This window comes from Lygodium microphyllum, chromosome 5 (genome assembly GCF_053477565.2).
Source record: "Lygodium microphyllum isolate KBCC chromosome 5, Lygodium_microphyllum_v1.1.10, whole genome shotgun sequence".
Classification (NCBI taxonomy): domain Eukaryota; kingdom Viridiplantae; phylum Streptophyta; class Polypodiopsida; order Schizaeales; family Lygodiaceae; genus Lygodium; species Lygodium microphyllum.
In genome coordinates this window covers 41318770-41390858 of record NC_141139.1, presented here as the reverse complement: position 1 = coordinate 41390858, position 72089 = coordinate 41318770, and the positions used below count along the sequence as shown (strand labels likewise).

The window sequence follows — 72089 nt, the reverse complement described above, 5'->3', positions numbered from 1 at the left end:
ATGCTTTATGATTTATCACATTAGGCCAATAGGGCCATGTGTCTGTTCAGTGTGGGAGTATTTAATGATTCTTTGTTTTAGTGCTACGCTAGATAGGTTTGGAGGAGCACTTGGAGGAAGCCAATTACTACGTGGAAACTTTTTACAGCTAGTCCAAGTGATATCTTTCCTTTCCAAGTTCCTTTCCCTTAAGCAGAATGTGCTATGTGTATTTTGGGGATTTTTCTTTCTTGTGTCAAGGACCCACAATCAAGGCATGAAGTCGTGGGATTAGGTTTGGTATGTCTAGGGAGGTTTTGAGCAGTTGCATGCCTCCTATGAAGACATTATCAATCATGTAAAGAGATGTCTTAGAGGTTAGTCCTAGTGACCATGTCCTTCTAGCCTACTAGGAAGCTAGTACTAGGAATGCCTATTAGTTGTACAAGAGCTAGGAAAGCCTACCAAATAAAAAGAAAAATATCATGTATATCTAAAATATATATAATATGGAGTTGTGTAAAAAGTAGTTCTGACACTTGGAGTAAGAAAAAATAAAGAAAGAAATTTTTCAAAGAGTCAATATTTATCACCTTGCAAAAGCCTAGTAGGTTCCTAGGGACGAGTTGGCGATGCCTATCTTCCTAGGAGTGGCATTTTACTGAAAAGAAAAATAAGAATGGTTGGAGCGAAGATAAAAGTGAGCATGAATAAAAAGGAAAATCGTGCCACCTCAAGAGAGCTTAGTAGATTCTTGGGCATCGAAACTAGACCTAAGGCCGATACCATGTTCTCCTTAGGTCACAATAAGCTCAGCTCCCTCCTTTTTACACATAAGAGTATAAAATAATAAGGAATGATGAAGATTGACTCAAAAGGAAACATTATATAAATGAGACATGCTATAGGAGTACTTGCCTAGTAGAAGTTATTGGTCCAATTGTCCTAGGTTAGGTAGGCGGGTCAAACCACCACTTAGGGCGACTCATTTGATGGCTCTTTTAGTTGGTCTATGTTGGAGCAATTGGTTCACTACTAGCTTTTTACTTCTTTATCAGGTCATGCTTGGCCTATCCCTCGTGAAATTCATGCCTTCATTTTGTCAAGGGGTAGGGCGAGAGTTTATTATGCTATGTTGTGCATTTTATTTGAAGTAGCTTAATGCTCTTTATGTTTTCTGTGTGTGTAGATCATCTCGTGGGTTCAACAGGATGAGTCATCCTATTCCATAGTTGCTAATGAGAGCTTATTTTAAGAGCAAATTTAAAGCAAAAAAGTAGCTCGGGATCTATAAAAGTGACAATTTTGGCAGAAAATGTGTTGATCACATATCAAAGAGCTAGAGTTTTCCTAGGTGGATTTCAATGCCGAAAATCCAATGTAAGAGTCCATTTGTCGATTGGAGTATGTTTGACCCCCCTTTTAATGACCAAAAGGCTTAGCATTATAAAGTAGCTAATTGATTCAGAAGCCAAAAATAGGATTCAAGAGGCCAAACTAGTAGTTTTCAGTTCCATGAACGTGTCTATGTTTTTAGATTTTAATTATGGGTCCATTTGACCTCTGATTCTAAGCAAATCACTTGCAAATAGTGCAAATGCAAAAAAATGAACTGGTTATTTACTAATTAGTGATTAAGAAGGGACATAACTCAAAATCTTCATGAGAGAGGTGGAGAGATGGGGGGACATTTTCTGACACACCCCTTCAATCCCCATGAAATGGAGTTTAGCAACCATTGGAATTAGGAGGAGCAGCCTAGGCTATGGCTTCCTACAATTTTTTGCTATATTTCACCATAAGTAAGAGAAATGATGCACTGAATGAACAGATCAAAATCTAGTTTTTCTCTCCCACCATAATTATTGTTCATTTGAGCTAAGATGATCAGGGAGAATGGGTGCTGATGCGTGATAAGATGCAAGAAATGGAGCAAGGAAATGTGAAGGTAAATGTCAATGGCTATGTGATGGCATTAGCGGCTTCATTTTTTTAAATACCGTGCATTATTACATGTGTGGGATTTAGTATAAGTATTGATTTATCACATATTATGTCATACCTCTTGTGTCTATCATGAAAAATGGTTGAAATTGCTTGAGTAATGTTTGCCAATGTCTAAAATCATTAAAAACTCAGTCACTTGAAGATGTTCACATTAAAATTTTTAAAATTGCAAATGGGATTTAATGCAAAAAATTGATATTTTTTTTAGTTTTAAGCATTCAATGTTGTTTGCACGAAATAACCATTGATATCCTATGGAGCACAGTCCATACTTGTCACATAAATCAAAAACTTAGGAAAATTTAGTAATTTAAATTCAAATAAATTAAAAAATCATGAAAAAAAATTTTTAAGAAAAAAATAATGTTAATGCACTAAAAATTATCAAAAATTAAGAGAGTATATGGATGTATAATGAGGCTAAGGCATGAGGATTTGCCTCAGTCTAGCTCTATTTATGCATGAAAAGTACGTATTTATTGCTTATTCATACAAAAAATGACGACAAAATCCTTTTACGCCTATGTATGAAAGCAAAACCTAAGTGGTCTGAAAAGTGATAAGATTTGAATAAGTTTTGATTTCATTGCATATTATGGCATATAGGCTTCAATTTATTCATGTTTGAAGAGGAATAGTAGCATGAATTAGCTCGGTACTGTCTCTTTGCAACTCAGTATAACATTGGAGGAAAGAAAACATGGAAAGATTGTTTTTGCATAACACTTGGCTAATTTATAGATGAAATTGTTCAAACGCAATGAGTCATACACATTACACTTGCATTTAAGCATGGTATCAAAAGGAAAACTCATGGATGTGTAGCACATGTATGCTTTGTTGTGACCAACACTGAGTGTGTGAGATTCATTTGTTTTAGGGTAGCATGGTGATCTTTGGAAAAGTTATGCGAGGCTGAAATATTTCTCGATTGTTATATACATCATGAGAGGATTTTGTCACGTTTGTTCTTTATGTTTGAGATGGCACATCCTGGGGCCAAAATCCCTGGAGTGTAGGAGAGCCATTGAATCCATAGCAATTAGTTGGAGATGCTCTTTTTGTGTGTATAACAAGGTGTTAGTCGCATATATATATGCAATACTCCCTTTGCTTGGAGTCAGGATGGGCAATACGTTGGACTACAGTTTGAAACTCATATCTACAAATACATTCATTTGATAAATTATTTTGTAGCATCTAGACTCTCCTGGCCATGAGGCCATATGGGTTTTTTGGTGTGTAGGAGCCCGATTAGAGCCTTAGATCCAGTGTCGGGCCTATTTTTGGTCCCAATAGAGCTATTGATACTTGTTGTCCTCATGATCCCAAACTTATTAACCTTCTATAAGAACCTGAGTATTTTGTATAGACATAAGATGATCTTTGACTACATGGTGCATGAATTCATTTTAGAATTCACGCACGTTTGAGTTGCATGGTGAGTGAGGTTAGTCTAGAATTCAATGACTTTCAGTTGGTGACTACCTATCACCTACCTTCTTCAAGGCTCAAAAAAGGAAGTGCCTAAAAGAGATCATCATGGAGGTCATAGATTATGCCAAGGGGTAATCTTAGATAATAATCTATCCAACATACCAAATTTGCTACAGTAATGCAATTACTATTTTTGTTATATGAAATACAAGTATCAATTCATTTTCTTTGAAGTAGAGTTACACCAAAAATGTATGTTGGTTAGCTTGAAATAGTTTCATGTAGTATGCTAGCTATTTAACACTAAACATATATAAAATAGTAGTTATATGATGTCAATATGTATACTAGTTAAGAATTACATGTATGTTACCATACTAGTCAATAAACATGTATGTTAGATAATATCCAGGTGTATACTAGCATGTTATTGAATAAGCACCCATCTACTAGTCACAACATTTGCCTATATACTAGTTAATGGTTTCCTATATTCTGAAGGGTAATGGTTTGTAGAGTTACACCAAAAAATCTATGCTAGTTATCTTTAGTTTACTCTAGTGAGTAGCCATGTATGCTAGCTAATAGTTTCCCATATGCTAGCTAACAATCATATGTATGCTAGCTAACAATCATATGTATGCAAGCTAATTAGCAACAAATGCAAATGTAAACAATGAAAGAGAATTCTAGTTATGTTATCCTATTCTTAATCTTCTTTGAATGAGGAGGAGCATTTTAAAATACGATCTTGTCAATGATTGTCTCCTTTTATGCATGATAAACGTTCACGAACCATTGAGTGTTCAAATGCATCTATCTAGATTAATTTGAGTGCATGGATCAAATGACCTAAATATATACTAGATGTAAAAACCTTGGCTCAAACAAAGCAAACAAAAAACAAAGCAATGTGGACTATCTCCTAATCTTGCCAAAAATAGGTTCTAGGGGTTCACTCACAAATTTGTAAGTATATTTCATGGGTTCAAAAAATGGATTTTTGAATCCTTTTGTGATGAATTTTACATTCAAAAGTGTATCATTTAATAGGAATATTCACATGTTGAATAGAAAAGGACTATACTTTACCCATGATGAAATCATAGATAAGGGGATTTTGTATTAGTCCTTAAATACACATGATAATAACGGTTTACATACATTAAACCCACAACACTAGGGATAAATCTTGATTCAACTAAGTTCAGAAGCCTTGGAAAATAAATTTTATAAATTGATAATAGCAATGTTTATCAATTGATGAGATGGAGAAGAGATTGATGAAAACAACCATTAAGAAGGTAACATACACACATACACATGCACTCTGTGTGTGTGTGTGTGTGTGTGTGTGTGTGTGTGTGTGTGTGTGTGTGTGTGTGTGTGTGTGTGTGTGTGTGTGTGTGTGTGTGTGTGTGTGTGTGTGTGTGTGTGTGTGTGTGTGTGTGTGTGTGTGTGTGTGTGTGTGTGTGTGTGTGTGTGTGTGTGTGTGTGTGTGTGTGTGTGTGTGTGTGTGTGTGTGTGTGTGTGTGTGTGTGTGTGTGTGTGTGTGTGTGTGTGTGTGTGTGTGTGTGTGTGTGTGTGTGTGTGTGTGTGTGTGTGTGTGTGTGTGTGTGTGTGTGTGTGTGTGTGTGTGTGTGTGTGTGTGTGTGTCCATTGTCCAAATCAAGGTATCCTCTCATTAGCTTTAGATCGAGGGATTGGGAGGGTCCTACCCACATTTCTAGAGCTAAGCAGATTTCTAGATAGACTATGCCCACGAGGAGGTGGAGAGCAAGCAACACCACATCTACAAATATAAATCTTATAGCACAAGCTAAGCTAGATTCCCCATGGTATTTGGAGGAGGCATCTGCCTCAAACTAGTCATGGAGTTCCTAAACTAGTGCTGCTTAAGCTAGTACAAGCAGGTACTATTCGAAGAGGGGGATATCAGTCAATAGCTTATCAATTTCTTCCAAGTAGTAACCACATGAAGAGCACCTACACGAAGAGGGGTGATAGTCCACGGAGCTTAGGAGATCAAAATAGCATGTCTATCATGGATACATGGGTCTTAGATGTAGATGCTATTATAAAGAGAGATGAGGGAGATCCATTGATGACACAAGCAGCACCTAATAAAGGTGAGGGAATAGTCGAAATGCTACCCCGTACTATTTCATCAAGAGTGTATGACATACTCTACCCATTGATCCTAACTAGGTGGAAATATTTAACATAGCTAGGCATGCATTGCTTCATCCTCTTGTTGTATACCTACATGGGTATTATTTTGTACTATAAATCATTGTAGCTTCTTTCCACAATATATCATTGATCATCTTCTGCACATCGCACTTTTGATGCGTAGTGAAGATCAACATTGTACACAGTTTTGTCTCATAGGCCAATTTTTTCCTCCAAAGACTCCCTCCCTCCCACTCTCTCTCTCTCTCTCTCTCTCTCTCTCTCTCTCTCTCTCTCTCTCTCTCTCTCTCTCTCTCTGTAAGAAGCTGGGAATACTTAGAATGTTAATAATATGCCATGTCACACTGACACTGGTATATAAGGAGAGAAGTTGTAATTTTTCACATCTTTTTAACATATCAATACAATTACAATCTTTCTCTCCCTTCTTGCTCCAAGCTTCCATGGCTTCTTCATCTTTCCTGTCTTTCTCTCTCCAATTCTAGTCTTTCTCTCTCCTCGTTACTCTATTTCTCTCTCTTCCTGCAGTCTTTCTCTCTCCTCTGCAGTCTTTCTCTCTCCTCTTTCTCTCTCCCTAGTTCTCTCTCTGACAAGTGGTATCAGAGCTTCAGTCTTTGATCCATTATTTTCTTCCATTTTCACTCTCATTTTCCTATTTCAAAACCAATTTCAGACAAAAATGGTACAAGACAGTGACTAGTGGAGTGCTGCAGGACAACTACAGTTAGCAATGACTACATCTGGAGTTATCCAAGGTCAGATATGGCGGGTAAAGGCTTAAATGGCTGGACGTCATCAAATTTTATGCAAAAATGGAGGTAACTAGGGTAAAGAATGGTTAACCGGGCTTAGTTTGAGAACAAACTGTGGTTACTTTGAAAAGAGGGGTTTCTCTTTCCCCTTTCCTGGAAATTCCTGCAGGTTCCATGGAGGTTCAGCCCCAAGATCTACTCATATCTCTCTCACCTCAGATCTTCTTGACCAAAATCTACCTGGAATAGATCCCTGACTTCAAGAGCTTCAGATTGAGCATAAGGTTGCTCAAGATTGAGCAGCATACAGGCCAGAAACAGCCCCGAAAATTGCGGCGCAATTTTCGGGCTGATTCCAGCCCTGCCCTGCTCCAACCTTGCTCTCCCTCAGCCTTGGCACTCTTCCTGATCCCTTGGCAAGTTTAATCATCAGTAAAAGGGAAAGGATTCAGCTCCATTCATGATTCTTCAGCATCTCTTGAACTTTACATGAACAGTCCATGGGCAGCCATGAAAGCTTCAGCCCAAGCTTCTATTTCTTGACAATTTCTTGAAGATTCTTCATCCTTTTGGCCCGTGGAATCATTTCAGCAAGGATTCTTCAACAAATTGCAAGGATTAAGCACGGGATGGCTTAAGATTGAAGATCAAGAGCTTCAATGGAGCAAAAATTTGGGGGAAACGGGTTTAATGCTTCAATTTCAAGCATTTGAAGCCTCAAGATTGGTCTCTACCATCAGATAAGCAAGCTTCTTGGATTATTTTGCTAACATTGGACAACCGGGAGCCCTATCAAGCATTTGGCAAGTTATTTTCAGCCATGTCAAGGTATTTCTCTTCAATTTTTAATCTCTCTCATTAATCCAACTGCTGAGCTTAAGCCATTTGACTGAGAGATTAAAGAATTGAACATTTTCATCAAATTCTCAGCCAACCTTTGCTTGAATTCATCTATTCATGAATGCAATGCTTGTCTAATGCATATTAGCTTCAATCAGTGAATGAAGGGCCTCAATCTGAGATTTCAGCATAACATTTGAATCCTATGGACTGAATACATTCATTGATTCTTTTGCTTACTCTAATCCAATTGATTGGTTGATTCTCTTTTGCCTAAATTGGAAAATTGTAAAGGGTAAGTACTAGCAATCAGTGAGTCACTGAATTGCATAGGTAAAACCCTTCTTCCATCTCAAGTTCTTTTATCTCAATCAATTGCATCTCATGAAAGGCTGAATGAATATTTTCCAAATGCATATCATGCTGATTGCTTAGTACACTAGCCTCTGCCATGTTGATATTCCCACCGAGGAAAAAGGTGGATGCCGGGGGAGATAGTGGGACAAAAGAGAGGTGACCCTCCCTCACTATCGAAGATCCCGAAGGGGTGCAACCAACCGACCCGGGGGGAACTTTGCCCACCTCCCGGTGATTCGGAGCCCGTGTAGGGAGCCCGTCCTGCCGTTTTATCCCTCACACAGGTACAGCGAGTGGAGAATTGAAGATTGAAGACTTTCCAACGACTCAAGTACCTATTGGAGTAAAACAGGGAAAAACAGGGCATTTTCAGGTTACCCACAGGGTATTTACAGGTGGATACAGGTACACCCTTTGATACTGAAGTACAGGTGCAGGTACTACAGGGTACCCACAGGTCCTATATACCCCTTTGCAGGGTTTGGTAGCCTTTGGAGGTTACTTTCTTGCATTACAGGGTCAAAACAGGGCACTTACAGGTCTAAACAGGGTGCAGGACTGGACAGTTCAGACTCTGAAAGTCAGTTACAGAATTTTCTGTCCTAAACCTGTTATAGCGTGCTATAGCTCATCTCGAAGAGGGCATTGTAAGCTTCGATTCGCACAAAAAAGTTTTGCAATCGGAGTTTTCTAGCCAAAGTTATAGCCGTTTTACTGACAGGGGGTACTGCAGGACTGCATTAGTATGGCAGGGCATAAAGGCAAAAATAAGGTCCAGGAGGACTATGCACAGCAAATCAGGGATTCTATGATGGAAAGCACACTTCAAGAGAACCCTGAAGAGCCTCAACAAGGAGAGATTAGTATTCTCAATGACGCTTTGTGTGCCCATGAACTAAGACATAAGGAACGTCATGAAGCTATTTTGTCAGTAATGGAGCATATGGTTTTATCTCATGGACAAACGAAGTCTACGCTTGATAAGTTGATGGAATCAACTACCCAAACCAAGGCTTCCATTGATAAGTTGGTAGAATCTAATGCCCAACTTATGGCACAATTTTCTCAACTCATGCAGTCACAAAAGGGATCAAAAGAAGCAAATGAGAAGGCTTGTTCAAATAGTGACCCCTCAGTTCCACTTCAGCCATCCAACCAAAATGGTTATGGGGATGGGATAATAGGAAGAAGAGGCATACCCAATAGTCAATATGAAGTGGGAGAAGCTTCACAAAGGCATGATGACTATTTGGGCAGTTTGAACGGCGCCAATACTCAAGCTTTTGGACTGCATACTCAGCATTCTAGGGGTGCTTTACCAACAGGAAGATTACAGGGTAATTCTCAGCCACCTGTTGGAAGATTTCAATCTCATTTTGGGGGTTCTGTACTTAGAAATTCCGATCAGCCAGTTTTGGGACAGCAACCTTTCCATGATAGAGAATTCAAGGATAAAATTGTTTTATCCAAATTCAATGGCCAGTCATCTTCACCATCAGAATTAGAGGAATGGACTTCTAAGATGGAGTCTTATTTTGACATATTTCCTAAAACTGATGACATGAAGATACATTTTGCCTCCCTCCACTTAGAAGGATTTGCTCACACTTGGTGGAGGTATATCAAGAAAGAGAATGTACTTATTGAGAATTGGGAAGCTTTCAAGGTACTTATGGCTGAAGTCTTTGTTTCACCTCTTGAGAAAGAGAAGTTAGAACGAAGATGGTACAACTTGGAACAAAGGAGCCTAAGTGTAAGAGATTATACAAACCAATTCCTTAACTTGACCATGTATGTGGAAAACATCAGTGATGAGGCCAAGTTACACAAGTTCATGTATGGTTTGGAACCATCCTTGTCAGCTGATGTTATGGCGCAAAATCCTACTTCACTTTTCAAGGCTATTGAGCTTGCAGAGCGCTTTGGAAGGAAGTATAGGAAAGAATCTTCATTTCAGCCAAGTTATGGACAGCCAAGGACTGTTTTAAAGCAAGGGCAAGTTGGTAACAATTATGGCAGCAACCATATGCCTAGTGGGAGCTTACGGATACCAACTTATCCCCCATTTAATGCTTCTAGGCTTCAAGGCAATTTCAGGACAGCAAACAGTCCAAAGGTTGAATTTAAGCAAGGTGACAATAAGCCTAAGTCTACTTCAGCCAATACAAATTCTAGAAATATTCCCATGGATCTTTACAAGGAAAGAAAGGACAAAGGCTTATGCTTCAAGTGTGGAGAAAAGTATACTCCTGACCATGCTTCAAAGTGTGTATACAAAAATGCCAAGCCAAAAATTCAGAGTATGCTAGTTCTTGAGGACCTTGAAAATGACATAGATGAAGTTAATGCAGTCCCAATCAATGCTGAAAATGAAGATTTCGAGGATGATGGTGGACATGAGTACTTCTATGATCCATCTGACTCTTTTCCTTTTGATCCGGGCGGTGATATCCCATTTGATCCTGGTGGATTTTGTAATGAGTTGCCTGCTGCCACTAATTGTTCTATCTCTATGGATGCTTGGACGGGATCTAAGAACCCTAATACACTTCGTATGAAGGGAAGCATATGTGGAAAGCCAGTGTTCATCCTGATAGATAGTGGCAGTACCCACAGTTTTGTCAATAAATCCATTTTGTAGCAATCCAAACGACTTCACCAACTCACAGACTCATTAGAATAACAAAGGTATGGTGAAGAAAACAACATGCAGCGATGAAGCAGCACATAAACATTTGCAGATGGCTGAAAATTTTGAAGTCAAAGTAAACCTGATCACTTTGGAAATGGGGCCCATAGATATTGTACTTGGTTGTGACTGGTTGATGACCTTAGGCAGGATTACTATGGATTTCTCACAGTTATATATGGAGTTTTTCTCCAATGGACAGCTCATCCGTTTACAGGGGATCCCTAGTAAATCTGATTTTCAGCTTATCACCATTCAACAACTCAAGAAAGAGTACAAGAAGCGCTCACAGATATTTGTATTGCATTTGAACAAAGAAACACAGGATCAGCCCAAAAATTCAGCAAACCATCCAGCCTTGACAGCTCTTCTTGAGGAGTACAGAGATCTATTTGAAGTACCTACTTCATTGCCTCCTAAGAGAGCGGTGGATCACCCCATTGATTTGGAACCCAACTCAAAGACGATCAATAAGCCACCTTACAGACTATCAAAATGCGAACGAGAGGAAGTAGCCAAGCAAATCAAAGAGCTTCTTGAAATGGGATTTATTGAACCAAGTTCTTCACCGTATGCATCCCCAGTCCTGTTAGTCAAAAAGAAAGATGGATCTTTCAGAATGTGCATTGACTACAGGGATCTTAACAAGATAACAGTGAAGAACAGGTATCCTATACCCAGGATAGATGATTTGCTTGATGAGCTTAAGGGGGCTCGATTCTTCACGAAGATTGATTTGAGATCAGGGTATCATCAGATTCGCATGAGAGAGGGTGATGAGGTCAAGACTGCTTTTAGGACTGATCGTGGGCTTTACCATTTCTTGGTGATGCCATTCGGCCTTACAAACGCTCCAGCTACCTTTCAAAGCTTGATGAATAAGATTCTACAACCTTTCCTCTTTCAGTTTGTCTTGGTATTCTTCGACGACATTTTGATCTACAGCAAGACTTTTCAGGATCATTTGTCGCATATGAGGAGGGTTTTTGATGTGTTGAGACATCATAGGCTTTTTGCTAAGGAGAAGAAGTGTTCTTTCATGCAGACTGAAGTGGAATACTTGGGACATATAGTCAGTGAAAAAGGAATACAGGCTGATCCCAAGAAGGTGCAATGCATAAAAGATTGGCCAACGCCTACTACTACTACCTCTCTTAGAGGTTTTCTTGGTCTATCTTCATTCTATCGCAGATTTATAAAGCATTATGCGGCAATTGCAGCCCCTTTAACTGACAGGTTGAAGAAAGAGGCTTTCTTTTGGGATTCTCTTGCAGATAGCAGCTTCAACCAGTTAAAGGAATTACTTACCTCCGCTCCTATTCTTGTATGCCCGGATTTCTCTAAAGAGTTTACTATACAATGTGATGCTAGTGGCCGTGGCATTGGGGCTGTTTTGCTTCAGGAGCATGGAGTAATTGCATTTGAAAGCCGTAAGCTTACTGATAAGGAGATGGCCATGAATGTTTATGATCAGGAAATGTTGGCTATTCTGCATGCAATCAAGAAATGGCACCATTACTTATATGGCAGCCGATTCAGAGTGCATAGTGATCATCGCGTACTCAAGTATTTCCTTACTCAGTCAAATCTTACTCCAAAGCAACGACGATGGGTAGCAACATTACAAAATTATGACTTTGACATCACTCATACAAGGGGCAAAGATAACATAGTGGCTGATTCTCTCTCTCGTATGTGGGCCTGCAAAGTATCAGCCATGACGGAATTACATAGTGATTGGATTGAAGAGCTACAAGAGGCATATCTCTTAGATGAGGAATTCAGCCAAATCTTTCAGAAATTACAGCAAGGTCTCATGGAAGAAAACTCGCACTACCAGCTTAAAAATGGTCTTATTTGGTGGAAGGGCAAGATTGTTATTCCCTCTACTTCTTCCTTCAAGCGAAAAATTATGGAGGAGATGCATTCTTCGCCTTTAGCTGGACACTTGGGAGTTTTCAAGACTTATGACAGGATCAGCAAGAGCTTTTATTGGAAAGGACTGTGGAAAGATGTCAAGGACTTCGTTATGAAGTGTATGCCTTGTCAGCAAAATAAGGATAGCACCCATAAGCCAGGAGGTTTATTGCAGCCATTGCCTATTCCTACGGGTAAATGGACTCATATTACTATGGACTTTATCACTGGCTTACCTACTACCAAGAAGGGGTGGAATAGCATTTATGTGGTGGTTGACAGACTCACCAAAGCAGCTCATTTTATCCCAACAAAAATTCAGTTTACTGCTTCTCAGGTGGCCAACCAGTTTATGGAGCATATTTTCAGATTGCATGGATTACCGCAGGTGATTGTCCATGATAGGGACTCAAAGTTTATGAGTAACTTTTGGCAAGCGGTATTTACATCTATGGGTACCAAGTTGGCTCCATCTACGGCTTATCATCCCCAAACTGATGGACAGACAGAGAGAGTTAATAAATGGTTGGAGACTTATCTTCGCCATTTTTGCTATGATGTCCAAACCTCATGGGATTCTTGGTTACACCTGGCTGAGTTTGCCTATAATAATTCCACTCATGCGAGCATAGGAGTTTCACCCTTTGAGGCTTTGTATGGTTACAAGGTGCCCCTACCCACAGTCATTTTTAATGAAAAGATCAACCCTCATGGGAAGGAAGAGTTGGATAGAATGCAGACCCTTCTTCAGCAATGCAAGGTGAATCTAAGGAAGGCTCAAGATCAGATGAAGATGTATGCTGATGAGAAGAGGAGGCCTTTAGAGTTCCAGGAAGGTGAGTTGGTTTTGTTGAAGGTGCCCAAATCCAAGTATTCTACATTGAAAGATGGATCCAGTAATAAGCTTGCCCACAGATTCTATGGCCCTTACAGGATCCTTAAGCGGATTGGAGATTTGGCATACAGACTAGAGCTTCTCTCTTCTACAAAAATTCATAACGTCTTCCATGTTAGTCAGCTCAAGCCCTATTATGGTGATCCAGTGGATTTAGTTGATGAGCTGCCACCTATTGATGAAGATGGTATTGTTCAGTACATCCCAGAGGCTGTTATAGGTCAGCGTGAAAAGAAGCTTCGATCACGTTCTATTGTGGAATATTTGATTAAATGGAGAGGTTTACCCTCTGAAGAGGCTTCTTGGAGACCTGATTCAATATTGGATGAGTATCCATACTTGAAGGATACATTAGTGGCTGAAGCCTATTGCTTATGGAGCTAGTATTGGTGCAGACTGGTTCAGGACAGCACGCTGTTTTAGAACAGTTTTTGTCGTACTTCATTTTCAGAATTGAGCTATCTACATGAGCTTAAAGTACTCTTCAAGAGCTTCGTTTTGATATGTGGTACACTTCATTTGGACACTTCTATCAAAAGTTATGGCTGATTTGGTCCAGCAGGGACTGTTATTCCAGCAAGCTGTCTACTTTCTTCTGGAACTATTTGTTGAAGATTCTATGGCTCCAATGGCTTCTAAGGTTCTTCAAATCATGTATATAACAGGGTCCACTTTTCGTACTTCAAATTCAGCCCTTGTAATGATAAATTCTTCACTCATTCCCTATTTGTTAAGCTGTAAAACAGAGTAGTACTCTGTTCTATCCATCTTTTCTTTAGCTCTTTCTAGTTTTGTTTTTGGGGACAAAAACTTTTGGGAAGGGATGGATTGTAAGAAGCTGGGAATACTTAGAATGTTAATAATATGCCATGTCACACTGACACTGGTATATAAGGAGAGAAGTTGTAATTTTTCACATCTTTTTAACATATCAATACAATTACAATCTTTCTCTCCCTTCTTGCTCCAAGCTTCCATGGCTTCTTCATCTTTCCTGTCTTTCTCTCTCCAATTCTAGTCTTTCTCTCTCCTCGTTACTCTATTTCTCTCTCTTCCTGCAGTCTTTCTCTCTCCTCTGCAGTCTTTCTCTCTCCTCTTTCTCTCTCCCTAGTTCTCTCTCTGACACTCTCTCTCTCTCTCTCTCTCTCTCTCTCTCTCTCTCTCTCTCTCTCTCTCTCTCTCTCTCTCTCTCTCTCTCTCTCTCTCTCTCTCTCTCTCTCTCTCTCTCTCTCTTTTTGAGGTAAGATGGTCACATCATGATTCATGAGGAGACGAGATGCAATTTTGACTTTGTGGAGCAAGGAGGTTTCTTATAGGAAGGGGGGGGATGGTATGTCTATATCTCCTCCTCTCTTTCCAACTTCCCACATTCTTGTTCCATCCATATCCTCTTCCCCCTTCCTCCCCATACTTATTGGAAGTTTGGGGGGACAAGGATAGAGATTTAAAAAGATTGAATTAAATTTGGCTATGTAATTATGTATCCACTTTAATTTTATTACACATGTAGTTTTTACTTTTAGCTTCATACAAGCATGATATTTAAACCTCTTATATAAATTCTTTTTAAAGATAAAAGAAACTAAGCTTCATACACATATGAGAAAAAAAATTAAACCTTTTATATAAGCATTTAAGCTTCATACATGTATGAAAAAAAAAAGCTTCTTATTAAAGTCTAAAAAATCTATGTGGAATTGGGGCTAAGCTAATTGAGGTTGCACTTCTTTGAAAATATGGGTTATTAATCTAGTAGAGGCCAATGCAATTTATGCATGATCATATTCCATTTCTCTAAGTAAACAAGAGAGAGATAAAAGGGTTAAGGGTACCTACCCAAAAGGAAACTCCATGTAAATAAATAATGAGTAAAAACTAATAGAAACCTCATTCTTCTATTCAAACTTTGGAGAGCTCTTGTTTCTTATCCTCTTCTCCTTCTTGATTCTTGCTTCCACCATAGCTAGAGTGAGTGAGGTGGACCCAAAGTGTAGATTCATGCATTACTTCAATATTCTTTTACAAAAAATATACATGGGTCCATTGGTAAATTCTCACAACTAACCAAGAAATGTATCAATTGTCAAAATGAAGCTAGGTTCTACTATCTTACTTAGTGTGAAGTAATCACTCAAAAATAATGTATTACAAGATGAAAGAAATTCCTTATTCAACAAAGGAATGCTAGCACAAATGGCATGTTGGTTTTAGACTTTTTAGTTACTTTCTTTAAGATATATGAGGATGCTATACAACATAATAGTGAAAGTCATGGCAAGCAAAGAAGATCCTGAAATAATAGAAGCAATCATCCATGGCTTTGTAAGATATAATCGATAAAACTCTTCTTGCATCAAGTAATATCTGGTACCAAAGGAAACAACAATCAATGTAAATCGAAATGGAGGTCTAGTGTCATAATATTAAATCTTTTATCAAGAATTTTATTCTTGAATGACTTGGATCTATAATGGAACATATATACAAGATTAAATAATAAGAAATGATCCTTCTAATGAGTTTTTTATTTTATATCTTAAATTATTAGTTAGTTAACAAGTAAAAAATAAGAACAATAGCAACAATAACAAAAACAACAAGAATGATGATAACAATAACAAAACAACAATAGCTATAACAACAACAAATACATGTACACTATAATGAATTTCACTAATACTGATCAAGTCATTGAGGGTTTTTTTTACTTAGGACCAAACTAGACCTAGAGATAAAATTTAGGATGGACGAGACACCAATGGGAGGGGAGAGATTGTTTGTATCTAATGCTATTGTCATATTAGCTTTTTGCAAGATTTTTGGAGATCAAGAGGAGGAGAAGTCAAGTAGAAGGTGGTTACTAGAGTTTTGAATACCTTTCCTTAAACTTTGTGCCCACTAAGGGGATGACATTGTGCACTACACAACATATGTCTTATTGTATTGCACTAGGGCTTTATATACCCCATCTTTCCAAATACTTGAAAGGTAGAGCCCAACTGAAAGCAGATAAGTGAAAACAAGAGCAAAGAAAGAGCTATGGCAGATGGAGCAAGAGAGTATGTAGGAACTCCAATAGTCACAATGTGTGACTGGCCTTCCCTTATTCAAATGCCATTGAAAAAATAAAGAATGAAGTGATAGTAATGGGTGCCCGCCACCTATAGTGTATAGGTGTCTAGATATTGTTAGTGTAATGAATACACACGCAGTTAGCCACAAGTATATTTACCCCCAATAGCCTCCCATTTAAAGGTGAATATGCCCCTAGTGAGGAGGGAACAAGAAAAAAGTGACAAAGTACAAATGTATATAAGTTACAACAGGATGAGGAATAGATATCATCTCATCCTACACCCATCATCTTCCTAACAAAGGCAAAAAGTTTTGTTAAGAGATTTTTAGTGAGCAGATCTATAGGATTCTTATCGGTCGATATCTTGACAAGCTCAATAGACTTTTCCTCTACCACCTCCCTAATGAAGTGATAGCACACCTCAAAATGCTTTGACTTCACATGCAAGACCACAGATTCTTGGCCAACTGTATGGCACTCATAGAATTCAAATGCAATGTATGGACCACATCAATAATACCAAGGTTTACAACTAGACTGCCTAACCAGAGAGCCTCCTTGCAAGCCTTAGAAGTTGCAACATATGATGTCTCTATAGTAGATAGGGCTATGTATTTCTACACCTTGGACATCCAAAAAATAATGTCTCTAACAAAGGTGAAGACATAGCCAAAGATGAACTTCCTACTGTTTGCATATCCTACATAATCAGAGTCAATATACCCCACAACTCCTCTATCCTGGCCACCATAACATATGCACATATCTAAAGTTCCCTTAAGGTATCTCATGATACCATTCATGGCATCCCATTGCCACCTACTAGATGTAGCTATATATCATGCCACAACTCCCACTGCACATGCTATGTCAGGACCAATTGGGCTATCATGGCATACATCAAATTGCCCACTAAAGATGCATAAGGGATCTTGGCCATATTGGCTCTACTCATCAAACTATGGACAATCAACCTAACTAACCTTTATATGAGAAGGTAAAGGACTGTAGACAATCGACCTAACTAACCTTCATATGAGAAGGTAAAGGACAGCCAATAGGCTTAAGATCCCACATATGAAATTGCTCAAGAACTTTTGGATGTACTCCTTTATGACAAGTAAAGGAGACCTTGAGAGCGATCACGTGTGATGCACATTCCAAGAATATGTGAGGCATGTCCCATGTTCTTCATCTCAAAGTTCTTCTTGAGCTAATTTTTCAAGATATCTAGCTCATTATGAGTGCTCCCAGCAATCAACATATCATCAACATAGAGTGCCAAAATCATAAGGTTTCCATCATGAGCCTTCTTCTATATGAACACAGATCCATATCACTATGGGTATATCCCTAGGAATGCATGAAAGCATTAAACATGTGGTACCATTCACTAGGTGCCTCCTTAAGGCCATAAAGGTTCTTTCTCAACTTGCACACTAGGTGTTTCCTATCTTTTTTCTCAAAGCCCTTAGGCTGCTACATATAAATCTCATCATGCAAGTCCCTATGTAAGAAAGCTATCTTGATATCTATCTAATAGAGGTCTAGATCGAGTTGTGAAAACCAAGCGTAGGGTAGTAATCTTGACAACAATAGATAAGACTTTATCGAAGTCAAGACCATGCTCCTACTTAAAACCCTCAGCAACCAATCTGGCCTTATAGGCTATCTTGGGGCATCTAGGTATACTCTTCATCTTATACACCCACTTGCATGGCAAAGCATATTTTTCACTAGGCGAAAGAACCAAATCCTACCTATGATTTTTATGCAATGAGGTATACTCTAACTACATGGCTCTCTCCTAAGAGTCACTATCACCGCTGTGCATGGCCTCATCATAAGTAAGAGGTCACCAGCATCTATCACCATAAAATAATCCATACATGGCACAAATCAATCAATATGATGTCTATTTCTAATAGTAGATAGCCACAAAATAGGTTGTGGAGCCTATACCTTCTATCTAACATCATGGTCCTGAGCCATTAAAGCATCATCTACTGTGCAAGCTATGTAGTTAGCTATATAGTAATATGAGGCTCCTCCTAAAATATCACCCTACATACCTCAATAATCTACTCACACTACTTATGCATTTTCTTCTCATGGAAAACAATATCATGGTTGCGGATGACCTTCCAAGCCTATGAATCTTATGGACAATAGCCCATCTCACCTACATTGCCATAACTAAGAAATATGTATTTTACAAACTTAGGATCTAACTTATCATGCTTGTCCTTGGGAATATGGCAAAAAACTTCACAACTTGAGACACACAAATGAGCATATGATGGAGGTTTTCTAAACCATACCTCCTCTGCAACCTGATAGTCAAGACCAACACATGGGGATTGATTAATCAAGTATACGATAGTAGAACCTGCCTCAGTTCAAAAGTGTTGCACCAAGCCTCCCTAGCTAAGCATACTACAAACTTGCTCCTGAATCATCCTCTCCATGTGCTCAACCATATCATAATGGGGTAGGGTATATGGGGTGATCAATTGATGCTTAATACCCCTCTCATCACAAAACAAATCAAAGGCTTTAGACACATATTCAACCCCATTCTCAAATCATAGGCATCTCAGCCTATACCCGAATTGGTTCTCAACAAAATCAATCCAAAACTAAAGGGAATCTAAGACTTCCAATTTCTACTTTGTGGGATATGCAAAGACCTTATGCAAGTAATCATCCATGAAAGTAACAAAATACTTCACACCATCTAATTATTTGTAGGGCATATCTCCACAAACATCAAAATGAATAAAATCCAAGGGCTCATCAATGCCCGTAATGCCAAACTTCTTATGTGAATTATTGTTTTTTCATATCATAAGGCAATTATCACAATAATCGAAACACTTATTGTCAAGGGGTAGAAGATACTATAAACAAGTAAGAATTTCAATTCCCTTTAGTGGCATGTACCCAAGGTGATAATGTCATGATAATACATGTGATAATGCAACCACTACCAAAACAAGGATGATAGACCTAGACACAAGTAAGGGATAAAGAGTGCCAAACTTAGCACCTCATGTCAATACAAGATTCCCACATGTAAGCTTCCATAAGGAATCTCCAAAAGAGATAGCATAACTTCTTTCATCCAACTGTCCAACTAAAAGTAGGGTTTTAGTCAAAGCTAGAACATGGTGTACATCATGCAAAGTAAACATACTGCCTGAAGAAAAATACATCTGGACATCTCCAATACCAACAATATCCAATGCCAGATAATTACCTAATCTAAGAGATCATGTCATGTTGTAGTAGGAGTGAAACCACTCTCAATGAGGGGTGATATAAATTGAAGCCCATGAATCAATCAACCAGCACACTAAGCATAGGTGGATGAGACATTACTCAATTGCAAAACATCAAGAGAAAAATCCACAAGTATGTGGTCACCATCTAAATCAATTTGCATGACATTAATCTCTTCAATCTTGACATTGGACTTGCTAAGGACAATGTTGTGATCATCATTCTTTTCCTCCACTTGATCCTTTCCTTTTTATTTATGCTGGTCATCATGCATTTTATGGCAATGTGGCCGAATATGACCCTGCTTCCCATAATAGTGACAAGTCAATGCAAACATGCAGTCATGGGACTTACTATGAGACTCTCCATGTGACTATGAAAGACTTCTAAGAGTCTCTTCCATAGTGGTTATTACTGCTCCTATCATTATTGCCTCTGACTATCAAAGAATGAGACATAAAAAAGCATCTACATTCTTTGTATTAACCCATTCAAGAGAGCACCCTTTTACAGCCTATAATTTCAGCCCATCAATAGGCATATTTGCACACATAGAAATATGGAATGTGTCCCATGAATCTGGTGTAATATAACCAACAAGAACAAGGGAGGAAGATTGTTCTTAAATTCAATACCCTATGAAGATAAGTGGCTAAAAATAGAATGAAACTCATTTAAATAACTAGGTAGATATTGAAATCCCCTCCTTCATACAATGGTCTATGGGTTGCTTTAGCCAATACATTTGAGAGGCAAAGCTCTTCTTTGTTGGAGCTATATATGGCTCACCCTATCTAGACTAGGTCTCACCTATATATATGTAGATTGTGATCAATATGATTTAGTCTTTGGGAGTGTATATGGTGTGTCTCTTCTCTCCATGTCATGTCTCTACATATCTTCTCTCTCTACATCTCAACATGGTATCAGATCGTGGAAAGGATGCCTTCAAGCAAGTAAAGCTTGGTCAATTTGTTCTGATTGTGTATCCTCTTGTGAGATCATAACTGTTTCTTGATTTGTGTATCATCGTTCATGTCGTTGTGAATATTCAATCAAAGATAGACAAGCTTGATCAAAATTAATCCCATCTTTCTTAGATAATATGGTAACAATATTATCATAAGCAGGATCCTTTATAGTATCAAGAAGTTGTGTTACCAGTTGCTTTCATGGAGTAGCATCGTCAATAGCAACAGCAAGCTGATTGATCATGTTCTTGAATGATTTGATATGTGTTGTCATAGAAGTTTCAATGTTGTATTGTAACTCAGTGAGCTGACTATAAAGATAAAGTATTTTTGTAATAGATTTCTTCTCAAAATTTTCTATCAAATACTCCCATATAGCTTGTGAGGTTGGAAGATTATATACATCAAGCATAAGAGATTCTTGAAGAGCAAAAAGAATATACCGATGAGCTGCTTTGTCATGTCTAGCCCACTCATTATAAAGAGTTTTCCATTCTTCAAAGACAAGTCCTTCAGTTACAAGGGTATTATCATGAGCTTGATCAATTGATTGAGGTGGACATTCATAATTACCAAGAACAATATCATGCAAGTCATCGCCTTCAAGAATTAGTAGCATCTTTACTTTCCACCCAAGGAATTTGAGTCCTTGAAAGTGAGGAACGGAACATTGTCCAAAAGGAAATCCATTGGCGATTATCAAATTCAACATAGTTAGCTGAGATAATACATATAATATAAGATCACAGAATCTTCACACCATGTTGGAGCTATATATAGTTCACCCTATCTAGACTAGGTCTCACCTATATATAATGTAGATTGCGATCAATATGATGTAGTCTTTGGGAGTGTATATGGTGTGTCTCTTCTCTCCCTATCGCGTCTCTATATATCTTCTCTCTCTACATCTCAATATGCTTATCCCAAATATTATAAATCTTATCCATAATTGCCATGCCTTCTTCCCATCAAAGATAACATAATAGTAGACCTACTTAAAGAGTGACAAAATGATTATAGATTTACATAACTCATCTAGTTCATCCCAATCCTCTGCATCAATGCATTCAAGCTTGATACCCTCATGTGTTAACCTCAGTAAAAAAAGAAAGAGGAAAAGCACAAAAAGAAAGAGGAAAAAGTAGAAAAGCGCAAGTTGGGACCTAAAAGAGGTGGCGCAAAAGCAAATCGAACACAATGAAAAGGGCAGGAAGGACAACGACTAAAAGTGCAAGGGCGGCCTCAAAAATCAAGTCGAAGGAAAAAGCACACTTTTAAATGCAAGATGCCCCTAAAACTGTTGTAAAAGAGTGCCAAGCTCTCTCTTGTCCAAATTGTCAAGGTGGATGGGCAATAGGAAGGAAGCTAGGAAGATAGGAGGACAATGGACAAAATGGCCTAGTGGCTAGCCATGTAAAAAGGGGATGACCGCTCGAGGGAAAGAGGGTTTTGTATATAAAGTTCAAAAAGAGAATGAGAGCTCATTCTTTTGTGTGGCAAAAATCTTCTTCTCTTCTTCTTGCCTACTTGTGTGTGCTTGAGTGAGGGAGTGAGTGTGAGAGAGTGAGGGAGTGAGTGTGTGAGAGTGAGAGATCAAGGAGAAGAAGCTCCCCATCTCCTCTCTTCATCTTCTTCTCTTCTCTTGTCTCACACAACTATGGAGGATGGAGCTTAATGGAGAGGGATTGAGCTTGCCTCAAGGATTGTGGAGCTACCAATGTGTAGAAAAGACGAGGGTACTCGATCGAGCATCAAGGTTAGCTCACTACACCCCATAGGTAGGAGATCATGTCGGCTATGTAAGAGGTAGCCATGGCCACTCGAAACGCTTGACCAATAAGCAGTCCTTAGGTCTTGGGGGTTGAGCGAGAGAGCTCCCTTCATTTTGGTTCCGTTGCTAGGACCAACAAATTTGATAGGATATTTAGACATTTTAATGTGCAAAACAAGTAAGTATTTTGGGTTTTTGATATTTAGACGAGTAGGACAATTCAGCCCAAGCATTGTCTTGTGGTTTTTGTTTGCATTAAGGTAGGATAGGACTAAAAGATTGTGAGAAAACAATAGGGTTTTATTGCTATAAAAACAGGGGACAACTAGGAAAGAGCAGGAAAAAGATAGGCTTCGAGGCCTAATGACTAAGGAGGGTGAGTTAGGAGGTAAGGACTGAGTAAGGTAGGACCCTAAGACCCCAAGGATAGGGGGAAAGAGCTCATTTTTGCACACTGAGAGTGAAAGAGAGAGCTTGAGAGAGAGAGAGGGTTGCAAGTCAAAGAAGAGATCATGCCCATTGATTCGGAGTTTTTCAGCCATCCTAGCTAGATACAAACTTTTCTTGATGTATATTTTCTTGATTTGGAAAGTCTTGTAGGAAGCCGCAACCATTGTGTGGAAGAATCGGCCAAGATGCATCGCAGCGTGCTGTCAGGTTCGTTGTTGACAGACCACTATGTCCTGGACCAACTCCTAGAGTCAAGCAATTGGACCATCCGACTAGAAGCATCAGACCATCAGACTCTAGGAGTCAAACCACCAATCCGGGTCCAATTGGGCTACCCATCCAATCGGACGCTCTTTGAGAGTAGGACCAAGCCCTTTGGTTCAATCAGACCAACCATCTGATTGGACACCCAACCGTCCGATCGGACGGCCTTCCCCAATCAGACCATCCGACATGTTCAGTCGGACCACTAATCAATAAGACACCCAATTGCTTATTGGACCAAACTCTGAGTCAAACCAGCCCGATCTAATCGGACCATCCAATTGGATGCACTAGTCAGACCATCCGACTCCCAGAGTCCAACCGTCCAATTTTGGGAATTGGACCAATTGGGCAAAAGACAAAAGAACTAGGAATAGGACCACCTCGCCAGGTTAGGACCAATTGGGACACATTTTCAAACACCCCTAGAAACCCGACCCGACTCGCTGAAACCAAAAACCAAAGAAAACCACAATGGTACAGTTTAGAAGTGACCTCTATCAGCCTGGCCGAGAGATCAAACCTGACTTAGAGCCATACTAGGTCGTGGACAAGCCAAGGGGATAGCTATACCTGTATGATTGTTTTGTTCTACTTTTGCACCCCAAGTGATTTCTTTTACATAAGTGCACCAAAAGGATGGAAAGCATGAATTTGCATCATGCACAAAAGAGCACCCAGCACTGAGAGTGTACACAAACCTCTTGGTAGAATTGTCAATATCCTCTTCTTGATTTCCTTAGATTGAGATGAGGTTTGATGAGATTCAAGTTTTGTTTGCCTCCATTTGTACTATTACCATGCAAGCTATTTCGGCATTTTATGCAAAAAATTCGGCATCTGTCATTTCTACAAGTAAATATGTTAAGTTAGTTTTGTGCATCCTTTTCTCTATACATGCAACTTCTACATCAAGTACAATCAATGGCCATGGCTGGAAAGAATGATGTATTCCATAAGTTGGCTATTGAGGACAAGTTAGATAGAATAAAGTATCCATAGTAGGCTTATACAATACATCATGTATTGGTTGTAAAAGGGGCTTTAGAACATTACATATGGAATTGAAAGACATCCTAGCGGTGTTTTAAAAGCTATAAGTGTAGCAAAAGTAGGTGATGTTGAGGATACTTCAGGTTTAGGTTCTACTACAGCTAATGCTAGAGTGCCACCACCATCAACTCTTGAGAGTAGATTCATTAGATGGTGGAGATGCAAAGGAGTTGGAAAAATTATGTGACTGCTCTTAATGGTAGTACTTTCATACTTATGGACACTTTATATGTAGCAAAGATTAAAAATCATTTGCTCAATTTTTGCACTTGCCAAAATTGACTTGATTGTGAAGTTTGTTGATGGAAGATGTATAGTTCATGACCTCTCTTGTGGTGACATGATTACTTCCTCTAGTTCACTATATGATGAGTTGTATTAGCTTAATAACTATGGGAAATGTGTGGAAGATATGGCATGTGCTATTGTAGAAATGTACATAATTTCATATGCAAAATTTTGGTATATATATTTTCATTATCTGAATTTTGCCAATTTTCTGTGTTGTCTATGGAAATTTGGGATGGTGTCTTCATTACTACTCTTGATGCACATGGAAAACACATTTGTGATGGATGCATATTGGGTAGAATATAGTGTGCTTCATTTTCAAATGATGATTCAGTGAGAGTTATTCACCCACTATAACTTGTATACAATGGTGTTTGCAATCCAGTGAAAACATCATCTTTTGGCAAGCACATGTGCTTGTGACTTTCATTGATGAATACTCTAATATGCATGGAAATATGGTTTAAAATCTAAGTCATAAGTGTTTTTATGCTTTAATCAGTTTCTTAGCATGATTGAAAATTTGTCAAGATTTAAAGTGGGCACCTTCATTTTGAGCATATTTCTAAGGAATTTAATTCATATCCAACTAAACATGGGTTAAAACAGCAATATACAATACATGTGCTTTGTGACTTTCATTGATGACTACTCCAATATGCATGTATATATGGTTTAAAGTTAGGTCTGAAGTACGTTTGTGCTTCAATTAGTTTGTTAGCATGGCTGAAAATTTGTCAAGATGTAAAGTGGGCACCCTCTGTCTAATCCGGGGGAGTATATGTCTAAGGAATTTAATGCATATCCAACTAAACATGGGATAAAACACCAATACACAATACCATATACATCATAGCAAGATAGTGTAGTTAAGAGGAAAAGAAGATCACTAATGTGGATTGCACAATGCATGATCAAGAGTCAAGTGTTGCCACTTTGTTTCTGGCAAATTGAAGGTGTTTTATGTGTGATGTACGTACTTAACAAGTGTCCCACTAAGGCTTTGCACTCTATCAGACCATATGAGACTTGGCATGGTAAAAAACCATCTATGATTGCTTGCATATTTTTGGTTTCTTAGCTTATGTTTTTTTTCTACTGCAACAATGCAAAAGTTGGATGACAAGGTTGTAAAATGTATTTTTGTTGTAACATAATGAAAGCAAATATTATAAGTTATGCCATCTAGAAAGTGTATCTTGGTTAACCGTAATATTGTCTTTGGGAATATGTTATTGTCTTGGTTAACCATAATATTGTCTTTGGGAAGATGTTATTCAACCTTTACTTTCATGTGTAAAAGAGATAGACGTATGCTCACAAGATGTCTATGACACTTTGTTACCTCTTTTTAGTAGTATCAATCAAATTCAATGCCAAAGGAGGTTTTTTTAACTTATGTAAGTTTCTCATGATAACACAAATCAACCTATTTCTAATGGAGATATGAATGATGCGCTTGTTGATGAGAGAGTAGAGATTCAACAATCTAAGACTATACCAAAGTGACTAATGCAAGGATTACATGACAATAAGTTGGATACACTATTGGCTAGCCATACTCATTTGGGATCTTGTAGGGCCTTTTATGCATCATACCATTATGCGTTGGCTATTTCTAATTTAAATAATAAGTATGAACCTGTGACTTTTAATGCACAAAATTTAGAAAATTGGATGGCTACAATGCAATTTGAGCATTATGCTATTATTAAAAATGATACTTAATTCTTATATGATTTGCCTTGTGCAAGAAGGCCATTTGTACCCAATGGGTTTACAAGTAAAATCGCAGGCCAGATGGTAGTGTTGATCACTACAAAGCTAGACTTCTGGAAAAGGGTTATGCTCAACAAAAGGACATTGATTTTGATCAGACCCCCACTTGTCGTTAGATAAGTATTCCTAGTATTTGCACATTAACAATTCATAATAATTGGAATATAAATCTTCTAGACATCAAAATTGCAATAGTCTAATGCAAGCACCTCAAGCTCTTGGTATGAGAAAATACATGTATACTTGACTACACATGGTTTAATGTTAGACATGGGGGACTGATATACCTTTGATTATTGATGTTTACGTTGATCACATGCTACTCACTCATCATAATGAGGCATATATTCTTAAATTTAAGGCTAAGTTGAGCTCAACTTTTGACATGTCAGATTTGGGTATGTCACATCATTATTTAGGCATTCAATTTAAGCATTCTGATGGAGGTATTACTTTGTGTCAAAAAAACATATTAATACATTTTTGCAAAGATTTGGCCTTGAATTTTGCAAACCTATTGATATTCCTATGGAGAGAGGTTTGAAATTGAGCAGTTTTGATGTCTTCCTCTACCAACAGGCTATTAGATACATTACAAGACCTAACATTCAATGTGCAATCTAACAAATGTGTAGTTTATGCATAGCCTAGGCACTAAGCATTAGCAATTAGTGAAGGGAATCTTTCACTACTTTGAGTGATTCTCTATACCTTGTGCTATTTTACTCCAAGGATGGATCATTACTACCGAATTTATATGCTTTTTCACATTTTGACTAAGCTGGTTATTACTATGATACTCATGTATCCACAAGTGGTTTTGGCTTCATGCTTGGCAACTCATGCATATCGTGGTTGAGTAAAAATGAGCCCACCATGGCCACTTCTAGTTGTAACAATAAGTACATGGGAGCTTTTGTTGAGATATCGAGCTCCACTTGTGATATGCCAGGGTGACCGTTGTGTATTTATGTCACCAACTTGTCAGTTGCAGATGCGGTTGGTACACCGCCCATGAATAATAGCTAGATGACAGCTATCCTTATCTACTCTAGTTCGTGGCTCAGTTAGTATGCTACCTTAGTTAGTTGAGTTTGGTTTGAGACCCATATATAGGGTTCTTCTATTTCTATGTACTAGAGTTCTTTTTGGCTTACACAACTAAGAAGAGGAAAGCTATTTTCAGCCTCCACCCTTGTGTGTATTCCCCCATTGTGCAAGCAAGAAAGCTACAAGTGAGACTCCTTCCTTCTCTCCCACAATCTTGACATGGTATCAGAGCCTTGTTCATGGTAAGGAGCTCAAGAAAGCAAGCCAAGTTCGCGGTGTTCTGGTAAGAGGACCAGTGTTGCTTTCATTCTTCTGTTTTGGGAGCAAGTCTCTACAGGTAGCACAGCCGGAAAGTGCAAGAGTGCATTGTCTCAGGTTGAGACGCCCTTCGCGGTGAAGCAAGAGGGCAGTATATGCTGCGGGAAAGGGATTTAGCCTTTAGTGACCCTGTTTTTTTTATTTGAGGCCATTTCGGGGCTTGTTTTGGAGGCGAAATTTTTCTACACGCACTCAGGAAAAGGCCCTATTTTATGCTGTGCGACCACTGTTCTACAGGTCAGTGAAAAGTTACCACACAAATTGCATCGTATGCTTGTGTGCAAAGACATTGGGAGTTACAGAATCATCCTTGTTTCTTGTTTATGCAAAATCATCACTAGGAAGTGATTGTGTGGTCAAATACCACTTTCGCCAGTTTTGCAGATTTGCCCTTGTGAGGGTGAAGCTGTGTTTTTTGCAGTGACAGAATTTTTTGCAGTGTTCTGTAATGGTGTCTGATTCTCTTTCACAGATTGTAACTGAAAAGCTTGACAAGAACAACTTCCAAGCATGGAAGTTTAGAATGATGAATTTTCTTATGGGAAAAGGATATTGGGAATTTGTTGCAGGAAATGAAGAAGAATCAGTTCTTCCTGATGTTCCCAATCAACAGAAAATGCAGGCATTCAAAGCATGGCATGAGAGAGCTAGGAAAGTTATGTACTGGCTGTCTATCAGTATTTCAAACTCTATGATTGTGCATATTCAGGATGCAAATACGCCAAAGGAGGCATGGGATACTTTGTCAAAAATGTATAGCACAAATACGCAAGCCAGGAAAATGCAGCTCAAGCAAGAGTTGCATAATGTACAAAGAGAAAGTATGAGCATCAATGACTACCACATGAAGGTGAAGAAGATTGCAGATGCACTTGCTTCCATTGGGTCGCCAGTGGAAGATGATGATTTAGTTTCTGTGACCTTGAATGGTCTAGGAAAGGATTATGCACAGTTTTGGACATCCATTTCAGTTCATGAAAGATTTCCTGATTTTGAGGAGTTGATTGCTCTTCTAATTTTTGAGGAGCAGAGAAATGGTGGTGCATCTTCTTCAGGAGGAACTTCAAAAGAAGTTGTCTTCTACTCAAATCTTGGAAGAGGTAGAGGCAGAGGTAGAGGAGGTCGATCTGGACGCCGTGGTAGAAATCAGAATATGCAATAAACTCAAGAAAACCAGTCCTATGGAGGAGGACGTGGTAACTCTAGAGGCAGGGGGAGCCAAAGAGGTCGTGGTGGATGGCAAAGAGGCCAAAATGCAAATAGTAATGTTGAATGCTACTACTATGGTAAAATGGGTCATATGGCTAAAGACTGCTATAAAAAGCAGAATGACATTATGAATGGAAAATTGCAACAAGGGAATTATACATCTTCTAGTAGACAGGGTGATGACATAAATGAGCATTTGTTTATGGTGCAGCACATGAACAATTCTGTAACAAGTGCAAAAGAAAGCAACGATGTATGGTATGTTGACTCAGGTGCATCAAACCACATGACAGGTCATGCAGAATGGATGGAGGATGCAATGAAAATGGAAAAACCAGGATTTGTGGAGACTGGTGATGATACTGCACATTCTATTGTGCAGATTGGAAAAATTTCTTTGTCTATGCAGGATGGGAAAAAGAAATACCTGTCCGATGTATTTCATGTCCCGAATATCACCAAGAATCTGGTTTCTGTTGGTCAAATGGTTGAGCAGGGCTTGCAGGTCAGATTTAATCCTCATGGATGCTTTGTTGAGGATATGAAAAATAAAGGTCGCTTGATAGCAAAAGGAAAGAAGAAGGGCAGAATGTTTACGTTTGATGCAGACATGCCTGAATTGAGTGCAGCAATGTTTGCACATGGGACCGGTGTAGTTGCAGATATTGATATCTGGCATAAACGCATTGGTCATGTTAATGTACAGCGACTTAAATCAATGCAGGCCCAAAATATTGTTGCAGGATTGCCTAAATTCAAGGTTGCAGAAATGCATAAGGTATGTGAAGTCTGTCAATTTTGAAAATAGGCAAGGAAACCATTTCCTAGACATGTTCAAGAGAGTAAGAAGCCATTGGAATTAATCCTCTCTGATGTGCGGACTACTAAAGCTGCATCTCTTGGAGCCTGTCATTATTTTGTCACTTTTATTGATGACTATAGCAGAAAAATTTGGGTGTATTTTATGAAAAAGAAAAGTGAAGTTTTTGGGCATTTCAAAACTCTTAAAGCTATGGTTGAAAAAGAAACAGGCCTGCAAATAAAATTCCTAAGGCCAGATGGAGCGGGAGAGTACCTCTCAAATGAGTTTGCAAGGTTCCTACAGGAGCATGGCATAAAGCAGCAATATTCATGCAGTCATACCCCACAACAAAATGGAATTGCAGAAAGGAAAAACAGGCATATTGGAGAGGTATCTCGTGCCATGCTCAATGAAAAAGACCTACCAGATTTTTATTGGGCTGAGGCAGTTGCTACAGCAGTCTACATAATGAATAGGACTCCCACTGCAGCAATACATGGGATGACTCCAGAGGAGAGGTATACTGGTAGGAAACCAGATATTTCTCATTTGAAGATTTTTTGTTGCATTGCCTATGTTCATGTGCCAGATGAGTTGAGATCCAAGTTGGATCCAAAAGCTAAGAAGTGCATCCTTATTGGTTACTTTTTGCAGCAGAAAGGGTATAGATGCTATAACCCTTCTACTCGTAAGTTTACAGTGAGCAGAGATGTTGTTTTTGATGAGATGAGTAGCTGGTATAAACCAGTAAATGTGATTGATAATGTAGATGCACAAAATGGTAACGCTGCACAGAATTCACAACAGCAGTCACAAGATATTAGTGGACCTGGAGCGTCCTCTAGCAGTGGTTCACATTCTTCGCCATGGACAGGCAGATTGAGATCAGGAGAATCTTCTCAAAGCAATGCAGATAGTGGTATGCAGGTATCACAAAAAGGAAAAGAGAAGGTAGATCAGCCCATGTTTGATGTGAATGCAGGTCACTTTTATGTGGATGGTGAATCCAATGGCCCAGAACAGAGCATTGATGATGAGTTGGGTATTCCTTCTATTGTTACACCTGGAGTAAGAAAGACCAGGGATGTTTTGAGAGCACTTGGAAGTGATCCTACTTTGCGTAGGTCTACCAGAGCTAGGTATCCTGTGGATAGACTGAAATATGATGGATTTACAGCCATTCACTATGCATATATGGTCAAAGTGATACAGGAACCAGAACCCACTTCTTTTGAGCAAGCCATGGGAAAAGAAAAATGGGAGAAAGCCATGAATGAAGAAATGGATGCCTTGGAAGCAAATGCTACATGGAAATTGGTACCTTTGCCTAAAGATAAGCATGCAATTGGTTGTAAGTGGGTTTATAAGGTGAAACACAATGCAGATGGTTCTGTGAATAGATACAAGGCAAGATTAGTAGTCAAGGGGTATGCACAAACATATGGCATTGATTATGAAGAAACATTCAGTCCGGTTGCAAGGATGGCAACCGTAAGAGCAGTCATTGCTATGGCTGCATCAAAGGGATGGTCTTTACATCAGATGGATGTAAAGAATGCCTTCTTGCATGGTGATTTGCAAGAAGAGCTCTATATGGAGCAACCACCAGGTTATGTGCATGCTGTTCAACCTGAGTTTGTTTGCAGGTTGAAGAAAGCCTTGTATGGCTTGAAGTAAGCACCTAGAGCATGGTCTGACAAGATAGGACAGTATCTTGTCACTATTGGCTTTCAGATTTCCAAGGCAGATTTCTCACTTTATGTGAGAAAAACAGAGAAAGGTATTATGCTGCTTGTCATTTATGTTGATGATTTGATTATGGCAGGTGATAGTGATGAAGATATCCTTCATGTGAAAATGCTATTGAAGCAAAAGTTTGAGATGAAGGATTTGGGAGAGCTGCGTTATTTCTTGGGCATTGAGGTGATTAGATCACCAAGTGGGATATGGCTCTTGCAGAGGCAGTATGGATTGGACATGCTGTCCAAATATGGGATGACAGGCTGTAAGCCTATTTCAGTTCCTTTGGAGCAGAATGTGAAGCTGAGCACAGATGCAGGTGAGCTTCTGGAAGACCCTACTATGTACAGACGCATAGTAGGAAGTTTGATTTATATGACTATTACCAGGCCAGATTTGAGCTATGATGTTGGATTGGTAAGTCAGTTTATGCAGGCTCCAAGGAAACCGCATTTGGATGCGGCTAGACTCATACTCAGGTATGTGAAGTCCACATTGCAGTATGGACTATTTTATGAGACTGGGGTTCAGATACAGTTGCATGGATACACTGATGCTGATTGGGCTGGTAGTATTTATGATAGACGATCTACCAGTGGATATGTGTTCTCTTTTGGGAGTGCTGCAGTCACTTGGAGCAGCAAGAAACAGCCTACAGTTGCCTTGTTGAGCGCAGAGGCTGAGTACAGGGGTGCAGCAATGGCTGCATGTGAGGTAGCTTGGTTGCATAAGCTACTTTATGATATGCATCAGCCTACAGATGGGCCAGTTGTCATTTATTGTGACAACATGAGTAGTATACACTTGGCAAATAACCCAGTCTATCATGCTAGAACAAAGCACATTGAGATGCATTATCACTATGTGCGGGAGAGGGTTTTACTAGGTCTTATTGATCTAGTTTATGTCAACACAGAGGATCAGGTAGCTGACATATTCACAAAGGCATTGGGCGCAGAGAAGTTGCGCAAGTTCAAAGACCTGCTTGGTGTGCAGGAATTGGGATTGAGCTCGAGGGGGAGTGTTGAGATATAGAGCTCCACTCGTGATATGCCACGGTGACCGTTGTGCATTTATGTCACCGACTTGTCATTGCAGATGCGGTTGGTACACCGCCCATGAATAATAGCTAGATGACAGCTATCCTTATCTACTCTAGTTCGTGGCTCAGTTAGTATGCTACCTTAGTTAGTTGAGTTTGGTTTGAGACCCATATATAGGGTTCTTCTATTTCTATGTACTAGAGTTCTTTTTGGCTTACACAACTAAGAAGAGGAAAACTATTTTCAGCCTCCACCCTTGTGTGTATTCCCCCATTGTGCAAGCAAGAAAGCTACAAGTGAGACTCCTTCCTTCTCTCCCACAATCTTGACAGCTTTCACAACTACGGTTGAGTGTATTTGGCTCAGATGCTTCTTGTTTGATTTAGGTATTAGATAGACATCTACTACCACCATCTTCACTAATAGTAGTCAACGTGCATTTGCAATTGCACAATATCATGTGTTCCATGCCTATACAAAGCACATTACGATACACTATCATTATGTTAGGGAGAGACCATTTGCAAGAGAGATCAACATGGCCTATGTGCCAACACACCTTGCAAATATTTTCACAAATGCTTTGTCTTATGAGAAGTTTGAAGCTATCTACAAATCTTTGGGCTTACTCCCCTTTGTGGATTGATCTAGTTTGTTGGGCATGGCACTTGTTTATACATGAGTGTGAGGTCTCATTCACTACATCACTCCCCTAGGGGGAATTTGTTACTATATTTTTGCTTTGGTACGTGTGAGCACACTCAGGATTGCTAAGGTGCTTTTTTTCCTCTTTAGGAGGTTTTTTTCCCTCGCCTTGTACATATGCCTACTCACTTTTAGGGCATAATTAGTCTTGTAAATGTTCTCCATTTATACCACTCAATACACTTTGAGTTGTGCTCTCTCAAGCTTCTTCTTCTTTAATTTGTTTACTTTATTTTGCAATCCTAAATCTAGCTTACCCTTATCCAATGCTAGAATTTCTAGTAGAAGACTTAAAACTCAATTAGGACCCTCATGTTGATCCTTTTCGGAATTAGATAAATTATATTTGCCAAATAAAATTTTTAATAGGAGACTTAGAAGTAAGAGACACTAGGTAATATATTCCAACTATTCTAAGGCAGTTCCGGATGGTGTTATGTCTTTTGATGGACTACTAAAATGTGCCTTCAGGGTTGCATTAGGATAGGCATGTTAGACTACCGAAGTCATGCACATATTGTAATAAAATTTATAGGATACTTCAAAATTTTGGTATGGTCAAAATAAATTAACTGAATCTAAGTACAAATATGCTATATATTATTGTTAGAAACTTTTAATTTAATGCATGTTTCTAGTAAATTAGGATAAAGCTAATAGTCATATGGATAATGAAATAAACTAATAGAATTATATTAACTTTTTAATTTTAATTTTTAATAAATTAGGTTCATTAAGTGAAATAGGTTTCAAAAAAAATGGGTACATTCAATCCAAGAGTTACGAGGGATTGGTAATGAGAAGTATTCTGGTGTAAGAAAAACTATTGGATTTAGGATTGTAGGAATGCAAGTACATAGCCTAAGGGGTGCACCTATAAAAAATCATCTATATAACATGAGTTCAAATGGTATTAAGAAATACCCTTTCTTGACATACTATAAGGCCATAACATGACCCCTTTTACTTAACTAAACTAACATATTTTTTTCACAATATAATTAAAAAATCCCTTTTGTAAATATAATCTTGTAAATTTCAGTAAACAAAATACCCTTTCCTTTGAACTCACGTGGTATCTTACATGTTCTATAAGGTGGACTCCCCGAGGGTACGTAGCTAGGAGAGGACAAATCTTGAGGAGATGCAACTAAAAATGTATTGAGAGGTATCAACAAAGAATATTTACAAGAGTAAGTATACCCTAAAGTGAATAAGGTATACATACAAGGCTGTGAGAAAAAAAAAACACTAAAGAGGAAGAATATCCCAATAGTCCTAAGCGTGTTCACACACTATCAAAATATGATAGCAAATCCCCCTTGGGAGTGATGTAGTAAACAAGAGTATAATATTTCTGTCCCTTGCCTCTCCATGCATGTGAATTGGGGCTTAAGGGAGTCTGGTAAAAAGAAATATTTAAAACTTTAATTTTTAATAACCTTACATTTTATACTTACCTATCATCTACTATTGCCACCACCATGTCCCATCACACTACCACCACACTCTGTCTCGTGATCATGCAAGCCATCAGAACTAGCACCTCAACTCCATTGTAGGTATCACCCCCCCAAACCGTAGATCAACCTACTCCTTGCAATGCAACCACACTCTTGGGACAGCCTGTTGAAAATGAGAATGAAAGGAGAAGGGGTGGGAATCCTTTAATGCTTATATAAATCCTTAATGCCTTAGACAATTGGCATCATTTGATCGGGGGAAATGATGAAAGAATGAATATATATATATATATATATATATATATATAGAGAGAGAGAGAGAGAGAGAGAGAGAGGCAAAGAATATAGAGGTAGAGAAAGAGAGAGATAGGGAGATAAAGGAAGAAGGAGTGGAAAAACTGAGAGTGCAAGGAAAGGGAAGGCAAAGAAGGAAGCTAAAGAAAGAAGACAAGCTCTTCATTTTGGGACTCTCTTTCCATTCATCACAAGCCCCATCTCTCAAGGGGATCTCTCTCCACTTAGTCAAAGTTCTATCCTACCCTAGGAAGCTTGCCATCTTCCAAGCTAATCTATCATCCCTGCCTTGTCCAAGCAAAAAATTCTGAAGATAGCCAAAGACAAGGAGCATTGTGTGAAGGATCTATCACTTCACAAGGGCTCCAAAGAAGAAGCTTAGGAACCACAAGTGCTAGAGCTAGGAATGGGGACTAGCAAGTGTGACTCCATAAAATCAATCCTAGGTTCCTTCACCATTGATTTAGTTGATAAATCTTTTCATCATTGAAAAAGCTAAAAAACTTAGGATTAATTTGTATTACGTTGAAAAGAACTTAGATAGCTTCGTAAAAAGAGTTTTGATACTTAGGTGTGATATCTCATTAAATTAAGACTCATTGTAAAGACTAGATTTAGATAGGTTAGACTTAATGATAAAGTAGGATCACATGATCATCTGTGAAAGAATTGAATGAAGGCTCTATTTACCCCTCCCTTCGAAAACACCAAGGATTCTAGGAAAGAATTTTTTAGGGAAAGATTCTTGGTTAAATATTAGAAAATCACTTAACAAGGTTTCCAAATGAACCTTGTGTTAGGGAAACCTGACCAATACTTAGTGCCCATCATGGCTGCTTTTTGTTTGAGGGCCTTAGAATGGCCTTATGACATTTGGCACTTGGAGCATAGGTAGGTAACTAAGAGGGCCTTAGAGCGAACTATATCTTCACTTTTGTTAGATGTAATATTTTTTAGATGTCTAGGGTGTAGAAATGCACGGCCTTGTCTACTACCAAGGTTGAGTATATCGTAGCCATTGATGCTTTCAAGGAGACCCTATCGTTAGATCATATGGTTGTAGATGAAAAGTGGCTCCATTTCTAGGTTGTGAATTTAGAAGATTAGTTGTGTTTTTTTCCTATTGGAATACCAACATGGAGTATTTTTAGAGCACAAGAGGCTCAAAGGATCTAAGATTATATATTGAATTATAATACTATGGAATGAATCCAATGTTGGTACGTGTTGAAATGAACTTTTTGCGTATTCTAAAGCTCTCATGCAAACAATTTTGTTGGAAAAGTGTATACCAAGTCAAGATTATCATTAAACTGCTATGAAGCCCAACATGACCAAGGCATAATTATTTGCATTCAAAAAATTATGCCTTTGGCAAGTGGGCATATCAATGACTTGCAAAATATATAAGTTCACCTTATTAATTCTCAACATAATGCTTGCACTTCAAGTTTGCCCCCTTAAGAAGCACAAGCAATTGCTTAGGGAACAACTACACAACCTTTGCTACTTGGAGAGCTTAAGGATTCTATGAACCAACCCCATTCATTCTAAACTTAACATAAGCCACTTTATGGTATGATGCTAGAATTTTAGAAAAAGACTCACAATATAGCTATATGAGGTAGTTCATATATGATATATCTTATAAAGTTTTCCCTTCAAACTAGACACACATAAGGCCTCAAACACCCACAAGGGGACATATTAGCAAAGGCCAAGGCAAAAGGTACTCAAGGTTATTCCTATACATAAATAGTAAGCTACCCTTGGTGTGAGTGACATGGGATTGGCACTCATCATAGGACATATTGCAAGACAATTGAACAATAGAGCTTGGTTGCTAACAATTCCCCTCCTTACTGACCCTATCAAGTGTTCAAGTGGCAGGCTAAGGCTTAGATACTTGGCACAGTGAGGCAACACTATGTGATCGGGCCCTTTTACATACCTATTTGAAATTAGATGTTTCTTTTTATCTATAAGCTTTGATGGGTTTTTTTATCTATAAGAATAAGCAAGAATACCCTCTAAGCATCATGCCCCTTCACATAATAGAAGCTCATATTGTTAGGTTAACTCCTATGTTTAATGCACTTTAGGGATTACAGCTCCAAATTCCAAATTGTTGTACTCCTATCATTAGTTGAGTCTCCAAATTCCAGATTCTTCCACCCCTATCATTAACCTAGTCATCAAATATTTTCATCATGGGTGATCATGTAGTGAACTAGGACTTCTTGCTTATAGGTATATGGTGGCTAATATAACTTATGTCACATATTCTTTGTTGTAGTCTTTGAGTTACTATAAAACTAATCAACCTAGCATTTTGAATACCCGTCTAGTTTTTTCATACAAGAAAGATTGCTTTACTCATAATCAAACCACTTAATAAGTAAAGCACTAGTCATAAAACATGGATCTAACCTGGACTCGCTATGTCGTTTTGTATCTTTAGCAACTTGACTATAAACCTGAGAGAAGACACAAGGAGTGTTGGTGCAAAGGCTATTCCACATCCGTGCCACATCTTTGCTACTACCAATGCTCTCGGACATAATGTTCCTCTCCATAAGAATGTCTACATCCTCAGGTGTGTCAATGAGGTAATTCATAAAGTGCAAGTAGGACAATAAATCCACCTTGTCCACCATGTGGCTCTCATAAGCGAGTAGGTTTCGGAAGATTGTATCAGTGCCATCACTCACATGGATGTTAGGCATTCTTAAAGTGGCATTCTTAAAGGAGATCTGCAAGAGGCTTAGGTCTTGCCCTTTTAGGACCACACCAGCATGACAAAGCTTTCTTGCACTAGGTAACTCTTCTGGGTAAAGATCAACAACATTTGAGATGCTTGGCTCTCCTCCTCGTGAGCTAACTTGGTTAAGCTTGTTATCAAGCTGTCCATGGAAAGTAGCTATGGTATACAAGCAATCCAAGAGATGCTTGCCCTTCTGGGCAAGTCCCTTGACACCAAGAGTGACATTTGTCTTGGACCTAGTGAATGGAAGGACTCTGTGAGCGAGGGTGGCTATGTAGCCCTCTAATCTGATGTGAAGTTCTTCTTTTCTTGATGATGATGATATATAGCTCTTGGCAAGCTTCTTGACTACAAAGAGAGGAATTTGGTTCTCAAGGAGTATCATGTCTTGAAGGATGACTCTCGTGACAGGATGGGGGATGCGAGAGTAGGTCTCTTGGAATGCCAATGGGGGCAAGACAGGGAAACTCCATGTTGATGGTGATGATGATGATGATGATGATGATGATGAGACCGACGATGCTTTGTCATGGCAGCTTTTGTACTCCCGGCTTAAGGCCTTCAAGCGTGCCTCCTCTCTGAGAACACTGATCTGATCCTGGTAGAAGCAATGGAGGACTGAAAACACAAACACTGCGTCTATAAGGACGACTTCGGCTATGGCAACAGGGCTCTGACTACGTGCAGACAACGTACGGAGGATGCTGCCATGGTAGAAGCTCCGGATCTTGTCCATGCCCTTGGGGCGCCCAAGGTCCTGCAGCAGCCTTTGGAGATCTCCCTCCGCCATGTCTCGGCACAGGCAGGAGACGGCCAGACGCTTGAGACGCTCCGTCTCTGGGAACCGGCCCTGATAGCAAGGGCCGATCGAGACCATGAGAGGCGCGAATGCTTCCGGCTTCACCTTCCGCAGAGGGGAGGGCACCCGGAAGATAGGAGCAATGGCGGGTAGCTCGTCTTCCCTGGCAGTAGGCAGATGATCAGCGCTGTCGTTGCTGCTGCCTTGATCTGCCATCTTGTGCTGGTGCATGTTCAAGTGATCGCCTGAGCAGCATTGCTGCGTATTCATCTCTCTACGGTGCCTTTGTATGCGTTTAGAAGCAAAGTTTGTAGAGTTAAGAGTAAAGTTTAGTCCTCCTTTGGATTTCTTACTTGTCGAGGTAAAGGTGCCCTTTAGTGCTCCTGTGGAATCCATATTACCACATTAGAATTAGAATGCAAGGAGTCACCAAAAAATCTATTTCTTGTCCTACATGACACATTGGTACATGGCACATCCACATGATCCCCGAGTTGTGCATTTTGCCTTCCTAAGATTTCTCAAATTGCAATATTATTATGGGCTCTTTGCTTTTTATTTCAAGTTTTGTGAAATTGGGGTATTACAATGCCTCCCTCTCTCTCTCTCTCTCCCTCTCTCTGCTACCTACGATGGCTTTTGGGCAATACATAAAATAGTGTAAAAGATACATAATAGTATATTAATAATATGCTAGAACACAATAATATGTATTGTACAATCTGTATCATTAATGTAATAATCAATCATATATTAAAATTATATGTAATATATAATTTATTATACATAATATATTTTACTATAGAGCATCTAATAATGTATTGTATAAACATTTTGATTATTACTTTCTATCACAAATGTTAAAATCCTTTTGTTCTTAAGTGATATCTGAAGCAATATGATAATATACTTTTGGAAATATTAATATTAATATTCTTGTGTCATTTTATCCTTATGTTATTTATTAGATTAGACTTAATCATCAATAATAAATTCTAATTTTTAAATAAATTCCATTTTTTAATGTAAAAATACACATCATAATTGAATCTTTCTTATGAATTCACATCTTTTGCTCTCATCACAATCTCTCTCATATATAATATTTCAACCTCTAAGATGGCTAACTTTCACTCAACATCTCTCTCGCATACTCTCAATCACTCATACATGAGAACGTAATAGAATGAATGCCCAAAATCATCTCTTAGTGGTGTGGCAGAGACACCATCCAAGATGAATGGCTTATTTGAAGGGTCACCAAAGCCACTACAATGTCCCTTATCACTCCAACCTCCAAGTTGTCAGCTTCAGTCTTCAATTGCTACTTCTTTCTTTAAACTAGCTACAAAGAACTTCCCTTCTCCTTTCAAGGTAATTCTACATCCCCAAACTATAAACCTATTCAACAAAATATATATATAAGCATACAAACCATTTATAAAGACATACAATGTAATATCCCCCATGCCCCCGTGCCTTCCCCCATGCGAACCCCCCCCTTAAAAATTTTTTTTAATTTTAGGACAATTTTTTTTTACTCTCCCCCAGTCGTCTCCATGGCGGGGAGAGAGAGTGTGTGTGTGTGAGTAAAGGGAGTGAGAGGGGGGCCATGCAGCCCCAGGTGGAAGGGGTGGCAGCTGTGAACAGCTGTCTTCCCCCCCCCCCCCCCCCCCCCCCCCTCATACACCACCCCTCCCCCTCTATAAAAGGGAGCCCCCTTGTGGGGCTGGAAGACAGTGCCCCCCCTGTGGACATCGACGACAGCAGTCCCCCTCCCTTATCGTCAGCAGCGTCCCCCCTGTGGCCATCGTCAGCAGCCCCCCTCCCCTCGTGATGTGAGAGAGACACAGAGAGAGAGAGAAGAAGAAGAAGAAGAAGAAGAAGAAGAAGAAGAAGAAGAAGAAGAAGAAGAAGAAGAAGAAGAAGAAGAAGAAGAAGAAGAAGAAAAAGAAGAAGAAGAAGAAGAAGGGAGAGAGAGAACGAGAAGAAGAGAAGAAGAACAAGAAGAAGAAGAAGGGAGACAGAGAAGGAGAAGAAGAGAAAAAGAAGAAGAAGAAGAAGAAGAAGAAGAGAGAGAGAGAGAAGGAGAAGAAGAAGAAGAAGAAGAAGAAGAAGAAGACGAAGAAGAGGGAGAGAGGGAAGGAGAAGAAGAGAAGAAGAGGAAGAAGAAGAAGAATAGAGAGAGAGAGGAGAAGAAGAAGAAGAGGAGGAGAAAAGAAGAAGAAGAAAAAGAAGAAGAGAGAGAAAGAGAGAGAAAGAGAGAGAGAGAGAGAGAGAGAGAGAGAGAGAAGCTTCTGGAAGCTTCTTCTTCCCCCTCCTTAAAGAGAGGTCACACACCCCTCTTGGTATCTCCCGAAATACGCCCTCCCCCCTTTAATCTCTTCCTCCACTCAAGGAGAGCGGCAAGAATCTTGCATAGGAGAGTGAGAGAACTTTATCACTTGTACACGCGTCTTCGAGTATGGCCCCGAAGCGTAGTTCCACAAAGATGGCCGGAAACCCTGCAAGTGTGGATGGAGGTTCGAATCAAGGTGGCACCGCAACTGCGAATGGTTCATCAGGCATCAATACCACGGGAATCACGGCATCACTCCAAACCCAAGTTGCTCTATTATTAAATCATAGGTTATAATCATCACGGCGAAAAAAACATATTCACATGCATCACGTTAATTGTGTGTTTGATAATTTCCTAAGTATGAACATAGTTGTGATGTATGTAACGAGCAAGATGATTTTTGTTGTAAGATGGCATCATAATAGGTGAATTTGATTAGATAGTTGCATCATAAATTACCAAAAATGTCTTGCAAGAATTCCTACATAAAATGCATTGTTCCTTGCACAAGTTCTTGCTTAAAATGCACTTCAGAGGACATTGAAAGAAACAAAGTGCATCTCCATATTGCAATATGGATTCTAAGGTACATGTAATAACCTACATAAAAGATTAAAGTGCAACTAGACTCATACAATGATCACATAAAGTTAGATCATTCAAGAAGGTTATAGATCGTGTAAATAATTACATAGAGGATAATGTTAAGATTGCATGCCTAGAAAGTACTTTCGCATGTGTGGCTTAAAATAACGTATGGATTATATCAAAATTGTAAGCATCAAAATGAAGGCATGACATTATGTCGCGTGCATTAAAGTTGTTGGGAAAATTCAACGTTGTTTGTAATTTACCAAATGGAACTGAGATCCATGAATCCCATGTCAAAGTCCTTAGTGACTTCAAGAGGGATAGGTAAAAGCTTAAGTGCCTATGAGTATTATTAAGAGGGCTTAAGAAGATTATACTTGAATCCTATGTCAAAGTCTTTGGTGACTTCAAGAGGGATAGGTAAAAGCTTAAGTGCCTATGAGCATTATTAAGAGGGCTTAAGAAGATTATACTTAGGATAGAGTAGGGACTATGCTAAACAGAACCATCTTGACCAACCATGGTCAAAGGGATAGACAATCTTGATCAATTAAGATCAAAGATAAAGGTACATAGGTACTTCAAGGGATCTAGGAGATAACCAACAAGTTGACCAACCAAGGACAATGGGGTTGTCCATGATCTATCTTGCAAGGAGACCTAAGGTAAGGATAATTAGGGTCGGTAGGGTACAAACCCTAACCCAAAGGAAAAGGGGAAACAAGCAACCTAGCTTGCTAAGACCTTGGAATCTCGCCAAGTCGTGAATGATATAGGATCGAATGTTGGGAGCATCCGGGAAAAAGTAATCACACCTTAGCAGTTGGTTGTACAAACGACCTCTGAAATAATCGTGATTGTACATTGTTTGAACTTCTTTGCTCAAGAAACTAATTCAAGGCAAAACACTTAATGCTTCAGGTTAAAAGCCTGGAGGGAGTGGCAGGTTCAGTTACCTCCGACTACCTACCTAGCCCTATCCAAGGGGGTTGTTAGCCACGCCGGGTATTTGGACTGAACCCACTGTGAGAGGTCTCTCCGTAGGTGTTCCTTGAAGCTGGAGGACGCTTGGGTGTCAAGGGAGGCTCTGGCTGTAAATTCCTTGCCTCCGGATCCCGCACAAGAGGCCGACGTGACTCGAGATGGGATATTGATGCCCGTGTACTAGTCTACGGGCGGAACTTGGAGCAGCAATCCTGTTGATTGCTGGGATAGCCTTCGGGCATGATACTTGATGTATTCCAAGACTATGATAAATAAAGATCAAATATTTGAAAAAAGAACTTGCTTGACATTGTTTTTGTGTCAGTGCCTAAGTTACGTGAAGGAACCTGTGTTTAAATTGATTAATTAAGGAAGCTGCTTTTGCATATCAAACATAATGTGGTAGGTAATTAGATAACTAAGCAAACCGAGGAAAGTGCGGTGGATGTGACTTGGGTGCATCCTACGGAAGGGTGGTCTCGGTTAGCTGGAAATTTTTCCCAAAAGACGTGATAACAAAACTGTGAAAACCTAGAGTCGATAGAGTTAGAATCCTGATTTATGATGTTTTAGGGGAGCGGAATGGGACTATGCCTTATGGGCAGAGAGTTTGAGCTTCTCATCCCTCTTGTTTCCCATTCTCCATGAACCAAGTGCAGCATAAATCCACTTCGACTCTGTTGTTCCTATGCAAAGTGGTTCATCTGGAGCTCGGCGCTAGCTACTTCCTAGAGACTTTGCTGATAGGAAAGAAACCCTGACTTCAGGTCGGTCCTAACTAGGAACGGCCGGACACTTCCGCTCAGGGTAGACTCGGGAAGACCTAGGTCGCAAACCCTATGACATTCCTTGCGAGTGCCAAGTGGCACTTTCTAGACTCTCTTCCCAATGGGCTACTAAGACATGTCCCATAGGTGGACAAGCGAACACGTTACAGTTGCTATCAGAGCGAATCAACGAGATCTAAGGATTACAAGGGAACTTAATGGAGGAAAATAAAGGGAATAAGGGGATAAACAGGGGAAGTTGAGTAGAATAGAGCAGTGTTTTCTGTTCAAAACATTTCTTTACTCAGTTATGGATGCTGGGTTGCAGAGTCACGAAGCATGGAGCAAGTTCTTGGTGCTCCAAGTCATGTTCATGACTACAATGCATGCTTCGAATTATCGCCAGAGGCTTGGCATGATGGACATTCTGGACCGCATCTATAATCCTTCGCCCTTGTATGCAGAGCAGAGATGGACGAGAGACTCAGGAATATACTACATAGCAGCCCACCAACTCGTGTACCTTCAGACCAACTTGAAGAGAATCAAGTGGATGGAGGATTTAAAGATCATGAAGCTGTTCATCTTTGCCGAAGCTCGCGTAAATGCAACTTTGTACGTTAGCGGACGGCAAGTCAAGCAGAACAAGTATGTCTATGAAAAAGTGACCCGGGTAATCTCTGCTGAGACAGGATCAAAGTGTTAGGGCGTTATGAGAAGAATGGATATCAAAGGAAGGGATACCCCAAGCTTCCTATGACTTACCGTTTCTTGAAAATCCATGACCCCACTCCATATTATTATTCCGTCCCTATAGCCGATTGTAACACAATCCTATTTTCCCCAAACTGATGAATCAATCAGCATGTCCTACTTATCCAAATAAATGTGCTCAAAGGGTTATGCCCTCATGAATAAATAAGACTTTTTACAATTATCTATCTTGATCATAAATGTTAACTAAGGTATTAAGTGACTAAATCACTTAGTTAAAAGCTATGATAGTCATATTAACATAATAAGAAATGTATGATAAAATGTTAACATGAAGAATTTTATTGTTCAGACACAACCCCAAGCGCAGGTTCCAAATCCGACTCTTGCACTAAGTCTAGTTGTGGTTCAAGAGAAGAAGTTCCTTCTCAAACAAATTAAGCCACCCGAGTTTAATGGCAAGGGAAGGATTGTTCAAGCCGACGCCAAGATCTGGATTGACTCCATGGAGGACTATTTTGAGGCAATAGGAACTGCACCTGCTAACCAAGCCATGCTAGCCAAACTTAAGCTTACAGGCAAAGCGAGATTTTGGTGGAAACAGTGGTGCAGAGATCAAGCGATCTCGAAGGGGACAGTCACTTGGGATAAGCTTAAGGAAGCTGTGCGAGGGAGGTATCTACCACCTGCCTATTACACACAAAAGATGAATGAATTCTATGACTTGAAGCAGCTAGGATTATCCCTTGAAGCATATTATTCGAAGTTCATTTCACTCCTAAAGTGTGTACCCCCAATGGATATGACACAACAGGTGTCAAAATTCTGTGTTGGGTTGAATCCACCCATAAACACTCGATTAGAATCAATACGCCCAATGGACCTACAAGACGCACTCATTCAAGCTACTCCAATAATACAGGAGATGCAAGCCAAACCACGGAACAACAGGATTTGGCCTTACAAAGATCAGAATAAGGGTATGTCTATGGCTCAAACTAAGAGAGCACAGGGTCAGAATCAGGGCCAAAGAAAGAAAGCTAGGGCCAATGCTATCAACAACTTTGTTCCAACACAAACTAATGATCGCAACCCACGTTGCTTCCATTGCAACGAGCCCGGACACTTCAAGAGGGAGTGTCTCAAGCTTGGCAAAGGGCATCGCCAAGGGCAATTCCAAGGTCAAAATAGAGCCGCTCATGGCCAAGGAACCACCGTTATGGCTAGAGGGAGAACCTCCAATGTTTCCAACAAGGAGCTGGATGATGAAGAAGATCCATCCATGGATGCTGACATTGAGAGGGCGACGGTTCATGCCACTCTTCACAAGAAGGGTCCAAATCGCCAATTCTCGGTGATCCAAACTCCATCTAAATATCAAGGTAAAAGCTTCAAAACCCTGATTAACTGTGGCAGTACACATTCCTTCATTTCATCAATCTGTGCAAAAAGATTGGGAATAGCCACAATAGATGCACCTACTTTACTTGTGGAATTAGCAAATGGTCATGAGGTCACTTGTACTAGGCAAACTGCTAAGGTGAAATTCCTACTGGGTGGGAAGCCAACTTCTGTGAGATTCAGGGTAATGAACCTAGGTGTCCATGAATGTTTACTCAGAATGGATTGGCTAATACTCAATGATGCCCGCATCCATTGTGGAAAGGGCCAAGTCTCCTTCCGAAATATTAAAGGGGAACTAGTCACGACTCAAGGTGAGGCCGGTAAGCCAAAAATACAGTTGGCAAAAGCAACACAGATAATAAAAGGTGTTTAAAAGGGCCTACCTATCTATTTGATTAAACTAAATAAGCTAGATCAGAATCAAGAATCTGGAGAAGAACCTTCATGGTTAATGGAATACGCAGACGTATTCCCTGAAGATCTGACGGAACTTCCTTCTCAAAGGGAAGTCAACCACGAAATCAAACTTGTGCTAGAAGCTACACCGGTCGCAAAGAGGCCATATAAGATGTCCATTCCAGAAGCTATCGAACTAAAAGAGCAACTCAAGCAACTATTAGAACAAGGCTACATCTGTCCTAGCAGTTCACCATGGGGAGCTCCAGTGTTGTTCCAAAAGAAGAAAGATGGAACGCTTCGCCTATGCATTGACTCTACAGAGGGTTGAATCAGGCAACCATCAAAAATAAATACCCCATTCCAAGAATATATGAATTACTTGACCGTCTTCAAGGGGCAAAGATCTTCTCAAAGATAGATCTCAGATCTGGATATTATCAGATAAGGATCAAAGAAGAAGATATCCCGAAGACTGCATTCAGTACAAGGTATGGACACTTCAAATTCCTAGTGATGTCATTCGGGCTGACGAATGCTCCTGCTACCTTCAATATATTAATGCAGGATATCTTCAGGCCCTATGTTGATGACTTCGTATTCGCCTTTTTTTACGATACCCTAGTCTACTCAAAACAGGAAAAGGATCATGAACCCCAACTTCGCATTGTTCTTGAAACAATGAGAGCACACAAGCTTTATGCCAAGAAGAATAAGTGCGCATTTTCAAGCGATAGATTGAATATCTGGGATTCATTGTATTAGCAAAAGGAATTTCAGTACTTCTGTCAAAGAAATACGAAGTTTTCTTGGGTTGACAAGATGGTACAGGATTTTTATGAAAGATTATGCTTTGATTGCAGCACCTCTAACTGATCTACTAAAGAAGCAAGTAGCAATTGCATGGTCACCTGCTAAACAGACTAGCTTTGACAAACTAAAGCAAAGCTTAATATCAGCACCCATATTGAAACTTCCTTATCTTAATAAGGAGTTTGAAGTGGTAACTGATGCTAGCGCACTTGCTTTAGGATGTGTACTTATGCAGGAAGGTCACCCCGTAGCATATTCTTCAAGAAAATTGAAGAGCCATAAAAGAAATTATGTTATCCATGACCTGGAGCTGTTCGCTATCATCCATGCTCTCAAACTTTGGAGACATTACTTACTAGGTAACAAATTTTCCTTAGTAACGGACCACGAGAGTCTTAAATGGATCTTCACCCAGAATGAGCTTAATATGAGGCAACGTCGATGGATCGAAGTGCTAGAAGAATACGATTTTGAAATCAAATATAGGCCTGGAAAAGAGAATGTAGTTGCCGATGCACTCAGTCTCGCAAAGCATTTCTAAATTCTCTTATTTTGCAAGATCCATCAATAGCAAGGTCTCTAGCCACAAAGGTAACAATGGCAAACAACCTGATTCTTGAGTTAGCAAAAGAAGAGGCATACCATGACCCATTCTATCAGAAAATGATAAGGGAGATCCCCATCAAGGATCAAGACCAGAAGCTAAAGACGAAGTATCAAGAATTCTCTATCAGTAGTGGACTTGTCTACTTTAGGACAAGATTATGTATCCCTACAAGCCAAACTCTCAAGCAGAAGATACTATGGGAAGCCCATGACTCCCCTTTCTCAGGATGTCCTGGTTATGCCAAGACCCTTAATGTGGTAAGAAAGAGCTATTATTGGGAAAGGCTCAAGGGAGACGTACTCAAATATGTCATGGAATTTTTTTCTTGTTAACGCATTAAGGCAGAACATGTTAAAATGCCTGGAAAATTGCAACCACTTGACATTCACCAAATGAAATGGGAATTCATTAGTATGGACTTCATTGTTAGCTTACCCCAAGTTCAGCGAGGATATAACTCTATTATGGTTGTAGTAGATATGCTCACCAAGATCGCACATCTCATCCCTGTCAAGACAAACTATAAAGCCTCAGGCATCGCAAGATTATTCATCAAGGAAATATTCAAGCTTCATGGGTTACCCACAAGAATCATTAGTGATCGTGACTCTCTTTTCACATCACACTTCTGGAGGGCTATCTTTGAGGCTATTGGAACTCAACTCTGTTTCAGTACAGCTTACCATCCCCAAACTAATGGTCAAACAGAACGAGTCAATCAAGTCATTGAAGATATGCTTAGGGCATACTGCTATTGCGAACCCAAAAAGTGGATTCAATACTTGCCACTGGTTGAGTTTGCCTATAATGCTTCTTACCAACAGAGTGTTCAGATGACCCCTTCTCAAGCATTGTATGGGCACGATTGTCGTACCCCTTTGAACTTCTCAGATCCAACTTTGAGGGTAAAAGCTTCAAGGTAGATGCTGGAAGACATGGATGATCAAATCAAATCAATAAGACGAGACATTCAAGCTGCTAAGGATAGACAGAAGGCTTACGCTGACTTGAAATGGCAAGACAGATCCTTCATTGAAGGTGATATGGTCTTCATCCGTGTACGCCCTAAAAAGAGTTCACTGTCCTTGAGAGAGTACAAGAAGCTAAGTCCAAGGTATTGCGGACCTTATAAGATTACCAAGTGCCTAGGTCCTAATGCTTATAGACTATAGCTGCCCGCAATGCTAAAGATTCATAATGTATTCCACGTTAGCCTATTGAAAAAGTATCTACCTAATCCGAATCATGTACTTGATGATCAGCAAATTGTAATGCCTAGCCAAGGAGTCCTTGAGCTATGGCCCGATAGAATCCTAGATATTAGGGAGAGGCAGTTGAGATCAAGGACCTTGAGGGAATAACTCATCCAGTGGAAAGATTATCCAGAAGAGGATGCCACCTGGATGGACGAAAACACTCTCAACCAACAATACCCCCAGGTCTTCTCGAGATGAGGACAACTCGATTCCTCTAAGGGGGAGAGGATGTAATATCCCCCATGCCCCCGTGCCTTCCCCCATGCAAAACCCCCCCCCCCTTAAAAAAAAATTTTTAGGACAAATTTTTTTACTCTCCCTCTCTCTCCCCCTACTATCTGCATGGTGGGGAGAGAGTGTGTGTGTGTGTGTGTGAGCAAAGGGAGTGACATGGAGGCCATGCACCCGAGGTGGAAGGGGTGGCGGCTGTGAACAGCCGTCTCCCCCCCCCCCTCATACACCACCACTCCCCCTCTATAAAAGGGAGCCCCCTCGTGGGGCTGGAAGACAATGCCCCCCCCCTTGTGGACATCAACGACAGTAGCCCCCCTCCCTTATCGTCAGCAGCGCCCCCCCTGTGGCCATTGTCAGCAGCGCCCCCCCCTATGGCCATCGTCAGCAGCCCCCCCGCCCCCCCCCCCCCCCCCCCCCCCCCCCCCCCCGACGTGATCTCAAAGAGAGAAGAAGAAGAAGAAGAAGGGAGAGAGAGAAGGAGAAGAAGAGAAGAACAAGAACAAGAAGAAGAAGGGAGAGAGAGAAGGAGAAGAAGAGAAGAACAAGAACAAGAACAAGAACAAGAAGGGAGAGAGAGAAGGAGAAGAAGACAAGAAGAAGAAGAAGAAGAAGAGGGAGAGAGGGAAAGAGAAGAAGAGAAGAAGAGAAAGAAGAAGAAGAAGAGAGAGAGAGAGGAGAAGAAGAGAAGAAGAAGAAGAAGAAGAAGAAGAAGAAGAGTAGAGAAGAAGAAGAAGAAGAAGAAGAAGAAGAAGAAGAAGAAGAGAGAGGGAGAGAGAAAGAGAGAGAGAGAGAGAGAGAGAGAGAGAGAGAAGCTTCTGGAAGCTTCTTCTACCCCCTCCTTAAAGAGAGGTCACACACCCCTCTTGGTATCTCCGAAAATACGCCCTCCCCCCTTCAATCTCTTCCTCCACTCAAGGAGAGGCAGCGAGGATCTTGCATAGGAGAGTGCGAGAACTTTATCACTCGTACACGCGTCTTCGAGTATGGCCCTGAAGCGTAGTTCCACAAAGATGGCCAGAAACCCTGCAAGTGTGGATGGAGGTTTGAATCAAGGTGGCACCGCAACCGCGAACGGTTCATCAGGTAGCATCAATACCACGGGAATCACGGTATCACTCCAAACCCAGGTTGCTCTATTATTAAATCATATGTTATAATTATCACGGCAAAAAAGTCATATTCACATGCATCACATTAATTGCGTGTTTGATAATTTCCTAAGTATGAACCTAGTTGTGATGTATGTAACGAGCAAGATAATTTCCGTTCTAAGATGACATTATAATAGGTAAATTTGATTAGATAGTTGCATCGTAAATTACCAAAAACATCTTGCAAGAATTCCTACATAAAGTGCATTGTTCCTTGCACAAGTTCTTGCTTAAAATGCACTTCAGAGGACATTAAAAGAAACAAAGTGCATCTCCATATCGCAAGATGGATTCTAAGGTACATGTAATAACCTGCAGAAAAGATTAAAGTGCAGCTAGACTCATACAATGATCACATAAAGTTAGATCATTCAAGAAGGTTATAGATCGTGTAAATAATTACATAGAGGATAATGTTAAGATTGCATGCCTAGAAAGTACCTTCGCATGTGTGGCTTAAAATAACGTATGGATTATATCAAAATTGTAAGCATTGAAATGAAGGCATGGCATTACGTCACGTGCATTAAAGTTGTTGGGAAAATTCAACATTGTTTGTAATTTACCAAATGGAACTGAGATCCATGAATCCCATGTCAAAGTCCTTGGTGACTTCAAGAGGGATAGGCAAAAGCTTAAGCGCCTATGAGCATTATTAAGAGGGCTTAAGAAGATTATACTTAGGACAGAGTAGGAACTGAGTTTGCGATTACAGGGTCCTAAGTGGGAATGTCACAGTATCCTAAGTGGGAATGTCACAGGAAGACCTAGATCGCAAACCTTGTGACATTCCTTGCGAGTGTCAGGTGGCGCTTTCTAGACTCTCTTCCCGATGGGCTGCTACGACATGTCCCATAGGTGGACGAGAGGACACGTTACATACAAAAGCTCACAAAACACCACAAAATCATCTCCAACTAAAATCATTCCAAACTACCAAAAACCATTCACTGCATATTCAACCATACTCAAACTCAATCTTTTACAATCTCAACCTCTCACATAGTACCAAAAATAAACCCAAACAAACACGATCAGAACATATCGGAACCAAGAAAACTCAATCTTGCATGATCTCAACCTCTTAACAATACTAAAAACAAACCCATATAGCCATAATCAAAACATATCAAAACTGATCAGACTATCAACAAAAGCTATCTGCACATCATAACTCAATCAAAAACTAACACAATATAACCAAGCATACTCAACCATAACCAAAACTCTCTAAAACACTCGCAAAACCAACCAAACTCCACAAATCAATCGTTGAAACAACCATTCAACACCAAAAAAACCAACAAAAAATGGCTAAAAATACAGTCTTTTCCACTCTTCTGAACATATCACCACACTTAAACTAGGGAGCATCCTTGCAATCTTTGACTAAGAGAATAAATGCTCTAAAAGTAGCTATATCACATCAACTTCAAACCACCAAACTATGAAATCACAAAATCATGATCCCATCTAACTTGGATCTATAAAAAAGGATGAAAGGAAAACCCTTTGGAACCATTAACCATTTCTTAACTGAAAAATGTATAAAGAGCAAACTCTTAAATTATGTAATTTGCAATAATTACAAGCAACACATATCTCTCCGCAAGAATAATATTGCAAATAGAAAAAAAATGGGCATAAAAATACAAAATATCCCATTGCTAAGAATCAATATCCACATTTGGATTAAGACATAACTTTGACACCAACTTCAAATCACTATGAGAATATCTATGCATAACCGCTAAGTACTAAGAAAAAAGTACTGTCAACCATTCTAAAGGATATATGGATTGAAAATAAATTTTGGTAAACTGAACACTATTGAGAAAAGCTGCGTAAAGAGTATCCCATTCACTAGAATGACAAGACAATTGATCCAAGTATCCATCAAAGATTTTTAGGACTCCACTACCAATGTCTAGAGAGATGTGAATCAAACCTTGCATATCCACAAACCAATGGAGAGATCAAGAAAAAGGGGAATCAAAACAAGAATGGGAACAAGAGTCAACAAATGTAACATTGGATAAGAACAATCATAAAAAGAAAAGAGGAATAAGAAAAGGGATTCTTGCATACAAATAGAATCAAACAAGAATAGGGTTAAAAAGTAAGCTGGAAATATGAAAAAAACTAAGATAGGAGGCATAGGAAGAGCAAGGGTAGGCAAAAAGATACGATCAACTATATATGGACAATGAGTAAAAATTAGAATATGGGATTCTATTGGTCGTTGAAACAAAAGACGGGTTATTCCCCTAACCTAGGATTGAGATGTAAGTAGGGAAAGATAAGCTTCGTATCTATGGGTAAATTATTGAAAATGGATCTAGCCTCAATTGGTTGTGATTTTGTGCTCTAACAGTGGCCTTCACTTATATTTGGTTTAACTGGACAACAAAGTCCATGGTAGAATGCCAAGTAGTCTCAGAACAAGAAGAATATCTTGGAAGATTTCATCTATGTGCAATTCCAGATGATGAACAAAAAGTGCAACTTGGAGAATCACGTCTCCAATATACCAAGAAAGATTCTCATCATCAAGAATGAGTAAATCCCCTCAGATATACATAAAAGACATCATCATGGTATTAGGCATAATAGAATCTTCAAATACCATCCTAGCTACCTCAACCAAATGATCAAATATCCATGGAATAGACCAACCTTCCTTGGGAGGAGATAGATCCATTGTTGACAATTTCATATAAAAAGGCCAACTTCTATCTTTGATCATGAATCCAGAAGTAATGATCTGAAGGGACGTACTACTCTAAAATAGTCCATAATAGTTTCATTCTAGATTGTAATCTTTCAACCTTCACTTGAAAGAGAGGACATAAGGCAACACTACACTAAAGGGTTTCCAAGTCTATAGCAGAAAGAGATGGTACTACTAAAACATTAGGCCTTAAGGGAATGGAACATGACTATGCCCATTGATCTCGCAACTTATTAATCTTCTTAGCCCTTAGTCACCTTGAGAAAATATCAATCCATCCTAGCAAAAAGGTAAGTCCTCCAATCCACGACAATGCCTTTTAGCACCAAACAGGGAGCAGTGAATAACTCCTTAGAAAGATAATGAGTAGAAGTCTTAGCAAGCATGAGTCTATCCTCCTGTAGGAGCTAGCACAATTTCTTCCATAATAGATTCAAGAGCATGGTAACCAATACACATGAGGAAGTGATCAACCAATTAGGGACCAATGTCTCTTGTATTTGCACCTAAAGCATCTTCAATATGGCTTCATTAGCTAATAGCTGACGAGTAGCTAGAAAATAGGAAAGCCTTCCTCCAAAGACCTCGTGGGTTCAATATGAGAGTAGTGTCACGAATAGGACCCGCATGTTTACTGTAAGAATATAAGAATTTGTCACCTAATGTTGGATCTTCACATAAGAGCAAGCCAAGAACTCATACAAGCCACCATTAAAAATAAGATCCGACTATAGCATCAAAGAATAGTCCCTTGATACCAAGGGGATATATTGGATAGATTGGGAATCCATTTACATTAGACAAAAATATACACACTATATATAGAGAGGAATCCCTACAAAACAGAGAACAAAACACTAATAAGAGGACCATTAAAAAATTTCTAGTCATCACAACAGACAATCCACATCCTATAAGAATTTCTACATTATCATTGAAACCTTGTAATCAAACAATCAAAAAAGATAACAAAATATATACGACACCCTTGATTACAAATTGGATAACATTAGAATAGGGACCCTCATACCAATTGCATAACCCACAAATCCTTGTAGCGCATTCACTAATCATACAATGATATGCAATGAGATTTAATTAAGATTTAATGATAGGTTGATTTTAATCCATTTTTATTACCAACAGGTAAATTTTTATTAGATTGTAAACCTTAAAAAGAAAATGACCATTCATTTTATTACCATTGAATCCTTTATTAAATATTCACCGTGCAATAATGTTTCCTAAACTATGGATCTAACATTGACGATCTCTAAACTGGCAAGTTTATTTATTACAGTTTATCATGTATGGAGTATTTTTTGCCATGCATACATAAGTGATGGTCGCTTCATTTTATTAATAATTGAATGACATTTTGATGATAGATGGATTCAAGGGCATACTTTACGAGATTTTACAACTCTTTAGGTAGATCCACAATGCATTTTTTGTGAAAAATGAAGACGTTAAGCCTAAAAGTGGTTCATGATGCAGAGTGTTTAAGGCACATGGCGCCAGACATTTTAAAGCTAAAAGTGGAGCAAAGTGCAAAATCAAGTCTATATACACTATGGAGAAGTGTCCACCCATGATATTGCATAACATCTATGCATTGGGATGTCTAATGCATGTAAAATTATCTTAATTTGACGGTGAAAGGGTGGGGGGCCAATATAGAGTCAATAAGTGGACAATTTTGAAGGGTTACATGTCCAAATATCTAAAGACATAGCCTTTAGAAGTCAAAAAGAAAAGAAAAAAGAGAATGCAAGAATATGAACACCACATGGCGCCCTCTATGTTAATCTCATCTCTCACAATCGGCATTGTTTAGTACTTTTAAATATATAATTGAAGCCTACTCCTTGAGCTCTACTCAATGATACCATTTGTATAAGATGATTTGAAGGATCAAGAGTTCTAAATTTTTAGTATTTCTCTCTCCTTGTAGGAATTCAATCTTTCTCTCTCCTCCTCTACATGTAAAATGCTTACTCGCATGAGAGAGGGGAAGGGGAGAGTGAGCATGAGAGATGGATTATATGCAATGAAGAATGATCATTGTGCATTTTTGAAGCACGTGAGAGTCTTCCAAGAGCATCAGTGGCTTGCAAGAAGTGTCAGCAACCTTGAATCTCATACAACACAATACATGCATCAGTGGGTTGCAAGAAGTTTATTGATTTTCATAGTAAACGAAAGTGAACTAAAATTCTATTATGAAGGGAGAAAAAAAAAGTTAACTCTTAATTTTCAATGCTTCAAATTTTTAATTTTCTATTTTTTAATTTTCTATCAGTAAATAAATGAAAATAGGGAAAATGAGAAAAATCCAAAAAATACTATTAATTAGTGGAATGCTAAGAATAGTGTAAAGTTTCAAAATATATAAACATGTTCTATTTACAACTTCAAAATCCATAAAAACTAGGGTTTTTAGGCTCAAAATAAGTGTTGAGAGATTTGCAATCACACCTACTTTAGTCCCTTTGTAAGGAGTAGGAGGGCTCAGGATCAGAATCCCATATGCACAGTAGGAGAAAGTGCCACCACTCAATTCCTATAAAGCATTGTACTTGCACTCTTTTTCTAATGCAATGATAGTACTCTTTTCTTTATAGTAAAGTGTCTTGTCACTGTCAATACACAAGATTGTGTTTATGAGTCCAAGTCTCAATCTTGGAACCTAATTCACTTGTGTGACAATTTGTCTTTGTCAGGGTCAATGTCTTCATGAGTCTCTTCTTCCTCTTTCAACATCCATAGCTTCAGCATTTGCCATGCTCTAGATCCCGCGTATTTTAACAATAAGCATGTTCATAGCATGAGGGTGGTCCCAGTGCTGCTTTTTGTAAATCAAATGAACTAATGAGTCACAAAACTCACTCTCACTAAAATATTCTATATCCATAAGAATTAGGGTTTTTAGGCTCAAAATAAGCATTTCCATAGCACAAGGGTGGCCCTGATGCTGCTTTTTGTAAAGCGAATGAACCAATGAGTCACAAAACTCAAAAATCTCACTAAAATATTTTAAATTTTGATGCATTTCATTAGTAGGATGATAATGTGTTATGTGTATACTCAAGGGCAGCCTAAGTTAACAAGACTTTGTGCCCTTGAGTTTGTGAAACAATGCCTAAAAATTAAACGAAATTCATGAAAAAAAATAGAAAGAATGTTTGCTACACTTTCATTTTGTTTTCCACACTAAAGATGCTTGAGTACATTCATTCATATCATGCATTTGAGCATTCATTTGCAATTAGCACATTCATTCATATCATGTAATCAAGCATTCTTTTACAGTTGCTGACACATGGCAATTGTCTTTCCTACCAAGTGTGTGAGGTTCAACAAAGCTATTAAGATTCGTGGGTCTCTGTAAAATAAGACAAGGATTGGCAAGCCAATCCCTAACTGAGTAGTGTGATCATGACTAGAGGCCACAGCCTTCAACTATCGAGAAGAGCCTGTGTTTCATACATGTGGTGTACTAAACACCTTATATTTGGCATTCCAACTTGGAGTACTCGGCAGGCAATTAGGTAGGTACTGGACTACAATAATGCAGTGTTTTAGTGTCATGAGAGATTTTCTAGTTTATTGACAATCGCGCATGGTGACTACGAGGCCATGGGGATTGGTTCTAGGAGGTCCCATAGTGAGCTTCAAGAGTGAAAGAGCCACTATCATGCCCATTTTAGATCGTGATTTTTGAGTACACAAAGTGTGTGCAATCATGAATGGTGGGTTTATTTTATTTTAAAATTAGTGGGTGAATATTTAGCATGGATGTGCATGAAAAATATGACCAAAGAGTTTGTTTGTTAGCAATCAAAACTGGAGTTGGATGTGCAAGGGAAAAGAGTAAGAAACAAAAACTAGGAGGGTGTGTGAGTGCACCCTAAATTTGATGACATTGCAAAAATGAATAGATGGTGAACGCGTCCAAAAAAGTAGCACAATGATAGTCAAGACAATTTGTCCAATGAGAAGATACGAAAAATGCAAACATGTTTGCAAAAGAGAAAAATAGAATGTGATTATGGTAACAAATCGGGATTGATTGTGTATGTGGGTGTGGTTGTTTTTTTTTTCCTTTATGTTGGTTTTCTTTTTTAATTTATCTTTGGTTTTTAATAAACAAGAATAGTTATGACAGGGGTAAAAGTGGTCGCATCATAAAGGTATGAATTTCTTTCTTAAGCATAGTGCCTTTTTTTTGTAATTTGGTTGAGGTCATGGTGTTGATTAAATATGTTTATCCTTTTCTTGTCTCCTTTTCTTTTTAAATAAAAATGGCAGTTTATTTGATATATCTTATTCTTTTTTGGTTTTTTCTTTTTTTCAACTATTTATTTGTTATTTTCTTTTTTAATGATGGAAATTTTTCTTCATTCTTTTCTTTTGATTTTCTTTTTTATTTTAAATTGTTAATTTTATTTGCAGTATGTTTATGTATTTGATCTTTTTTATATGAAAATAATAGCTTTTTCTTTTGTCTATTTCTGGTGTTCTAAATTATATTGTTAGTTAATTTATGTTTTTATAGATTTTTTTCTTGAATAAAATGTTGTCATTAAAATGGATAAGATTAAAAAATGTGTTAAATATGGAAATAATGGCATCTATCCATACTACTAATGCATGAACAATAGCCAAAAATCCATGAAAATAATCAGCAAGAAAAACCAACATGCGAACAACACCTAACAAGGCATTTGATTCAGCACACAAACCCACCACATGCATGAATGTGTGGACAATACACCTACACATACACAACCCTGAGGCACATAAGGAGAAGGGGATAGTGTGGTGGTCTACATGGGAATGGTGTAGATGAGGGGCCTAGGATGTGGTTTCTACATGGAGTGCAATGTGTTTTTTATTTATGTAATTTTGCAAAGGTGTGGGAAGGGAGACTAAGGAGGAGGGCATGAGGGGAAATGGAGATTTTTCTCGAAGGTTTCTTTTTTGTGTTTGGGGGGGAAGGGGGCTTATGTGGGGGGGTGTGGGGGTATGTAGGTGTGGGGGTATGTAGGTGTGGGGGATAGCTTTGGGGGCAAGATAGGGGGAAGGATAGGTTTGGAGGGAAGGGCTAGTGGTAAAAGAGGAGCCCCTAGGGGAGATTGGCCAGTGGCACAACCTAGAGCAAGCAGTGTCTTCAAGGCCAAGCAATGCAACCTAGAGCGGCAACATCTTAGGCATTAAAGTGAGGGGTGGTCGGCAACACAATAGTCTAGGGGGCAAAAAGAGCATACCTGCAAGTGACAAGCAGCAAATCCAAGAGGAACTAGAGCACCTAACAAGGGCAGGTAGTGGCCTCAACCATGAGCGAGTGGGTAGCTTCAATGACAACAACAAGGTAATTTGGGAGAGGCAATCGCAAAGTCAAAAGGGTAACGAGGAAGATGAGGAATAGGAGGAGGAAGAAAACAAAGAAGAAGAAGAAGAAGAAGAAGAAGAAAAAGAAGAAGAAGAAGAAGAAGAAGAAGAAGAAGAAGAAGAGGGAGGGAGATGGGATAAGGGCATGGAAAGGAAGGAGAAAGGGAGGAGGTGGTGATGGAGGGAGGGGGAAGAATGGAGGAGGGCATAGAAGTAGGGAGGGAAGAGGAGGATGAGGAAGACGAGGACGAGGAGGACGAGGAGATGCAGATGTGCCGATTGGTGGCTTTTTTTGGTTTTTTTTTGTTTTTCAATTTTGTTTTGTTATTATTATGTTTCTTGTTGAGATGTGTGGTAAGAAGGAGGAGGAGATGTAGACGCATATTTAGATGTGCCCATTGGTGGATTTTTTGGAATTTTTTTATTTTTCAATTTACTTTTATTATTATTATGTTTCTTGTTGAGATGTGTGGTATTTTCCTTATGATCTTTTGTATTTTCATCAATAAATAAATAACTAATAATGGGTGTATCTCCCCCTCCCCTTCCCGTGTGTGACTCAAAAATGGGCAAGGTGTGAACCATGGGTAAAAGAAAGTTGTGGTGATGAAGGTAAAAAGTCGTGCCAAAGGCATGTGCTAGATGAGCTCCAAACGGCAAATGAGAGGGAGTGCATCACATCATGAAAAACAAGAAATTATGGTGTTCATGCAAGAATGCATCAAGATAAAAAGGTTTTTAAAAATTTAAAAATTAATTGTGAAAATTTTATAGGTCAAATGATAACATAGAAAAAAGGAAAGTTGGGCAAGTCAATGGGGCAAACATGATGGCACATCAAATTCTAATTCTAGTGCCCAAAAGGCACATTCTTAAGGAAAAGCATCAAAAACATGCAAAAAAGCACATGAGAATGCAAGAATGATGGGCAACATAAAAGTAAAAATGTTTGGTTTGATGGGATATGTAGGGCTATAAGGTCAAATGCTAGTTTTGATATTACCAAAAAGGCACACTCGCATGGATAAAAGACAAAAGAGTGTACAAAGTTTCTAAAATTAATATCACATAATCCATAACTCCAAATAAGGGACTGTAAAAAGAAAAAATGCCTAGTTTGAAGGAAGAAATAGTGTTATAACATCATAATCCAATTCTAATGAAGCAAAGGTGTATTCATGTTGAAGAAATAAAAAATAAGAAAATTACCAAATATGCAATGGCGGGAACCACGAGGTCAAGGTGTAATATGATGGGTGGATGGAGAAGGAACCCCAACAAGGTGTAGAATAGAAATATCATTGATCAAAAAATCATAAGGAGTTCTCATATTGTTTCTTACAAGACGAACGTACAAGGACACCTTACCACACTTAAGACTTGACATGACCATGTTATGATGACCAATAGGGTCTCTAAATATCAACAAACACTACAAGATATAGGCCTCATACCGACATTTAAAGCGGCAAAGATGTTCACCAAAAAAATTAACCTCGTCGTCGCTAAACATGTCAGTATTAGTGTCTCCATAGAACCATCACTATTGGCCTCTCTATTAGCATCATTATTGGCGTCGCAAATGCCAATAACGACACTAATAGCGACGGTTTGCGATGCAAATTGCGACACTAATAGCAACGTGTGCAATAAATTTGTGATGCTAATAGCAACAATTATAGAGAAAAAAAATTGTAGTAGGGCAGCTATGTGTTGTATTTACATTCTACAAATGGATTACATGTAAAGTGTACAATGGTCATCAAAATGAAGGCAAAGTGTACTTGAATCCACAAGATTGATACATAAAGTAAATACAAGATCACTTAATGAAGGCGGTCATGGAATCATGGAAAGATACAAAGGATGATAATAACATAGTGCATAGAAAATGCCTACATAAATCACAGGACCAAAAAAGAAGAGGATGTGCACTGCACGAATCCAAGCGCAAGCTATAGATCCTCGCCATCCGAAAGCTCATCCCGATGCCAAGGAGCATCGACCGGACTCTTAAAAAAAAGAAACAACTACACATTGGTCCACCATACAATAACGCATTTTGATTAAAAATAGTAACTTCATACAAGAAAGATGAGCAACTTACTAGGCCACCGCGCGCATACAATCTATCGATCAATGTCTCTCTACATATCGAGTCTCTAGGCCGGTGGGATCACATTTTGTAATGGAGTATTGCAAAGAAAATAAAATACAACTGTTAGAAATAGTATTGTCAGTACAAGTGATATTGCAAAAAAATAAGCGAGAAGAACAGAAGAAAAGCTTACAAAGTCCTCTAGATAAGTCATGTGGCCGCCACTCCCAAGATGATGGACCACTCCTACCTCCAGTCATTCCATCGTTGCCTCGTGTTGTTGTCTCCAATGTCCTGGAGAATTTGTAGCCTCCTCCCTGAGTCGACGCCAGCCAGTTGCGTCTAGCCACTTTAGCTTTGAGGCCCCACTCTTAAGTACCTTGCGTGTGTCCTGATCGTCTGTGTGACATATACGCACGCATGCACTCCATCATCCAGCCTATGGAAAACCTATCTACCACAGTGGGTACTGGAAACTCCTCATGCAAGGATGCTACTATGTAGTCCTTGCTCCCCTCCGGTATGTTCTTTCAATGATCCAAGACATCGTGCCGAAAAACTTATTGGCACAACTCTCTTATATGAACCATCACCCTCCTCCCCTCATCATTCATGATGATGAATCCTGTCCTATCATCTACAAGATATCCATGCCCCTCTAGAGTATATCTAAGATGTGTCCTCTCCCACCTGCGACCGCGCTCCTAGGCAAATCCAAGAGACCCCTCTACATCTGGTGTACCCACGAGGGTGGTATCTCTTGGATTAGCACCCATAGGGGTGCCACCTGTGTACACCTGGTGTACCCACAAGGGTGGTATCTCTCAGAGTAGTACCCATAGGGGGTGCCACCTATGGAGTGAATGGAGTATACGTCCCCACAGGTGTGACAAATCCTACAGGTGACGCAACTCCACAGAACGACGAGATGGAGACACTGCGTCCGTACCTCCACAACAAGCGACTGAGCCACCCTCTCTCAAACCTGCACGCGAGAGCGAGGAGTAGCACCTGTATCTCGAGCCTGACCACGGGCTCACTACATCCATGTCTCTGCAGCATCCCCCAGAACCACTCCTTCCATCCGACCCAAGTTTGGAGCGACGACCTCATCTACTGGAAACCGGAGCATCAGAGCATACCAAAGTAGATCTAACGAAATGGCATGATGGTGTCCAAGATAGCTCCTGGTCCAATCTTAACCTCAACACAAGAAGAAAGAGAAAAAAAGTGGAAAAGTGCAAGGGGGGATCTAAAAGAGGTGGCCTAGAAGGAAATCGGACACAACGAAAAAGATAGGAAGGAGAACAACTAAAAGCGCAAGGGCGGCCTCAAAAATTGAGTCAAAGACAAAAGCACATTTTTAAATACAATACGCCCCATAAACTATTGTAACAGAGCATCAGGCTCCCTCCTATGCAAATTGTAAAGGTAGATGGGCAGTAGGAAGAAAGCTAGGAAGATAGGAGGGCCATTTAAAAAGGGGACGAGAAAGAGGGTTTTGTATATAAAGTTAGTAAATGAGAGCTCATTCTTGGCTTGTGGTAAAAAGCTTCTTCTTCTTCTTCTCTTCTCTTGTCTTCTTCTGTATGCTTGAGTGCGGGAGTGTGAGAGTGAGGGAGTGGATGTGTGAGAGCAAGGGATCAAGGAGAAGAAGCTCCCCATCTCCTCTCTTCATCCTCTCTTCTCTTCTCTTGTCTCACATGGCTATAGAGGATGGAGCTTGATGGAGAGGGATTGAGGTTTCTCAAGCTTGCATCAAGAATCGTGGACCTATTGGTGTGCACAGGAGAGGAGGGTACTCGAATAGGCATCAAGGTAAGCTCACTACACCCCATAGGTAGGGAGAGCGTGTCGGCTATGTGAGAGGTATCCATGGCCACTCGGCTTGAAATGCTTGACCAATAAGCAATATGTAGGTCTCGGGGGTTGAGCAAGAGAGCTCCCTTCATTTTGGTTCCATTGCTGGGACCAAAATATTCGAGCCTTAAGCACTGTCTGCTTCGAAATCAAGCATGGAAGTAGGGTTTCATCCCTAAACCGGTGCTTGAGGTAGATAGGAGATTTAGGAGTGTTAATCATCAAAAACAAGTAAGTATTTTTGGGTTTCGATGTGTAGATGAGTAGGCTAAAGAAGAATAAACATTATCTTGTGATTTTTGCTTGCATTAGATAGGATAGGATCAAAATAGTGTGAGCACACAGTAGGGTTTTTGTTGTTGTATAACAAGCTGAAATAGGGAAAAGAATGGCAAAATATGAAATCTTAGGTTAAATCCTAGTAAGAGGAGCAAGGTTAAGGTGAATGCAAGCCGAGGCAGGGCAATAAGAGGCCAGGAGTGGCAAGGAAGACCTCACTTCACATCCAAGTACATAAGGATCTTCTTTATATGCCATTGATGTGATCTGGAAGGTATGACAATGGGCCGTGACAAGCGCTAGGAGAAATCAACCAAAAATCATCTCATTGGTCGTCGGCTTCACAGTAGACCACTGTGTCCTAGTTCGACTGCCACAGTCGAGAAGTCTAACCTTCCAACTAGGAGAGTCAGACCATCCGACTCTAAAGATTGGACCAACTATTTGATCGGACACCCAACCTTGTCCAATCGGATGACCTTCCCCGATCGAACCATCAGACTAGTCCAGTCACCCATCAATCGAACCAGCCCGGTCCGATCAAACCAAAAACCCTAGTCGGATCCACACGAAAATCAAGCTACCCATCCAATCAGACATCCCATTTGTCCAACCAGACGCGCACAACAATCAAATCACTCTTCCCAATCGAACCCAATCTAGTTGAACCATCCGTCTTCACTGAAAGTCCAACCATCTAGAATCAGACCTGAACCAGGTCCGATTCTAGGAATCGGAACAACAAACTAGAACAAGAAAGCACAAACCTAGGATCAATTCCATGGCTCAGAGCTAGTCAAGATAGAAACCAAAACATCCTTGGAAACCCACCCTAGCTCACAAAAGCTAGAGACTAGAGGAAACCATGACTATATGGCCTAGAGGTAAAGTCTAGGAGCCCAGTCACATAGCCGACTAGACTTGTAGCCCAAAGTTGGCCTCTAGACTGTAACCCAGCCTTGATAGAGCATAGGGGGAGTAGCGTAGACCCTCGATAATCCTTAGGAGTGACCAGAGACCACGCTTAGAGCCATATTAGGTCATGGACAAGAAAGGGAAATAGTTAGAATTGCATAATCATTTTGCAGGTGCACCCCATAGTGATTTCTTTCACACAAGTGTACCAAAAGAACAGAAAGCCTGATTTTGCACCGTTCACAATAGAGCACCCAACACTAAGTGTACATAAGTTGAGGACTATTTTCAATAACAAGGAATACAATTAGACTTAATAACTTGAAGGAACCCACCAATAGGAGAATATCCCAAAACATAGTCGGGTGTCTCAAAGCCTCATTGATAGGACCTTCTGAGATGGCGGCAAGACAAAAATAACAACAAGATTGAGGACAAAGTGCTACCAGAGTTGCTCATACTGATCGACAATCTTGTGGAGCAAGAAGTAGGAATGATGTCAAGAGCAAACGTAGACCAGGGAGTTGCTCATACTGATCGACAATCTTGTGGAGCAAGAAGTAGGAATGATGTCAAGAGCAAACGTAGACCAGGGAGATGATCAACTAGACTTGGGTGAATTCCCATTCACGGTCCAAGACATGGTCAATGAATACAACTTGCTGACCAGAATAGTAATCCACGGTATGCTAATAGAGTAGGTAGTGGCAAGCCTAGAGAAAGAGAGGAAAGTAGTTAGGAAAGCGTTGTAGGGCATAACAGCCTACAACCGCGAGCAGAGAGCTAGGAAGCTGCAGTAGGACATAGATGTGCAGGAAGCTCGATGCATGCTAGCCTTAGCTCGCAAAAGCAAGGTGGGACTAGAGGCTCACTCTGAGCAAGCTTGTGACCAAGTGGCTCATGGAAAACACAGCCATTGAACAGAGTGCAGCAAAACTAGCGACCTTGCTACTCTCATGCCTAAGAATTACTCATGGGGCAAAGAGCCAATCAAAAATCCCTGCAATGGCTAAGCAACTAGACAAGTACCAGCCTAGTAGCGACTCATATAGTTTCATAGAGTAGTTCTTTGAGCAAGTTTGCAAGGCCAATGGTCTCATGGGCCTTGCACAACGCTCCCAAGATTTTGGGCTCTACTTAGGCGATAAAGGTAGGATGTGGTACACTAGCTTAGATGCAGCAGAGCGAGCAAACTTTGCCCGACTAAAAGATCTCTTCATTAAGAGATTCTCGGAAGCAGGATACTTTGATAACCTCATAGTCCGACTAATGAACATCAATCAAAAGGACAAGGAGGACATAAGAGACTATGTCACCCATGTCTGCAGCCTCTTTAAGAGAATCCCCGTGAATGAGCAACCGAATGAAAGAGTTGTCTCCACTGTATTCATAAATGGAATCCATAGAGAGAAGTTGTACAAGGCTTTAACGAGTAACTCTAGCTTGTAACGAGATGTGTTAGCTAGGGTCTTTGGCAAAGTAATTAGGGTGGATGATTAGATGAGAGAGAGAAGCTTTCGAAGTTCAAAACACGAAAACTCCAGTCAGAGGACCTCAAACAAGACCACAACCTCTAACAAGGGGTCAACCCCTAGCACGTAGGACAGGGGGAAGAGTGTAGATCGGTGGCAAGCACCTCCCACCTAAGTGCCAGGATCCTAGATCTAGGCCTTGTGCAAATTGTAGTAGGTTTGGTCGCGATGCCATCATTAGGAAAAAAAGAACTCGCAAATGGGCCCTTAAAAATAATATAGTTTAAGATGTGGGCCTTTTGGATTGTCCAATAGGAAGGCTAGATGTTGACATCCATGGAGGGTGAATCTTCTCTCTCCAAATCTTGGGTTTTCTATTTAAAAAAGGGATAGTGGGGGATTTTAAAAAATGGAGAATGAACAGTACACAAAATTTGAGTTTCTCTCACCTCATATTTCCCCCCCTTTTTTGGAGAATTTTCAATTTCGGTTTTTTTCCCTCTCACGAAATCAGTTTGACCCAAAAGTTGAGCAACATACCACTTTCGCTCTCTTCTCTATACTCGTGAATTTTTGTCTCCATTGAAGCTCCTTGCTGAGAGTAATTAGGGTTTTGAGCATTCTGCTTACCTCTACACTTTCTTCTCCATGCAACTCTAGATTTTGGGAAAAACATAGGCGCCCACCTCTCTTTGAATTTTCTCTTGTTTACTATTTTTTCAATGGGGTTTGATTCTTGTTGTTATTGTTGTTTTATTGCAGAGGTTGTTTTGGGTAGGAGGCACACATGCCTCTCTGCTTCCTACACAGATTTCAGGATATGGGTAGAGATCGCATTGCATATAGAGCATATATGGCATCTCAGGAGATGGCTCGAGCGGGGGATACCACATCATGGTATGCACAGACTAGAGCTTGGTTTGACAGACATGGGCTGGACATTGATAGACTCCCACCTCTTCTATATGATACTCAGGCTCCCACTTATACCCTCTCTCTCTCTGAGAGGAACAAAGTCATCAGACAGGAGATATGGCATATTTATATACAGAGGACATGGGTCAGCCCTGCACAGCCACTGCCATCGAAGATGGCACATTATTATACACAGTTCTTGAGCATATCAGAGCAGGGATTCATAGAGATTCCGAGATATATGCAGATCTATATGCCACATCGATTGAGAGTTCTTATTGGACAGCTCAGGGTATCATCACATTAGCTTATGATTGAGAGTGGCAGAGCCAGTGGCATCCCATGGGAGGAGAGGATATGCCCCCTTTGCAGATCAGAGGTGGAGAGTGAGGAGCATTTTGTTCTCAGATGCCCGGCATACTCAGAGTTGAGATCTAGATACACATTGGGCAGCTCACTTCAGGGATGTATGACTGATATGGATCAGAGATCATTTGGCTGTTTTCTGGGAGAGGCATGGCACATCAGAGAGCAGAGCACACAGCGGGTCCCAGTCAGAGAGGGGCCCACCCAGACGACTATTACACAGTTCTTTCAGACAGACAGAGTGAGAGCTACTATACCATCCTCCAGCCAGACCTCCGGGCTCACACTACAGCAGGCTGAGGACCAGCGTACCCGACGCCGCACGAGGATCCGGGTGTTTCGAACCCCACAGCCACACCGACAGGAGATCCGGAGGATTCTTGATCTACATCGACAGCAGACTCAGATCTCAGATTGGATCTCAGATCTCAGTTTGCTCTTTCTCCACCGCCGATGTACCACATCCTGCATCCAGGAGGGATCACCTGCTATTAGCGACTTCGACGACTGCTACTCCATCCCAGGATAGTATAGCTCTCTGCATCTGTTACATATACACATCGCACCACTTTATCACAGCCGACATTTGTTCCCCTTTTGTAGCCATTATCTGGAGTACCAGAGCTACATACGCACATACACATATACGACACTTATCACACTCACAGCACCGTATTTTCAGTTTCCAGTTTTTAGCTTTTCATTCAGCACTTTTATTTTGGATAGCTGGACCTCATCAGTTGTATCACAGTTTGTCTCATAGGCCAGTTTTGGTCTTTAGAAGACGTTAATATAACTTTCTCTCTCTCTCTCTCTCTCTCTCTCTCTCTCTCTCTCTCTCTCTATATATATATATATATATATATATATATATATATATATATATATATATATATATATGTGTGTGTGTGTGTGTGTGTGTGTGTGTTGTTTCTCTTTTATGTTGTGTTTACAATAGAATTTGATGTTGGTTCTAATTGTTGTTTTCTTGCCAAGTTTATTTGGAGCAAGAGACAAAGGTGTTAATCTCTCTATCTGTTTGGTTTTTTTTTTAACTACTATCTTTTCAATAAAACATGGTATTGGTTCTAACCCTTGTTGTTGTTTTATTGCAGAGATCATTTTGGGTGACATTACATAAGTGCTCATGTCTTTCTCCCTCTCTCTTTCTCTCTCTATGTTTCCTCTTTTCTACTGTTTTTTCAATATACCTTCATGTAAATACTAACTCTTGCTATTGTCTTTTACAAATATCAATTTGGGAAAGATTGGATAGGTGCTCATTTTTCTCTCTCTCCCGTGTACTCACACACTTTCTCTTTCTTCCTCTATGCGTTATCCCTTTTCTACTATCTTTACAATAGGGTTTGATGCGAGTTCTAACTTAAGGATCAATTGTTGTTGCAGCACTTAACACAAGGTAGAGCAGAGATTTTGTAGCTCAATTTATAGATAAATCTGCCATATTTTGTGGTGCCAAATTTTATTCATTTAATTAGTGACTTCTATGTTTGATGGGATTGATGTTTTCTTATATCCATCATTTGCAATGGGTTTTGATCAGCAATGATTCAATCTTATCTTCAGCAAATCAACTTATAGGTAAATTGGCCCTATTTTGTATTGCTTCTATTCATGCATTTATCTAGATATTTTTTGTTAAAAGGGGTTCATACAAGTATTTTTGTTAAAAGAGATTCATGCATGTATTTTTTTGTACATGCAAGTATTGTACAAGGTTTAGGTGAAGCACATAATTCTCGATCGACTATTTTGATTTGGTGAGTGATTCCTTTTGCTGGATGATATGGATCTGCTAAAAGTCAATGGTTCAAAAATCCTCTGCTTTATTGGTCATGTGTATCCATTTGGATCTCCATGCCAATTGGCAATGATCCATGAAACTCTTGTATCATATCCTCCATATAGCGCACAATGTGTTGAGTCATAGAATATCACAAGTGTCAATCCAATGTGTCTCTTAGGATTTTCATGCCATGTGGCTGCTATCCTTGTAACAACTACTCTAAAATACCCACGTTTCATACAATGTATTGAGTCCCTATTCATTATAATAAAATTTATTTTGGAAAAATTCTCTGAGTATTCTTGTCCTATTCTTTTTATTATATCTCATATAAATGCTATGATTAAAGTGATGCCTTTTACATATCCACATGTGTTTCGATATCAATGTTTGTGTCTGTTTATAAAAGTGTAAACATCTATTAATGCCATGTTGATCTGTATGGCATATTGGTGATTACTAAACAGACTTAAAATGCTTATTATTTAGCGGTTAATACATACTTCTTTATATCTAATGAGTAGATTATAATGCCTGAGAGAAGAACAAGAATTCTCTCGATAGAAGTATGTAATAGAAAAGTGAAGAAGGGAATTGGATCACTAATACATATCATTGCTCGTCTTGGGTACATATGCGTCCAAGTATGAAGGGAGCTTTCAAGGTGAAAGCATTTGCAATTGCTGATGTATCAAAGCACTGGAATGGTAAAATTTTAGCTCTTAGACAAAGGAATGTTGATTCTCACCTTGTAACCAAGGCCCCAACTTTCTACCAAGGAGTTTGTAGATCCCTCCACCCAAAGAGGTGCCTCACTGACACACGAGGAAATGAAGATACAAGATGACTTGGAGAAGGTTAGATTTCTAACTACCATATATTTTTATGTAACGAAACTTGATGGTAGGGTGTGTCGGGTCCCCCAAAGCCCACCAATGAAATCTTGGCCAAAAATGATGCATGTAGCTGCCCTGGTGGGCCCAAACGCCAAACTTTGGGCAGGGCAACTACAAGCATCATTTTTTGCCAAGATTTCATCGATGGACTCCTAGGGACTTGACGCACCCTAGCATGAAGTTTTGTCACTTTCTAATAAATCTAGGTTAGTTGCTAAATATATTGTTTGATTTGACTTTGTCATTCAAAACATATTGTATATAGATGAGTTTGCATCAAGGCAAGGAGGAGCTCAGCACGTGGATCGACGGAAGGATTCAGCTCTAAAGGAGTACATTGGCAACCTTGTTGCAGACTTGGTGGTCTTTCATAAGAAGTGCTTCCCGCAAGGGCAAGAAATAATCATGAAAATTCAAGCTTTAACCAAGTTTGGACCTTTTCAAGCAACACCTGTGAAATCTAGCTTGGAGAAGGTGGAGCTAATCAACCAGTCAAAGCTTCTTTACTTGTTTGACCAAACGCGTGGCGAAGCAAATGTGTATGCTTGCTACATTAGGTGACCTTGCTAAAGTGTTAGATCCACTTCTCCAAGAGAAAGAGCTGAAGGGGGAGTGCATCATTTTTGAAGCAATGTTGTGCTTGCTACATTAGGTGACCTTCCTAAAGTGTTAGATCCACTTCTCCTAGAGAAAGAGCTGAAGGGGGAGCACATCATTTTTGAAGCAAAGAAGGAACTTATATTTTCATCAGAAGTTGGCCCCTCCTCTCCACTGATGAAAAAGCCAAGAAACAATTAAGAGTTCTTATTGGCCATTGGCTTTTTGTATTGCCATCACTATCATCCATCACGTGTATTTTTCTTGATGAATATAAGATATTTTACTTTATCCCTATAAATAAATATTTATTGAATAAATGTGTGGTTCATATAAGTGTGACGATAATGTGTCATACGTGAATGACGCATTCGCATACATTAACATAATCCAATTTAATTACATAGTACTGCACTTGCAATTGTGCATAAGCAATAACATAACTCATAACCATGCGTATTACTACTTTCGAAGCATTCGTACATTAAACAAAAATCAAGAGTCTTGCATTTCAAGAAACAAAACAAAACAACTTTACTCAATTATTTGAATTCAGTACACATCGCATGAGATATTATGTATATGTAAATAAATATTCCAATGAGACAGAGTATACAAATTTTTTTGGCCTTCCAAGATGCTATGGTGTTGTACTCATTACAAAACCTTGCATCATTAATCTCATAACCTATGGAGAAGTCCTCTTTCGGTGTTGAAGCCGAACGATAAATTTTATGTCTTTATCTATGATTGTGACATGCTTTGCATGGATGGCTATGTATCATTGAACAAGTCGATGAGAAACCCCTCTACAACTGTTTGTAGGGCCTCCATATCTGCAGTAGTCCACCTTTTCCTGATGGTGGGCCATCCCGCACTCATACCCAAAATCTTCTCATCCCTTTCAAGTCCAAGTCTTGCATGACTTCCCGAACAACCTTATGAAAATATCTTTTCAGGATGAGAAGCTCGTATTTGCGTTGGATTCTCCTTATCTCCTGAAGGGCGACAATGCCCGGTTTCCATCTCGTCTTCTTCTATGGTGGTCATTATGCTCTATGGGGAGCACCTGCTGCTATACTAGAGGAGGCTCCACCTTGTGCTCCAAGTGGCGAGCCTTGGCGTGAGGTCTTCCCGAGGCCCGAATGGCGACATGCTTGCTTGGTGCATGCGATGCAAGCTCGAGGAGGGCAAGATGGAGAAGAGAGAGAGGTTGGGGGTGTGAGAATGGAGGAAGCAAAGAAAGCAAGATGTGAAATGAGAAGAAGAATGAACTTTTAACCCATTTAAATCCCAAAACCAGGTTAATGCAGCTTCATATGCACTATCCATCGTGTGATCATAAATCCGTAACCTTTTATCAAAATGTGACGAAACTTCACATGCGCACTCATTAGGTGGCCAAGAGCTCTTTTTTTAGGAAAAAAACACATGCAAGCCCTTGGTCCGGAGTCTGGCACCTGGAGCCACTTTCCTGTCTCCAGATATCAGACTTCGGACCAGGGATCTGCATGCATTTTTTTTTTCCCAAAAAAAAAATTGGGCTCTTAGCCCAGGGATCCACTAGGGTTTACCGTTGGTACCACATGAGTGTAAGGATGGGGGGTTATATAAGGGAAGAAAGGTACATTTTATAATGTAAGGTCCCTTAAATAGGGGGTAGATAAGGGGTATTTTCATATATTACTTGCACGCAGGTGATGTCTCCTTATTACTACTAGTGAATCCCTCGTGGCTCTTGGCCACCTAACAAGTGCACATGTGAAGTTTCGTTGCATTTTGATATATTTTAGTATTTTAAAAATTATCACACCAAAATTATGGATGGATTGATAATCAAGAAATCAACATCACGACTACTGGCCCTTAGAAACTTTGCACCACATAAACTATACAGAGGCATCAGGAGTAAAGTCTACAACAAGAAATGGCAAATTTTTGCATGTTTTCCCTATTGAAATTGACAGTGCTAGCAAAAATTGTAAGTAAGAATTAAAAATACATCAAAGATGCATAGTCAAAGTTGAGAGCGAAGGACAAGAGTAAAAATATAATTCATATTTTAACGGCGCGTACAATAGTTTTGCACTGGGACATAGTCATACGTTCAATGCACAAGGAGAATACTATGCCAAAAAAGATAACAGTACAAACTATGTTCGTTTCATTGGAACGAATGCATCCTTCACTACTTGAAGATTTCTTACAAGTTGGAAGTCCTTGGGAGTTACAGTGATGCGATTCGCATGTATTGCACAATGTTGAGCATCAGTCATCAAGTCAACTAAAAATACCTCTGCAGCACACTATAGAGCATGAAGACATTCTTTTCTAAAGTGATTAGGTCTATCCTGACCTTGTGCCAGAAACCACCTCCTACTTTCTGTGTGGTAGAAGTCTTGCACAATCTCACAAACAAGTCTCAAGAAGCTCGCCTTCGGAATGATGAGATCAAAAGAGCATTGATACCTCCTAATTTCTCTCAAGGCCACAATACATGGCTTCCACTTGTGTTTCTTGTGGGGATGCTGACAAGGACCCTTTGAGGGCGGCTTGAGGAAGCTAGGTTAGGTTGAGAAGGGGGTGCATCAGAGCTAGTAGAGCTCCAAGGGACTGAATACAATATGGGGCTCTGAGCGAAAGCTTATTTGCAAAACCACCTTAGACCTAGCCATCTTTCCTACACAAGAGATATGAGAACTCAATGAATAAGATAGAAAGTGAAACCCTCTTTTATATAACCCTAAATTGTAAGACTCGTTCACATCGATGCACACTCTCTCTTTCTCTCTTAAATTATGAATTGCATTTACACTGAACACATTGTTCATCTTACTATCTTAGCTCTCTTCAAACCCATTTGTTGCCTTGTCTAAGTCTTGTTTCTAGCCACTTGGTATGGTTTTCTTTGGCACTTGAGGCTTCATAACACACTCTTTTAGTAACACAACGCAATTCCATCATGTCTGCAACCAATTCATTAGCACTTTCATTTCCTCTCTTTTGCGAGAGTTTAACTGCATCCACTACTATAATCCTATACCATCAAGATAGCAATTGGATCATTGGATTGCTACCATTCACCCCTCCATCTTGATCGGTTTTTCTTTGGTATGCACCACATGCTATCTAATGTGAATTTTCCATCCCTCGTGTGGACCAAATTCTGATGCTTCCGTTTTCTGCAAAGTATGGTCCATGTGCCTCAAGAATATGCTACAAAGATACATATCACACCTAAGTAAAACTATGCTCAATAGTTTATACAATTCATATAATTTTAAAATATTAACTTAGTACACACCATG

At 39.6% G+C, this 72089-nt stretch overlaps 1 protein-coding gene across 1 annotated transcript; it reads right to left on the bottom strand.

Moving 5' to 3' along the window:
• Positions 1-14971: 14971 nt before the first annotated feature.
• On the bottom strand, positions 14972-38465 carry LOC148035731 (putative UPF0481 protein At3g02645). The gene is made up of 2 exons (XM_087678996.1): positions 37061-38465; positions 14972-15430 (listed from the first exon to the last, which is right to left on the bottom strand). The coding sequence occupies exons 1-2, from the start codon at positions 38461-38463 to the stop codon at positions 15283-15285; spliced, it is 1551 nt and encodes a 516-aa protein (XP_087535122.1). The 5' UTR covers positions 38464-38465; the 3' UTR covers positions 14972-15282.
• Between the last annotated feature and the right edge of the window lie 33624 nt (positions 38466-72089).

Bases quoted from the DNA above. Each gene is read 5' to 3' on its own strand.
- LOC148035731 (XM_087678996.1), bottom strand. From the start codon at position 38,463: ATGAATACGCAGCAATGCTGCTCAGGCGATCACTTGAACATGCACCAG. The intron at 15,431-37,060 runs GTTAGATCCATG...CTTTGGTACCAG, and splicing joins AAACGACATAGCGAGTCCAG to ATATTACTTGATGCAAGAAG.